We start from the raw sequence: 72,089 nt of genomic DNA, 5'->3' as shown, positions 1-72,089 counted from the left end.
TCCAGTCTGCCAAAATTCTGTGTGTGTGTTTATAGATGCACATACACTTTCCTTATTTTCTGTCTTTTTTTTGACAAGGACTTTTTAAAGACCCCCAGTCATTTTCTAACATGAAAAAAATACCCAAATAAAACAAAAGAGCCATTCTGTCTCTTACCTTTCCCAACCCCTTCAAAGAAATGCCTACTCAGAGGAATGACAAGGGAAACCAAAATAATGTTAGTAGAAGACACTAATTGGTTATTGCAGAGTGTGTAACTGTGGTAGTTATAAAATAAACTTGTTAAGGTAAGAGGAGTAGCTGAACATTTTTGGATGTGCTGCTGGATGAAAGCAGGAAGAGAATTTGGAGGGGTGTAGGAATATAGTGGAAGAAACTTCATAAATGTATCCCAATTCTATTTTTACTGCTGTGTTCCAGTTGGCAATTGCCCAGCTGCCCACATGCATAATGAATGTTAGACTCAAGCAGGGAATGCAAAGTAGAGACATAGCTGAAGTTTCTGAAACATTTTTACCACTAAACACTGCAGTTACCTTTTGACTTATATTGAGTTATTTGCCAGGTTAGGACAAAATTCTTGATTTAAATATGTTCATTATTAGGTCTTGGTAACCAGTGAATATCTTCAGAAGTCAGCATATTTTGATATTTTTCTTCAAATTTATTCGCACAAAAACTGCATTCTTAAAAGTAGCTCAATTTGAAAGGGATTGATTACTGTCTGATTTATGTAGATTGATTTATGTCTGACTAGTTGTTTTTTTTTTTTAAACCCAAGTTTTATTCATATAAATTTATTTGTTGCTTTACAGACTTGCCTCCTTATTACTTCTGGATTTTCACTATATCTGGGAAATATTTTTCCATCTGAAATGGATTATTTACGTTGTGCAGCAGGTTCAGTAAGCATTCTTAATTATTTGCTGTTGCTGTTTGACAGCAAATGCAATAGTAAATAATTTTTGTGGGTTTATGTCTTTTATTCTGTCTGTCTTTTTCTACTATTTTTCTTCATGGAAGATTTAATTATATTTAACAGTTCATTAAATGGAATTTCATTGCATGGTTAAAGGAATAACTGTTGTCATAAAGACAATTGTGTTTGTGTTACCATTTTTGTTAATCAGCTTACCATTGGCATGCAAGATTAATCTGCTGAGCAGTTTTTCTGTGCTTGATTTTAAGAAAATTTTTGTTGTTATGTATTTGGAAAGTTTTCTGGCTATATGCTATCAAAATGTATTTCATATTATATCTCAAAACTTTAATTTTTCAGTTTATTTTGCCATAATATCCAAGTACCCAAGCAGACTAAAGTTCTCTTGAATATTATTATTTGATTAGTAAAGTATGCATTAAAGATGGCTGACATTTTCCAGAGCCCAGTATTTTTTCTGTACTTTGAGGGATGCATATACATATTTACTGTATTATATATGCTTGGTTTGTGCTTTAGATATTAATGTCTCATGTACTGGCTTTGTTTATGGCAGTATTCTGTCATTGTTATTTTCTCACCTTGACTTATATATTTGTTTTTAAGTTAGGTCCAAGATTACTTGGAACAAACAGGTCCCAGGAGTTGCTCTATGAATGAGTTATCACTTGGGTTTCCACTAAAGGTGTTGAAGTTGGAGGAGTTTAAGTCAGTGTCCTCACAGATACCTTATTCTCTGCAACACTGGTTTAGTTACTGAGATATCTCTTTCTCTGCCCCTGATCTTGACTCTTTGAACTTCATGTTTAAAACTTTCCAAAGACCTGGTAGATCTTTGGATGCAGCAGGTTATCTCGTTGGGTTTGAAGGTGTGTATGTTTGGTGTGTGTATGTGAAGAAGTTGTAAGAGCTCCTACTGCAGTTGGTGACGTTGGTGCAGTCAGAAGAGCCTGGAGGGATGTGGAGCCAGCTGGACACCAAGTGTCTCATTTAGCCTGAGGCTGAGTTACTCTCTAGACTTTCACCATCTAGATTAATACTTGCATTCAGTTGCCTAAACATAGTCCAGTAGTGTTCTAGGAACTCCTGTGTATCCAGGACATAGAAGAACGTTTTAATTATGTCAGTAAAAGTCATTTAGGTGTTGAGGAAGTGCTGCCAAGAATTTTACATGTCAGTATTAATTTCTTTATAGCATTCCATTGTTAAGCCATTAGTGTTCAGGTGTGTGGGAGGAGAATTAGAAATGTGGCATTTATTGCATCATTCATTATTTAACATAAGAACACTTTTATTATAATTTTAGTAGGCGTTTGTGTAAAATAGAGTTGAATCTGTAATGGAGCCATGTATGTTGTGATGGGGAACAGCTAAGGGACAGAGAAATTACTTTGTGAGGACTTTTCATTTGTGCATGACTTTCCCATTTATCTTTGCCCTCAAGTAGGGAAACATAGTTCCCAGTGAGCCAAATGAACATCCCAGGCACAGGTCTCCAAGTGTGTCTTGACTAAGCAGATTTTCACAAGATTTTCTTCAGAACTGTTTTGAGATTGGGAAAATTTTAGCTTACTCAACGAGGATGATGTTTGTTTAAACAATGTGCAGGCCCAGTTTGGGCCTGTTTTCCCCTGCTCAAGGATCTCAGTCTTCTAGAGTTAATTTAAACTAATGAAGGCATGAAATACCTCATGAAAGACTTTCTTTTACTCATCACATTGTGCTGGATAGTTAGTAAAAACTGAGGGGTATGGAAGGTATATTTAAACTTCTTGCAATTCTTAGACACTGATTGTGATTAATGAGTTCAGTCAAGTGAAACATTTTCTTCAGAGTTTCTGATCTTCTGTTTGTCTAAGTGTACTGAATATGAATTCAGACACATAGAATACATCTATAAAAGTATGTATAAAATTCCTTGTGCAGAAGATCCCACTAGTCTTTTCTTTTAATTTTCCCAGTGTATTCCTTCAGCAGTTGTGAGCTTTGCTATAGCAAGGAATAAAATTAATGTGGTAAGTATGAAACTTTATTGCTAATTTTATGTATCTCTCTTTATATCTATATCTATCTATATATATCTGTATGTGTGTTCATATTCCCTCTTTGTTTAAAATAAGAGAGAAACCCATTCTGAAATTGTTTTTCAGATACCAAATTTTCAGATTCTCTTTGTCTCTACATTTGCTGTTACAACAACGTGTTTAATTTGGTTTGGATGCAAACTTGTCCTCAATCCATCAGCTATAAATGTAAGTTACTAAAACAATTACTAATTGTGATACATTTATCTTTGTTAAAAAACAAGGCGGGGAGGACATTAGGTGGCTGGAGATCACATGTCATTACTTTGCTGCCAATATCCCAGTGTTCCTGCTTGGTCTGTGAGGAGAGATCATACAACAGCAACTTTACATTTCTCTTTGCCCAATGTTAGTTACTTGCAATAATATTCACAAGAATCTAACTTATTTACTCTTACTTTTTCAACTTTTGTTATTTACTTCTTGTACCTGAGTCTAAGTGAGATAGTCCATCAGTTTAGTTACAGTGCTTCTGGACTCAGACTTGTGCATCTACTTGGCACTGCACTGCCAAGTGTGACGTGTGGCCTTGCCAGCTCATATCAGTATTAGCTCTGTGTCAAAACATGTCTAAATCCTGGGAATTTTTAATCTGGATTAAATTGTTCTCCAGGCCACACATTTGAACTTCTTATCTGCCTAACAGTTCCTGTATTCTTCATTATAGCACATTTTCTAGAATTTTGCCACAATGGCATTTATCGTTGTTTGCATAGTTAGTACAACTGTACAGTCTACTGGGTACAGCAAAGCACATAGTTTGAATTATCATTTCCTAAAGTAAAGTGAATTTCAGCATCCAAAAAAGCCTCCTAAATCTGTCACTTGCTACTTTTTTCAAAAAACACGTTGCAAGATACATGTCAGAATATTAGAGAAAGACTGAGATTTCATCATCAACAAAGCAGGTCTGACAGGAGGAAACAATATCATTCTGTTGTAAGTTTTTGAACAATGGTTTGCTGTAATTGTATAGGTTTGGAATGGTGTCAGTTCTTCCTAGACTTTTGGTACTTTTCCCCAGTGGCCTGACTGACTACCAGATATATTTTGGGCTGCTGATGGAAAAACGTGGTGCTTTTGAAGACAAGAAAGGGAGATCCACTCTGCCTAACTTGTGTGCCTGGAAACTATTCAGTCCATGTAGTGTAGGTACCTACCTCTTTTCGTGAGAATAATAAGGAACAAAAGAGCAGTGCTAAGTATTGCATTCACTTACTTGTCTCTTGAATATGAGCAATGGCAGCATCCATGTTTTTTTGCAGTGTAGTCTGCAAGTGTCATGAACCCATGAAGAGTGTTTGTGAATGCTTTACCAGCACTAAACAGGGCACAGAACTGGGATCCTTGGTGCAGTTCTTTGGTTTGTGTTTCCATTCAGTATCCAATATGGTAGCACACTGTTTGGGATTGCAACCTAGGAGTTGTGACCTGTGGCCCTCCTTCCCCTGAGAGTCTTCCAATGGTTGCTTCAGTGTTCTGGGTTCACATAGAAAGGCCTGCGAAAAGCAAACGTACCCAGCAAACACTCCCTTATCATAAGCTTCTCTTCTGGAAGACAGTGATAAAATCTTCAGGCAGAATATTTCCATAAATGCAGCAAATGTTTTTTCCTTAGGTTAGGCATTCTAAGAATAATGTTATTCTTGAAGTTTGTCAAGAGCTAAGAAAATAGATAACAAAGTACGTAATCAGTAGATGTGTCTAAATCTGACAGAAACTAGACAACCTGCCTAATCATGCTAGACTCAGCCCCTTCCTTTATTTTTAATATGGAAGACATAACTCATGTCTGGGATTTTGCTAACAGATAAATTTCAACTTGATTCTACTTATTCTGCTGGAAATCTTCATGGCAACTACTGTGATCATTTCAGCAAGGTCTACCGAAGACTGCTGTACAAGAAAGAAAGTAGGTACCCTTAAAGATTGTGCATGTTAAAAAATTCTCCATTTTCCTGTGTTACGTATGCTGAAAATTTATTGACAACACCAGTACATAACTTTGCATGCTAAAGCTGTATTTGAACTACAAATAAAAATACTGTACTAAACAGTTATTTCTTTTATCTTTTAAAAGTGCAATGACCCCTCTGCAAAATTACCTGTTGAAAATTATATAGCACAGAGTTCTTTGAATGTCTTATGCATGGGCATGGCAAATGTTTTATTTCTGTTTTGTAGAACAAAACTTGATGTTTGAAACATTAGAGTACTATAGCTTGTATGTATGCAAGCTATACCTTTTTGAAGCCTGATGTAGAGAAAGTGTTTGTCTTGTATGTCAGTTTGGTGGTATCTGCACGACTCCTCTTGACTTCAGGATTTGGGGTTATTGATAAAATTTTCTTTATTCATAAGTGCTTTCCCAAACCCCACCCTCATTTTTCTACAGCAGTATTTCTTTTAGGTAACAATGAAGCAAACATAATATGCCATTGGAAATACTGATTGATAAAGTTGTGTAGTGCCTTGTCCTCCTTTGGCTGCTGCTGGTGCACATCTGTAAAGCCTGAAGGCTTAGGAAGAAAGTATATTCTTTGAAGGTGGAAAAGGGAGACAAGATGAAAATATTTCATCATTGAATGGTGGCTGTGGAACAGCCAATCTGATACTAATTAGTTTGGTTTTAATGTAATTGATGTGGTCTTACCCTGGAGAACACCTTGATGTGTCACTGTCACCTCTTCTGGGCCAACCATATATTGCATACCACTGTTAGGATCTGTAACAGGCTGTACAGATATTAGAAAGAAATTTATTTCTTTGTATATTTTTTGTCATTATTTTTTTATTCTCCTCTAGAATGCTGCACATGACAGTGCCATTGTTTTGAGCAATGTCAGCTTTCCTGCTCGAATTCTGAAGTCATACTCAGTAAGAAAAGCATTGTTTCATTGACTCAATTTATTACTGCATCTTTGTAAGTGCTAAGGTTCTTTAAAGCCAGGAAGAGATCACTGTAGTTAAGAACCAAAAGAATAAAGACAAAAATGAGAGATACATAGTAAAATACTTCCTTTTAGAGAATTGCAAGATAAATTATAACTGCTCTTTATTATGGGAAGGAGACTACTTAATGACTAAACGATAAATAGTTTAAACTGAACTATTGCTAGGGGGAGCTAATAAATGAAAGCATAAATGTGTATAATGAAGCTGATCTTGTTTCCACTTAAGCTAGCTAGTGTTTTGACATATTTTAGAAATGGAAAACATAGAGTTAATGCCTAGCTAGTAGCATAAATGCATTTTATTCTTTACACTGAGGTCCTTTCTATATGCAAGTAGGAAATTTTGTGTTCAAATACCTTATTAATAATTGGTGTGCTCTTATTTGTTTTAGGTAATTGAGGTGATTATTGGAATTTCGTCAGTATTTGGTGGAATAATTGCTTTGAATATGGATGTTCTAGTCGCAGGTCCATACCTCTCAGTAACATTCTTTTGGATCTTAGTTGCTGTAAGTAGTGCAAATAGAAGCTACTCTTTTAAAACAATGGCTTTTATTAAATTTGTTTTTCACTTTTCTCCTCCCCACTGGAGTATTTATTTGGCTCTAATATTGTTTGGGAATTGCTGCTTAGCAAATGAATTGGAACTTCAATATACTTAATATATTTATGCAATATTTTTGATCTGTTTTGGCTTGCAATACTTCAGTAAATTGTTCTGATACATTCTCAGTCCTCGATTCAGTAAAATGGAAATGAGTATTAAAACAAGGGTATTGGAAATGAGGTGTTCTGTCAAAAAAAGTCATAGGTTTTAGAATATTTCAGGCTGCAAAAGAAATGTTGAGTTTAGGTTTAGCATGGTAGAATCCTTAGAACATCTTATTTAACCTCTCAGTTTCACCTGTTTTATAAGTCAGAGACTGTGGTTGGTAACTCTTATCCCTAATAACAGCCTGTACCCAAAGCAGTGGATTAATAAAGGATGTTGTGCCACCCTGCTTGCCACGAAGGAACTGATTGAGAAAGAAGACAATGATCACTAGGTTTATATATGTGTCTGTAAAGTCCCTTTGCATGAAGTAGAAAAAGTTCATAAACAAGCTTTTCAGCATTCAAAATACACAAAATAAAAAAGCTGTGAATAGTGGGAATTACTGTAACTCAATTGTAGTTTTTGTAATTTTCAAGTCAATAAATACTTACTTTGTTACATTCTTTTGCTTAGTGCTTTCCAAGTGCTATTGCAAGTCATGTAGCTGCTGAATATCCAAGTAAATGTCTGGTAAGTGTTTAAAATTCTTTGACTGTCATTAGAGTGGAATAATGCTAAGAAACTCTGCCTGATAGTGGACACTAATCAAGTTTGCTCACTTGTTTTTCGCTGCTTCTACAAAATGTGGCAGAAATATGTAGCAGGAGTGTTAGCTGGTATCCCTTAAAAGAGCTCCAGTAGGTCCTTTGGAGACTTAATTTCATCAGTTCTAGAAAAGAATTTGAAGAGTTTGCTTGGTTGTTTGGGGTTTTTTTTTTTTAGTTTGTTTTGTTCTGCTTTGCTTTTTGGATATTTTGTAGTGATTCCTTGGGAAAAGATACTACTATAGAAAAATGACTTGCCTCATATGGTATGCCAAGAACTGCTTTCAAGCTCCTGAGAGGAGGTTCCCTTTTTCTTTCATTTCAGTTGTGGTTTCTGAAAAAAGAATATTAGATGTGCAGGCTATGCTGGACCTAGAACCTATTTTAAGCAAATTTTTCATCTTTGTGGATGGCAACAAGAACTAATAATATTCAGTAGAGTTCATATATTCCTTGTATGTTCTAGATGTGTAGTTAAGGCTCCTTAGAATATCTGTTCTAATTAATAGTCATGTGACCTTATTTAAGTGAGTAATGAGGCATAACCACAACTGAAGTCAGAATATAATCCTATAGGGGAGATATTTGAGTGAAACTCAGCTGCTGTTGTATAGCAGTAAATTTGCCTCAGGACACTCAAAGGTATTTGCATAAGATATTTGAGGTTCCAAGTCTGCAATATCTGTTTTTAATTCTCATTAATTCATATAAATTGAAGAATAAATGGTGGCTTCTGTACTGGCTCTTCAGACTGGGTATTACTTCCTCTATGTGTGTGTGGAAGGCACTTGTAAAATAAAACAAAAATGTCATCATCTGTATTGAATGAAATATGAATTACAAACCAGCAGTGTTTTGGCTCAGAAACTTGGGTTATACAAAGCTTGCTTCTGTATCTTCATGAAATGTGGATGGCTCTTAGTATTTCTCTTTTATGTATAATCTTACACAGTTTTACACACTTCTGTTACGTTTGCTTCAAGGAGACATAGCTCAAAAACTAGAGTTAATTTTTTAGATTATTATTTAACCATTACTATCTTATTTTTTAGGTTGAGGTCCTGATTGCCATTAGCAGTGTTACCTCTCCTTTGTTGTTCACTGCTTCTGCATACTTATCCTTCAGTATCATGCAAGTTGTTGACATCTTTAAAAGTTATCCACCTGCTGTTAAAGTATGTGTTTTTATGCAGTTGAAAAATGAACTTCTATATGTTACAGTAGCATACAGTAGCAAGGCAGTAGCAAATTAGGGAATATATGAAAACAAGGTACTGCATTATAAAGATTGAATGAAATCTTACAGAAATTACTTAAAAACTCTTGTTTGACTTACAAGTGAAAGTATGTTACATCTATTGGCACCCTGGAATTGTAGTTTTAAAAAGATAGGATTTTATTCTGAAGACACAGTAAAAATAATATACAGTATGCTACAGTCCTTGGGGCTTTTATAATTTGTAGTATTTAAATTAAAGATTGGAGGTTTGCTTGAGGAGTACATTTTTCTGTTTCTTAGGATGTTTATCCATCGTTGGGACTATAAGCTTACACCTGGATTTATTCAAAGTCTGGATTTGGACAGAGAAGAAAAAGTTTGCAAAATTTAAAGCATTTCAGTATGAAGTGTTACCTGTGCATTGGTGAAGAGGTTACTTGTGCTCTACTGGCCAAGTGTTTGCCAATCCCTGATTTTGTTCAAAGGACCACTTAGGGGCATTAGACCAATGTCATTAAGAGTCTCCACAAGTCATTAAGTAGTCTCGTAACTTTAGAAGAAAAGAAAGAAAATGCTTATTAAATTGATATTTCAGGGGCTGGAAAATCAACTTCTGCATATGTGATCCTGTTCTTATTCTGGAGGAGTGTACTGTGTTGTTGAACCTCAGGAATGATGACATACCCTCTTTAAGTAGCTTCTCCTGTCACACATGTTGGAGACAGATGACTACACTGTCTAGACAGTTGGTGTGACCCTGCAGAGCCTTTCTTACATTCTCTGCCTTGTGTGTGACTGCAGTAAGAGTGGGCTGCTCTGCACAGGGCGATGAACTATGGAGGAGGAGGTAACAGCAGGACAGAGAAAGAATGGTGACTTCATTGGCAAGCAGGGCAGTCCTACAGCACCCCAAAAAACAGTAAAGGAAGGCAGGTCCAGCCACAGTAGCCAGGTTCAGTGATTGCCAGGTAAGTCCACAGTACTGAGGCAGATCCAAGGTCATCCAGGAACTCGGGTCAACAGGGCAACGTCAGAGCCAGGAAGGCACAAGGCCAGGCCCAAGCATAGCTGTGACATTGCTTAGGTCAAAACCAGCAGAAAGACTCTGTTTTAGAGGATAGTTTCCTCAATTCTGTTGCATTTCCAGAGGAAAAGATAATTTGCCAAATTAACATTTTTTTAGAAGTTATAGCTCTCATTTACTTTCAGCAAACTCAGGTACTAAAATTTTGGTTGAAACTTTATGCTGAAATAAACTTTAAATGATAATTTGATTTAAAAAGTCTATATAGGAATTTTTAAAGTATAGAGATGGGAACATTATCAAATATTTTATTCAAATAGTTAACAACATATGTCTATTTTCAGCAATCTTATGATGTACTCCTGTTGCTTCTGATGCTGATGCTGCTAATTCAGGCATGCCTTACTATTGGAACTGTAATACAGTGTGTGAATTACAAGACAAAAATGAAACTACAAGATTCAGCATGGACACCATCACAGGTTAAAAAACAGGAATACAGAACAACAGAGGTTTGTATTTATACCCACTAGAAAATTTGAAAATATCTATTTTGAAATGCTTTTTTAAAAAACGTTTTGTGGTCTTAAATTTTGATCTTAATTCAGACCACAATTAAAAGCTCTTCTATGAAACTTAATTTTGTAATCAAGAGGCAATAGTTTCCTGGTTAGATGATAACTGGGCATGACATAGGACACAGAACTGTACTCCTTGGGCTTTCCTCTGCTGTACAGAGCTAGACCCTGAATCCTTAAACACTCTCAGAGAGTAACTCATGCTTACTGCACTAGAAGGAGAGTGCTGCATTCAGTCCAGCACTGGATAGAAAGCACTGGGAGCAGAGACTGAAATCAGTCAAGTCAGTAAACAGCTGCTAATGGAAAGTGGAAGCTTTGGAATGATGTCCCTTCATGTTGCTGAGGATATTTGGTGTAGGTTGCTTATTTGCTGGATCTGTGTCCTGAGACTTAGGTTCTGTATAAAAGATGAAGCACAGCAGTACTTCCACTGCTGCGAGTCATGTTTTGGAGCATGGGTCGTGGCATGGCCTAACAGATCTCTGCCGGAGATGATTTAAAAAGTATTCCTGCTTTGCGAGTCACTGAGAAATTAGGCTTGAGAAATGCTAAAAGGAGCACTTTCTGTGCAAAAGCAACTCTTTTTTGCTTACCTTTTAGTATTTAAACACATGAGTAATGTTGTAGATGAAGTTGCAAGTCCCTTTGGCTTCTCAGAAGTCTGTGTTCTTAGGCAAGACCTTACTTTGCTTGCGTGTATGTAGATAAATCTTGTTTCAGTTGCACCACGGTGGACTGCTTCTGGCTTTGGGCTTAAAGGTTTAGGTGCAAATGCTTTCAGTCATATTTTAGAAAAAGACTTGAAAAAATGTCTTAAGTAACATGTTTAAAATAGAAATTTGGCCAAGTTTCTTAGACCCAAATGTTTCAAGTATTATACGATTTACACTGTTATATTTTATATCCTAAATATAAATGCTATTATATACAAAACTATACAATTTACAAATGTATAGAATATTTTAATAGCTCTGGCTGTACCTGTTCACATTCTACTAGCTTCTCTCAGGTATTTATTTTCTTGAACTTCAGTTTATAATCAAAACATTTTTTCATGTTTGCATTTGTCTTAAATTTGTTTACTTTTAGGTTTCCAATAATACCTTAAAGGATTTTGACAAAGATAAAGCTTGGAAAGCAGTTGTGGTGCAGATGGCTCAGTAGTTTGGATTCTACAAATGCAGCCAACACAGCACAATCCAATAAAATAAATCAACTGTTTGAATGAAGGTTTAAAAACTTCCATTTTTAAACAGCAATACAGTTGCAGCAATAGGAGCCTTGGAATAACACAGTAAATGATGTATCTTTCTAATAATTTTAAAATTTGTTGATAATATTTTTAACACATCTGTCTTTTCTGTTGGTATCTGTAGTCTAGTGTTTAGAAGATACCTTTACAAAAAGGTAATGAGTTGCATGGATTTATGCTGATGGCAAAGTAAAATATTGCAATATGTGGTAGGCTTCATATGTTTGCAAGAGATTGTTATAACTGCAGTTATGCAGTCAGTGTGACTGATAAATGCTTTTGTAAAGTCATGAGTACAAGTCATAATTGATGTTTTTGCTTATACTTCACTTTTGTAGGAGTTGTAAAGTGTTCTGCATCTTATTGCTTTTATATAAATAAAAGTCTTTATTATGTGGAAACTTGAGAATGTGGATTGACAGTCTAATCTGAGAGGTGACAACAGAATATTCTTTCCCATTAAACTTCAATTTCTGGACTGTTAAAAGGGGGAGAGGCTTTTTCTGAGTCCTGGGACACATAAGGTGCTAGCCAAAACTAAAACATCCAACAAACAGAAGCAACTGGCCAAATAACAGGAGATACTACTGATATTGAAAGAGGGTTTTTAAATTTTTTTGTTTTAGATATATTGCTTTTCATTTATTTATTTTCCTAACTATCTTTAAAACCTATGCAACTTAACTGCCCTAAAACAAGGGACATCCCCCATACAGATGACCTTTTCTTGTAGCTGAACTAGATTTCAAGCACTATTAGAATTTCCATGTTAATAGGAATTCTGGGGTAACCAGGGTGATAGCTGCTGACAAGGCGGTGAGGTTATTTTTCTCCTGGTTTTATTGTTGGGTTTTGAGAGGTTATAGATTTTGAAGTTCCTTCTTTTTTAAATCTGAAACAACTCAGATCATTTGTTCACAGCATGCTGCAAAGTTGAACTCTTTGCATTTGAGAAGGGGAAAGAAAGAGAGAAGGGTGTGTAGTGTGTGGAGCCTTTCAGGTACATGAGCATGTTTCTTTTCATTTTGGGAAAGCTGACAGTTATTATGGATTTAAATACATGGAGGGTACTCTTTCAAGTTTAGAGCAGTGCTTTTTAACAGCATGTATACAACAACCTCCCTGTCTACCTAAAAATATTAAGGTGTGCTTTTGGTCCAGACTACTGCATCTACAACCACAGGCTGCAGCTGCTGTTTCTTAAATATTGCAAAATTTAATGCCTATACTGGTGGTACTTGTGTGAACATTCTCTCAGCATAACAGATAATTATATCTGCTACAATCTTACCAATTTTACAAGTAGGAAAAGTTAGGTTAATGTTACACTATTTTTTTGAAAATTGCAAAAAAATAGTTATGGTTCTACCTAAAAATAAACATCTAACTTCCTAAATCTCATGCATGAAACTGGAAAAAGACTGTAGACAGTGTAGAAGTTCTTAATGAATCATTTAAAGTAAAAAGAGATTAGTATGTAGTGTTAACTGTTTCCTTAATGGTTCGTTTTACTTTATGTGGTAAAACACTGCGTTTAACTGAATCTGTATCTTTAAGAGATTATATTTTCTGTCAAGTGAAGACTGGCTTTGGTTATCCAGGTTAGATATAAGTAGATATTACTCTTGTAAATGATTTAGGTGGGAAAAGAAATTAAGGGAAGTTGCACAGGTGATGGAATTTCCTTTTCACAAAATGCTTATACCAACAAAGCAGACAAAGGCACTTTTACTTCCTTTTGAGTCAAATGGCTTGAGGTGCTCTCTTCTAAAGAGCGAGAAGATTTTAAACAGCTCCTGATTTTTTTTTTAATACTTTTTGCTGTCAGGAGTGACTATGAAGAAACAAAGCATATATAATAGGAGATATTTGCATTTCTCTTGGGGAACTGAAGTGTTTTAATAAGAAGTCAAGAAAATACCATTCATCAAAATTTGGATTGACCCTGAGTAATGGTTAAGATATATGTTTAGTCATCTTAGATTAGCAAGGGTGAGGAATAGATGGGAATAAAAAAAGATGTTGTAATAGAGCTGCCAGCCACAGATTCTGCTTTCCAGTGAAGATGAACATCCCAGGGCTCCCTGCCTGGCCATGGCTCCCTTCCTGCTCTGTTGAGCACAGCAGAGACGGGACAGAGACTTCTTCTGTTGAGCACAGCAGAGACTTCTCCCTGCATGCCTGGTAAACTAGGAGCCCCACCATGGATACCTCTCTGGAGGCTGAATTTTCTCATGCCCTGCAAGGAAAAAAATCATGGAGGTAAGAGGAAGGCTTTTAAAATCATAATTAATGTAGGGCTGCCTGCTGACATGAAAAGCACTTCTCAGCAGAGAAAGTTTCACTGTAAATGTCACTGTGTGTCCATGTTTTTGTAACTCAAAACAACACCCCCACCCATATGCCCTTCTTTAGTGAAGGACTTTTTGTACTGATGTTTGACACAGAGCAAATCTTGATAGCTTGAAGATTTAATTAGGGTCTGCTGGTAGATGATCTGTTTCCATAGCACAGCTAGAAAGCCTGTTGAAAGGACAAAAATCATACCCCTCTCTGAGGTCAGCCTGATGAGGTAAATGTGTATGTGCCATGTTAGAAGGGTTTCTGCTTGGAAATGTGCCATTTCCTGCCTTGCTAGGTGTCACTAGAATTAATGCCATGGCTGACTGCTTAGCTTGTATCAGGAGTTTAGTTCCTAGCTTAAAGAAAATAGATAGGTAAAATTGAGAAAAAAATCTAGCTGGGTAAAATGAAAAAAAAACAGATTGGAAGCATCTCCTGAAAAAAATAAATTGTGTGCACGTGGTGCATGAATGATTTACTTTTAGTTGCAACCCCTCCACATGTGCTAATAATTCCAGTTTCTCTGAGCTTTAAGTTCATAAAAGTATAGATTGTCTACAAAAATTTTGGAGAATTGTGAATATGCTTTATTTTTTATTATTATTTTACTTTTTTCTAAGTATATATTTTTGAACACTCAAGTTTTTAGTTTTATTCTTTAATAATTTTATTAACAATTTCAGAGGGGTCTAAAATGATTTTCTTTAATAACTTAAAAATACATTTTCTTTCTTTTATTTCTTTAACAATACACAGGTCTTTCAGCAACCTAATTTGGAACTAGATCATCATTAAAATTCCCTTCTAGCCCAAACCACTTTATAATTGTATGATTCTAATCTTAGGAAAAGAAAGTCTTCAGCATCTGTGGGTTGTGCCTGGGTTGTAAGCAGTGCACCTACGGTGCTGCCTGCTGTGATATTTGCTGCCATTGCTGAATGCTCGTGGCTCTTGAAGGAAAGGGATGGGGTGGGTGAGGACAGTGAGGGTCTCCTTGAATCACACAGATGAAATGAGTAGTGATTGTCTTCGGACTGTGGATCAGTAACTTGTTGAGTACAGAAGCACCGGGCAGCTTGTGTTTCACCAGCCTGTCTTGTGTCTCTCTGGGGTGTAGGTGCCCTGCTGGTACCTCTGCTGCGCACCTGCCCCGGCTGCACAGGCTCACTCTGGACAGGAGGTACAGGCACAGTCCCAGAAAAATGCAGTTCCTAAGCAGCTCTGGATCCCTTGTGAGAATTTTGTTGTGGTGACACTTCACACTGCTCCACTCCAGAACATGCCCAACATTTCAAGAAGCTGTTAAGTTATAAACAGCTGTACTGTGGTTGATGTAAGTGGTTCTGGGACAAGATGTCCGTTGCTTGGAGCAGGCAATACAACTGCACACAGGGTTAAAATAATAGCCAGGGGACTGTTATAATATAGTATGTGTGCCTGTGTTGGTGAAACTGGGAAGAATGTAGTGATATGTCACAGGGTCCTCTTGCAAAATGTAGTGTGAATGTGGCTATTGTGCTGCAAAGAAGGCTGGGCATTCTCCAACATGGATGTGACAGGGACATGCCTTCTAGCGTAGACATTGATGTTAATTTAACAAAGTCAAAGAATAATGTAGCCAAAGCAGAAATCTCTTTGGAATTCTGTGCTTAAACTCCAACACATCAGGTCACAAAATCCATTTCTGGCTCCTTAGGTATGTCTGGTGATAAATCTGTCCTAACTTTCATTTTCAAATGTTTCCCGTACACACTTGACCAGTGGTGGAATGATATTTCTCTTTTGAAGGGGGCCAGGTATGTATCCAAGCATGCAAAATTTGTGGAGACAGAGACTAATTAAGAAAAAGTGCTCTAATAAAGATTTTGAGTGCAAAATATCTATTACCAAGTGCAAAAAAACCCCTTCTTATCAATGGTTTTTCGAGTCTTTTTTTCTGAAGACAGAGGAAACATTGGTAGAAACAATCTTTTGCTATCATCCGTTCTTCAGGGATAAAGTAATGAAAGCATCAAACTGAAGACAAATGTGGATTAAACTATAGGTAAGGTATAGTAAGTGACAAGGACTAAAAGACATCTGTTAGAAAGAAATTATTTTCAAAATTATGATCAAGATTTAGAGTCCTATTTGAGCGGAGAGCCCAAGAGATATTGCCCCTGTAAATTTCAAATGCATCAATGCTTCTACATAACTGATAGTTCTCAAAAAACGTGGCGTGGGTCAATTATACTGCCCAGCTTTTAGTGAGAATCTTAATGGGGGTTCCAAAACCTCATGTAATATGAACAGTGGATGAACACAGTAATTCCAGGATAGAAATTATGCAGGAACAGTAAAGTAGCTAGTTTAGACATGATATAAAAAAAAAAAGGTTAAAATGAAGCAAATAACAATAAAGTTGTTGCCTGTTGAACTTAATAACAGCTTCAGTCCACACAGAAACTGTCTTGACTGAAATGCAGTTCCTGCATAGAAAGAGTACATTGTTGGATCTGTGCTATGATCAGCTTTATCCACAATGTCACAGAGAAGAAATGTGCGAAGAAATACCAGAAACAGTAAGAGAATAAAATTTCTTTAGGTGAATCACACTGTTAATTTCTGTGGAAACTGGAGGTAAATTATACACTAAGGAGAGTCAAAATGGCATTTTCTAGAGCGTAAAACATCCTTGAACTGCTCTCTCCTGAATATTGTCTGCACGACCCTCATCTTACAAAAAGGTGTAGTAAAAATGAAGAGATATATTCCATACCACAGAAAATATAGGGGAGGTATGCTGGAGAGCAATGCAGCTGTGACTATTATGCAAAGGTGAGATGAAAATGGATATTCTGTATTTTTTAAAGCAACAAGGAGGAACTGAATGGAACTACTTGGAAGCAGTTTTGGAATCCAAACAAAGAAAATAAACATAGGTTAATTGTACAACTCATGGCTCCAGGAAGATTTGAAAACCGAAAGGATAAATAGATGCAAAGAGTTGTTTTACAAATACATTTAAGAAAGTTCCTGAAGCAGCTATTAATATCAGTGATGTGCACGTGGCTTTTGGTTCAGTAAATCTGTAAGATCCAGATCATTGGAACTTGTCTGCTTACATGTTAAAATAATCCATGGAAGTAGGATATTTAACTTTCTTATTTTTCCTAAGCATCCTATGATCCTTTTAGGCACAGGAGAGTGGACTGGGCAGATTTTCGATCTCGAGTATTTTTGTGCATAGGTGTGTCACATCCCACTCCTGTGAATACTCAGGATTCATGGTCAAAGTTTTTCTGGACCTATTTGGTAATGGGCCAGGGGGTTTTGAGGGTATTTTGGTGGTCTAAATCCGCCTCTTCTGGATTGACCCTTTCTCAATAACTCCTGACTCCTTGTCATCACTTCTCTGCTTTATGTGGTCAGCATGGACCAGAACAGGGAAGTGGGCCCGAGGAAGGTTCTTCCCGACATCCACAGGGCCCCCCTTTCCAGCCACCACCTGTTCTAACTTGCCTGCTAGAGTGGCCGTCAGTGTTTGAGACATAGCAACACATTAACTCCTTAATGTCCAAACTTCTATAAGATGACAAAACTTAATTGTGGTTTTTTAACCAAAACATTTAAATTACATTTTGTTCAGTATGGTGATTGATGCTGCTTATCTAAAAAATAAAGTCTTCTTGGAAAATTGGCAAACTGGACTCACATGAAGTATCTAAAATACAAGTACAGTAGATACATTGACAGAGAAGACATTGTATTTTATGTGTAAAGCCAGATCCTAGCAGATGCTGTTAGTTGTATATTATGTATCACTGTAAGTGATGTAAAGGGTTTTGTAAGAGCACAGAGTACCTAGGTCCTGGCACTGTCCTACTGAAAGATATCTCTGTGGTGAGCAAGCCCTCTCTGTGGAGGAAAACTCCCTAAGGCATGTCACATGTACTCTCCATACCGACCAGAGAGTGTTTTTGAAATACTTGTTCCTTACAAAGGATAGTGGGACTGTGTGAAATATAGCACCCAGAGAGGCATTCCTGGGCTTTCTGTTATGCTAACAGGTATTGAGGGATTGTGACTCACTCCTATCATGATTTTAGAGTTGCTGGTGTTGAACTTCGAAAAAACATGCATATTTCCAGAGTTGGAGATAGGCTTTAGAACAAGATTCTCCTATTGATACAATTAGAGAATAGTGGAAAAAATATCAAGGCTCAGATTTCTAGAGTGGAATAATCTGGTATTCCTGCTGATTAAAAAGAAAAAACTAGTCTTCCAAGACCACCCACCTTGGCAAAGCTGGTTTTCTTCTCATTGAAAGCACTAGAAAACCAGGAAAATAAGACTGCATTTGAATACCCATGAACTTGTCTGGTACATCACTCTAGAAGCAAAATTCCCATTTATATATGGAATTTACATAAAAGAAATCTGTTGAAACTGATCTAATGCTGATGTGATGAAATCCAGAAGGAAGAGGCTTTTACTGTGATTGTCAGAAATCACTGTTTCCTATTTTTCAGTTTGGAACAGATGAAATGAGTTGAGCATGCTTTATATTTCCCAGAACTAGCAATTTTTTGTCTCTGGAAAGTTTTAGAGGGAGGAGCTCAGAGGTGCTGTGGGAGGGACTAAAATTCATATTAAAGTTTTGGCATGAGAGGGAGAATTGTCAGAGTAGAAGGTTTCTTCTGAGCTTTTGCTTTTTGTATTTATTTTTTTTTTCAATTTAGGATGATAAATACTTATGTTCAGATTCTTCTAATAATTCTATTTTGGAATACTGATTGTCAGATTATTCCCAGGATTGAAGAATGTGGACTTTCATGTTCTCAGGTAATCTCTTGTTCCAATTTGCTGTCTATTAATATAGTAGTTATATGCTACCAAAGTAATTGTAGGAAAAGAAAGAAGGCAAAAAGGGAAAAAATATTTCAGCTGTCCTGAACATTCACTTTATATTCCTGTCATTCTGAATTAAGTATCCAAAGTGGCAAGAATTACTCTGAAAGAGGGTAGTAAAATGCATCTTTAAATGCATCTTTACACAGTTTGCAACTGCTGCTGTTAGTTAAAATCTGTCTTTTGTATTTGAAAAAAATTATTTTGTTAATATTCATTGCTTTTCCAGAGTCAGTTTTTACAACAGCAGGGGTGCCAAAGAGGTATGAGAGGTTTCAGAAATTGCTAATTATGTTAGGAACATATGAGACACTGAATTTGCTGTGAATAAATGAATTAAGCATGAGAAAGAGTAAAACATGTTTTTCATTTTGTGGTTTGAATGTAACCAGTATTAAATTTAATGACTTCTGTATGCGCATGAAAGGAGTGTGAACCATACCGTCTCTTTAATAGCTTTGGCTTTGTACCATTCCAAATATCCCCGCCAAGGGGCAGTGTGGAGATGTTCTGCTCTTCCTGGCATTCTGAAATTGTAAACATAGAGTACACTGAAAGATAAATTAAAAAAAAAAAGGGATTAAATAATAGGCAATCTGACTTTCAGTCTTAGTGGACGATTATAACTGTGTACTGCCTACAGAGAAGTGAAATTGATTTTATGAAAGAATTTGGCTGTCTGTATAAACTTCTGCTTGAAGATGTCAGTATTTAGGACAACCAGTGAGACATTCTAAAGATTACTTAAATGTGGTGGTACTACCCAGATATTAAGTTAGTTCACGTTAAAGTAATTTATTTTACATTTAATATATGTATCCTAGAAAAACAGTAGGAATAAAGATGCTTATAAAATACTAGATTAAGCAAAAAAAGCTCTCTCTATATTTAAATATTCATGTACTATAGTTAATGTTCCTGTATTCAAGTTCTGTAGTCTCTATCTACTTAGATATTTTTAGAATAATAAAATATAGCCATAAGAGATTAATCTCTAGATTTACCCAAATGCTTTTCAAGAATTGTTATGTACTCATATTCATGAATGCAAATACACATGTATTTTAAATAATTTATGCTCCTTGGTCTGCTGCAATGGGAGTTTAAAATATAAATGATTTGTCATTCTAATTTATCCCTCCAAAGAGTGTAGGACTATCAGCACGTAAAATTCAATATCAACCTTTTTTGATGGGTTTTAGTCTAGGGGATAGGATTTACCTCTGGGGACCCTAAAGGGTATCTCTCTTTGTCAAACCTTAGGGATGTATGTTATGAAGACTGATCACTGATTGCCTATAGACACAACCCTAAGGTTTGGCAACCTGGATACCTTTCTCTACCTTCAAGAGTGTGTCTTACACTTTTCCAATACTGAAGATTGATTAACTGAGAAAGGTGTGTTTTATTTTTCTTATTTACAAGGGAAATACATTGTTTCCAGTATATCGGAACCAATCAATCAATCAATCAATCAATAATTTGTGATATTAGGGACAGCATTCAGTTCATGTTCTGTATGTGATGTTTCTGCTAGTTGTATTCAGTAGAATCTTGAATGCATTAATGACTTTTTAAGACAAAAATGTTTCCTAAGGGGAACAATAATGATCTCAACAGGATAAATTACTGCCAGCATAGCATTTTCAATCTAGTGCAAAGCACTTTAACTACATGAACTTTAGAATCTCATGACTAGCTTATTAGACGAAACTTCTTCCTCCTTTTCCTTTGAAATTAACTTCAGTTTCTCTGCATAACTGACCATGATTTGTGGGCTCAATCCAGCTCGTGAGTTATTCTAAAAGGGAGCAGTCAATCTTCCCCATGATGTGTTACTCAGTGTTCTTCATAGGGGCACTAGTCAGGGGTTACAGTTTGCCTTTGTCTGTGTGAAATATTCTGCTATAGCACATCAGATCAAAAAGTAGAGAATCAATGACTTATTCCTAGCAATTTTCTTAATGTGATAATGAGATATTGTCATTTTAAAACTATCAGAGATTTCTGCAGCTGCTGTTGTTACAAGTGAGTATTACAGATTTTCTTTTGTCTTATGAAGTTTCCCCCCCCAGAAGTTTGTACAGTAAATTTCTATTTTTCATTCAAACTTGAAGCTGTGTGGTTCTTCATAAGGCAAGGGATATGAAAAGCAATAATTTGCATTTTTCTGTGTTTTTCAAACTATGGGTATTGTCAGAAGTTTTTTAGCAGGTTTAACAACTGAAACTGTTGAGTTTGAGCAGTAGACTAGATTTTAGTGTGGCTGTGTCCACTAGGCGTTTGTGAGTGGTTTCGACCTCCATGGGTACTCCTCATCAGAGTAAAGCACTGGTTGTACCTAGGGCAAATAGTGACATAACTATTTTGAGGCATATGACTTGCAAAACGTCTGCATTGAACTGTTATCACAACTTTATGAATTATTTATTGTTTAATTATTTATTTACCATTAATTAAACATTGGATGTTCATGCCGGTATTACATGAAATTTTAAATTGCATGAAAAATATACAGCTGTGGGTTGAATAATGGCAAATGAACAAGTAAGCTTTTATTACATGTTATGATTTATTTCTTCTTCTTTATTTTAATAGCTTGGCTTTAGAGCTCATGTGATATTCTAGTATTCGAAGACTAAGTGCTATGGGCATGGTCTCCATGTCCCACCCAATAGGAAACACAGTTATCAACCAAGTTTCCCTGTAAAAGCATAGGGGAATCCCAGCCTGCAATCCCTGCCTACTCGTTTTACAATCCACATTGTTTGCAGGCTGTACACAAAGAAATAGGCTTATGCCAAATTTGATTCAACAGCTGGTAAAGATCAAGAGCACTACATTTAAAAAACACTCCCCAGAACACTATGAAATATTATTTGTATTGTCTGCCATTTAATGCAGTAATGTTTCCAAAGTCTATGGATGAAGAAGGAAACACTAAACTGAATCTGGGATTTCCTCTAATTATAAAGGTTATTGGCAACAAATCCTTGGTATATATAACTGCTGCTTGTTCCTGCTATTTATAATCAAAATACACGGTGTTTCTTTACTGGATATGTATACCACTGGATATGTATACCATGGATCAGTCCAGTTTTGCTGAATACTACACACTGCAAAACCAGTGATATAGTATAGCCCTTAGTCCACAAAGTCAGCTGACATAAATTGCTATTCTTTGTTCATTATTGAGCAATTCATATTTTAAAAGTGATCCCAAACCTCTAGAAAATAGACACGATAATGTGAGTGACATAATTCAATTGTCCTATAAAATCTGAATGAAAACATAATTTTAGACATGGCAAATCTTTAGTCTCTAAAGAGACTGATCAGAGTCCTGGCTTCCTTAGGATGAGTGAGAGAGATATGTAATGAAATTCCACCACAGGGATACAATTCAACACAGACTTTTTTGGGTGTACATTGATATATCTGATGACAGAAGGAGATGCATAAAAATATAAAACATATTCTTTGCTAATATTTGCTGAGGTGCAGTACAATCCACGAGAGCATGCCCTTGACAGAAAGCCTGGGGTCTACTTCTCTGCCTGCCATCAAATCACTTGTGTGGCTCTCTTCAAGTTATTTAATTTCTCTGGTTTTCACAAGTACAAAAGAGTTCTGACCTTCCTGTGTGGTGTGTCTTAATTATATGTTTTCATTAACTGCTTTGAATATTATAATTATGAGTTAAGTACTCATTAGTTAGAACTTCAGGGGCTCCATCATATTGAGTGATATTAACCCATTTGCTTAGGTATCTTTGCTAGCCTTCTCTGCTGGTACTTAGAAGAGCTGCAATTTAGCACATTTGGGTGGCTTATCTCTTGAACTGTATTTCACATTTGCTCTTTGGGTCAAAAATAGCTTGGCAATGATATAAGACAGCTTCATGTTGTGTCCTATGCTGCTGGTTGGGTGCTGTCACATTTCCTCTCCCCCTGAGAAGGAAACAGCCAGTGACAGGTACAAAGAGGGACTTAGTGCAGTGCTCCTCAGTGTCACAGCATGTACCACCAGCTCCTGTAAGAGAGGTGGAGGTGGAGAAAGCTCTGCAATTCAGAACCTGCAAAAAAAAAAAAAAAAAAAAAAAAAAAGCAATGGTAGCTTTTGGGCTTTTTCTCTCCTCTCTTCCTCAGGAACTCCAGAAGAAGGTTGCAAGGTCTGGAAAGAGACTAGCCACTGGAATAGCAAGCAGAGAATACAAGTCATGAAAGTTGAGGGCACAGACTTAACAGGTGTTGGAACTGGACCTGACAAAGTGTCTTGGAACTGAAACACAAGGCAGGGTTAGAAGCTTCACCATGAGATATCAGCATCACTTGTTTGCAATCAGTATATAATCTGCAAATAGCAGGAGACACATATTTGATAAACCCAAAAAGGGATATATAAGCAAGCTCAGCAGAAGATGGGAGCAGCTGGCCTTTATTATTGACAGTAAATTTTAGTTTACTAATCTTTCTCAGCCCTAATCTTAGGGATCTGATCTGTCCTTCAGCTCCATTTGGACCCAAAACTGAGTAGGAGGTATTGAGACTTGGAAGTAGGTGCTTTCCACAGCCATCTGACTGCTTTGCAGTTGGAAAACTACTTGTAATTTGATCAAATCTGGGTGGGACAGGTTTTCTCTGAGTGGTAATAACTTTAACGAGACCACGTGGTGTGACCTAGCTGGAATTCTTGCAGTAAGGTCTAGGAATAGTTTATTTGTACTTTTGTGGAGCTGGCAGTGCTGTACCTGTTACATTGTCATGTCTGTTTATACTACTCCATTCTTCCTCTCCTGCCAAAATGCTTGTGCATAGGAGAGAACCAGGGATGATCAAAAATGAAAAGGACCAAAAGAGGTTTAAAAGACTTCTTTCTAAGGATAGGTTTGGATGCTCTCTGGGCTTTTTTGGCTCAGCATTGAACTGCTAGGCTTTGCAGATGGATGGATGGATGGATGGATGGATGGATGGATGGATGGATGGATTTGAACCTAAGAAATTAGTTTCCTCCTATCTCTGCCTAAAAATAATTTGATTTCTGGGAGCCATAAGTTTCTGTGTACTGAGTTGTAGCTTGGTGGTTGTTCAGACCAGGATCCCACATTTGAAGCCCTATGTGTTTCGCTATCATTAGCCCCAAAAGAGATCCCTAGATTTTTTTATACCAGACTGTTACAGATGTTTTTGTAGTAGTTTTCATCCTGTCAGAAAAAATATATTTCCTTATAATTTTTTCCCTGACTTTGATAACATTTATTGGCTATTTTTTGAAAACCAGGAAATTATTTACCATTTTAAAGATACAAACCAGAAAGTATGCCCCAACTGCAGTGTGTTGCTGAGGAAATTTCAGACCAGCACTGAACTACTTGTCTGGGAATGATCATGCAACCAGTAAATTAATGTATACTCAGCAGTGATGCAGACACATCACAGCACTACCCCTGCATTCACAAGCATAGGAATTCAATGGGCCAGAATTTTCTGAGGCCATGAATAGACTGGAAAATCACAGTAACCAGTGGTGCTGAGCACAGGGATGGATTGTCTGTGGAGCTTATAGAGATCTCCACACACACTAAGAAAATATAGCTGAGATATGTTTAATGTAGCTCACATATGTCTCAGATAAAGGTCTTTCGTACAAAGGCAGAAATGTAGAGTAGATGGCATATTGAGTTTTTTGCTAAGACAAGTATCTCTGCTTTCATTCATTCATCCACTTTTCTTTTGTGGGATCTACAGACAGTCCTTCAAACAATACTTGATTTAATTCTTTGGAACAGTCAGCAGAGCTGAAGACCTGTTTTGCTTTATGGCATGTCTTGTCCTTTCAGCATGCAAAATATAGAACTCACCATGAAAACTGTATGGGACATGCAATCTCATTCAGGAAGTGTCTATGCAAAAATGAAGAGAGTTTTAGTTTTAATTTTAATTTACAAATTACCTGTGTGTCTTTCTCTTGCAAGGAAATATTTCAACATAGTTGCTTTGAATAAGTGTGGTAAATTTCAATAATTTCTGGAAAACTGTTTGTCTTGCTATTGCCTGTACTTGTCTGCATATTTTCAGAGAGTATGAATCACATAAACAACACTGTACAGTACTAGATGTACGTTCATTGTCTTTTCTTGGAAAAACTTTGAGGAAATAGAATTTATTGTAGTTAAGATTTTTCACTCTACCCAGTTTTATTTTTCCTTTTTATCCCTACATATGAAAACTTCCTTCATTTTTTCCCACTTCCTCATCTCCCTGACATGCTGTTCTTTTTTATATGACTGCAGTGATTTTTCTCCATTGCTTTTTGTGTTTTGATGTCTTCGTTACAATTTTTCATAATTTCAGTTACCATTATAGTGTGATGTTTCATGCTTAGTTTTGATAAGTAATATGTGTGCTTTGGGGTTTTTCCCCCTCAATTTCAACATATTATATTTATATATGACACGATAGAATAATTTTTAGAGTATGGCCGATCCGTGTTCGCATTCCGTCTGCCTTTGTAGCTTATTTTCTCTTCCACTTAGAGGTCAAAAATCCTATACAATTTTCAAGTAAATGTATGGCATAGGTGGTTTTCAGTAAGTGCTATCATCAAAAATGAGGTGTAGTGTAAAGCAACATATGAAAGTAGTGAACACTGATGGGTTTTTTTAGCTGTTGTAAAATTAGTAGGATTCTGCTTCTTTAGAAGCCCTTCTCTTGTACCTCTGCCTCCTTTAATTGCCCTGTGCTAAGTTTAGCAACTACAGTACAAGGAGGATACATTATAAAAAGGTAAATTATGTGATTATTGCAGAGTTTTTTCCCCCTTCACCATACCCCCACAAAATTATGATTAACAACATTAAATTACGATTAGTAAAAATTTTGAGAAATAGACATGTATAATGACATTTCAAATAATTAATTTGTATTGGATATGATTTATTTCTCTTTAAATCTTCCAAATTTATATATTACTAGCTTCTCTATCAATTAGCTTAACCTGCAAATGTTTCAGCTAAAATACACACTAGATATTTTCAGTAGGGTTTCACTGCACAGTAAATCTTTAATGTTTTAAATTTCTCGTGTACTCACCCAGCTAATTCTTTCAGGGAAAGGTGTTTTTGGCTTTTCTTGCTCTTGATAGGAGAGCAAAGGCATGTTTGTAGGGATTCTGGTATAGGGTTTCTGATGCAGGATTCAGACTTTCAGACATCATAATAATACAAATATGAATAGCCAGGAAAAAGTTCTGTCTCAAAAATTTTCAAGAATACAGCTGAAAAAAATTTAATGTACTAAGATTTCTCTCATTTTGTTGTGGCTAGAATGTTTCTGTAACTCAAGCAAGCACTATTAGAGCCAATCAGGCATGTTCAGCATTGTCTTTAATAGAAGCAGTTCCTTAACTGATGCTGTGGCACAGGCAGGAATGCAGAATCCTCCCAGGATGGTCATCTGAGACTACCATGGCTTCTACCATGTCCTGTGGGATCATTTGTATGGCCTTACATCCTTACACAACATAACAAGCTAAGGCTAGAATAAAACCAAAGTCAGCATTAAAAATGACTTTTCATCTGGAAGAGATATCATCAGGGGTAGTTCCACGATGATTTAAATTTGAAATTTTCTTCTGCTTAAGGAGAAGAGGGAGAATCATCACTTTAATCAGAGCTGCAAAACCCAGAGACATGTGCTCCTGCTTTGAGGGCTGTCTCAACCCTGAAATGTGGCCTCAAAGTCTTGGAATTGTCATCAGAAATTTTTGCCAAATGTGCTATGTTATCCTAAATTTTACTATGAGTTTGTGATCCATGAAGGCAGGGTTAGAAAATTATTTTTTAAGTTCCTGCACCTCCAACATTTCAGAGTAGTGTCTAGAACATTCACCCATTTTGTGATGCTGCAGTGTTCCTGTGGTTTTAGTTTATTAAATACAGATTCAGTGGAGATCATGAGAAAGCATTAGAGTCTTGTCAGGGCACTATGAGAAACCTGCTTACTTAGCATGGTGCTGCATCAGGAAAGGCAAGAGTTAGTCTGATCTCCACTCTCTAGAGCCCACAAGCCTGAGTTATGAGTGAAATCTTCTTTGTGGAAACTCTCTTCCACAAAGAAGCTGTTCTCTTGTGGAGCAGCTGCTGAGAGCTATTTAAAAGTTTCAGTTTGTGGTTTGTTTTCTGGTCACTGCTTAGAATAAAATGTAAGTAGGAAATAGATCTCTCATGTGAATGTTGAAAGCACTCAAAAACATCAGCTTAAAATTTTCACAGTGTCTTCCCTGTCCTTTTCTCAGACGAGCATTCTTCTATTTCCCCTCTGTACATTCTGACTACTTTAATAGGAGGCCTGGGAAACCCTCTCATTTACCACACAGTGTGGCAAACAGGCAGCTTAGAACTGCTTCAGTTTAAGGAGGGTGTTGAACCTAGTGGTCCCTTGAGAGAAGAACTTGAAAGCTGGACTATAAAAGGTGGAAAATGCCCATATTCTGCTTTCCTCTTCTAATATTTACAGTTTGAAGGAGGCTTGAGCTTTGTTAGTTTTACTCTGTTACTATTAAATCTCCAGCTACCTGCTATGCTGGGTGATGTGGATGTGTCTCACTATGAGTGTCTGCCGTGAGCTAGAGTTCATTCCATTGTTGTTCTGGTCACAAACTAAACACCAAATTGCATGCATCCAGAGATATTTCAGATCAGAAAAGGAGGTGTCTAATAAGCTTAAGTGCCTCCAGTGTTGTGTGGCAATTCATTGGATATTACAGATCATGGTCCTGAGCTGAGATTACTACAGTTTGCTTAAATTATATTTCAGGTACCTAAGCCCTCTTTCATATTTGGCTGACTTAATCCTTTTAAAAATGGCTGAAAATGTTGGCTTTATTTCACTACCCACTAATGCAAAATCCTCATGGAGAAATTGCATTACTTGGGGATTATGTGACCCTTTTCTCATGGGCAAAGCTGATGTTTGCATAGGTGTGTTGGGTTTGTGAAATTTTGGTAGCTGGGCTTCTGTAAGAAGCTTCCAGCCAGCTCCAAGACAGAGCCACCACTGGCCAAGGTCGAGACCATCAGTGATGAGAGTATCCTCAGGATATCAGCTTTCTGTTATCCCCTGATGGAGCAGGTGGGTGCCTTAAGGACATTGGGACCCTGTGGGAAGCTCATACTGGAGCAGGCTCCTGGCAGGACCTGTGGCCTGTGGAGAGAGGAGCCACACTGCAGCAGGTTTGCTGGCAGGATTTGTCACCCTGTGGGGGACCTGTGCTGGACCAGTCTGTTCCTGAGGGACTGCACCTTGTGGAAGGGATCCACTCTGGAAAAGTTCATAAAGAACAGCAGCCCATGCTGCTCATTTTGTGAAGCTCTGTCTCCTGTGGGAGGGTCCCCTTGCTGGAGCAGGAGCAGGTAGAACAGTATAAGGAATCCTCTCCCTGAGAAGGAAGGAGTGGCAGAGACAATGATGACGTGATGTGTGATGAACTGACTGCAGCCTCTCTTTCCTTGTTCCCCTGAACTGCTGAGGGGGAGGAGGTGGACAAATCAGGAATGAAGTTGAGCCTGTGAAGAAGGGAAGGGTGGGAGGAAGGTGCTTTGAGGCTTGTTTTTTCTCACTAACTTACTCTGATTGCAATTTGGAATAAATTAAACTAATTTCCCCAAGCTGAGTCTATTTTGCCTGTGATGACAATGGCTGTGTGATATCTCCCTGTCCTTATCTCAAACCAGGAGACTTTTGTTACATTTTTAATTCCCTGTCCAGTGGTGGAAGGGAGTGACAGAGGCACTGTCACTATGGTGGGCATGTGGCACCTAGCCAGGGGCAACCCACCACGACTGGCAAAAGAATGTATCCCCACTTGCCTCAGATCCAAAGTTCATTCAGATCAGTGGAATGTGTCTCACCCAACCAGTCTTCCACAATTTTTGGGAGTGAGCAGTGTGGCATTTTTCATTTATAAAGTTCACAGTGTACAGCTGAGCACTGAGTGCTGCTCCTGGGAATCACTCTAGACATATATTAAAAGAGTATTTGCCTAGAGAAAAACAGTGAGGGCTTTGCTGTGTATGCCAGAATACTGGGAAACAGGGCCTGCAGTATGTCTCCTCTTTTTGCTGAGCAATAGTGTTAGGATAAATGAGAAGGCAGTAACTGGAATAGAAAAGTATCTTCAGGCAAAAATAAAAATACATAATTCCTAATGAAATAATTACTGTATTCAGCAGCAGGAGGAGCAATTCTGTACTGGAGAGTATCTTCTCATAATCTTCACTTGAATTCTTGCTATTTTTTTCTTTCTTCTCTGTTCTTTTCTATGGCAATCTTACTGCCCACTGATTCCAGTCACCTCTGAGACTGCTAGTCTCAGTTCTGTCAGTGTTGCTGAGGGAGCTTTTTTCTTGTAGCCTGTTTTGTGCTACAAAGATCATTATAACATCTTAACCTCAAAGCACATGGTTGTCTGGAGGGCTTGTGGAATCTATGTCCTCCAGTTTTTCAAGAAATGACCATAATAATTGCTGACTTGATCTGGTGACAGTACTGCTTCTAGGAGGAGGCTGAACTTGGTGACCTTCAGAAACCCCTTCCACCCTACATTTCTTTGATTCCATTTTATCATCCCCTGTATGAGATCTCCAGTAAGTAATTGAAATAATTAATGCTGTGTCAGTGTCCCTGTCTCATTGTTATAGTAGAAGTGCTGATTTGGTAGATTAGTTCTCCTTTCATGTAGCTGAGTGGTCTGAAATTTTTGACAGTCTGTGTATGGGATGGTGCTGATTTATACCAGCTGACGGTATGGCAGTTAAAGTACATTTTAATTTTAGTGTGTCTATTGTACTCTATTCTGTTTTGTTAACAGCTTGTGTTAATAGTGTAGGAAACATGACATCAAAACGATTGACTTTTTTTTTGTTTTGGTTCTTTTAATTTCTAAAAGAAAAAAGTTAACACATACTGTTGCTTCAAGCAAATTCTGCTTCTAGTCCTGGAGCTGAAGCACACAATAGAACAGGCAGCTTTTATTTCAGGCAGTCATAGCTCCCTTTGGTCCCATAAATTTAAAAGCAAGTGGTTTATATGTAGGTCCTTTTTTTTTTTTTTTTTTTTTTTTTTTTTTTAATCTCAACATTATTTTTAAATAAAATAGAAAAAAAAAAAAATAGAAGCAGGGAATATTCTTCCCAGTTGAGAGACCTCAAAGCAATATTGTTTTGTCTGTCTATTCACTTATAGGATAAATATATGTCACTGCCAAGAGTTCTGAGAAATTACTGTGCTTCTAACTCTTCCAGTTGTTCTACTCTGTGAAAAGGATTCAGCCATGCACCCACTGTGAGGGCTAGAAGATATTATATGCCACGTGCAGTACTGATAACATATGGAACACTGCAGTTAAAATGTAGGAACAGGATTCTTCTGCATCAGACAGTGCGGGAGGAAATGCACACTGCCTGGGAAGCAGAAACCTCTGTTACACCTGACTAATAGCAGGTAAAGAGAAGGATAAAAATCTAAGGGGGCTGAAGGTCTTAGTCACATGCTCCTGCACTCCTGAAGTGCTGCTCAGCTGTGATGGAGGTGTTGGCCTTGTGACAAGGAGCGGGCTGTGGAAGACGGTCTGTACCTCTGCATTCACATGTGAAATGGAAGGTGGTGCAATGACAATTGGTAACAGTCACTGCTTGAGATCCCTGTGAAGTCCTGCTGGAGAGTGTCATCACCATCATGTTTGCTCAGGCTCTTTCAGTGATGAGCTCAGAGCCCATCAACAGAGAGGTAACACAGCCAGATGTCACCTTGCTCTGCCCGACTCAGGCCAGCTCTCATCCAAAAAGTGCATGACCTCGTTAGCACTGTAGTGAGCCTGAGCTTGATATCCCACTGCTCAGTAGCAATTATTCTTTCAGATTCAGCACTGCACTAATGTGATGGGATGTTTTCCATTTCACTTGGAACACACAGGAGCTGGATAATGTGTAGACGTGACTCAGATGCTCTGTTTTTAGCATTCTGTAAAACAATCCAGCAGCATCCAGGTGTTTTTGTAGTTTAAAAGTAGTCCAAAATAATGCTTTGCCATTTCTTTTCTGCATGAATAACAGTCCAAATGTTTCAATCTATGACTGCTCAGCTAATCCCACTGCATGCTGCTCACATGTATCAGATCACCACATTGCCAGCAGAAGCTGAAGAACAACCTTGTGGTTTGCCAAAAATTGAAAACTGTCATTAGTAACATAGTTTTACCTTGGCAATGAGAATTATTACACTTGATGTCAAAACAAATACAGATGCTCCTTCAAAGAAAAGGTCTTTTGAGGGCACCGTATCAGCAGTAATAACTACAAATTTTTAATAGTTCTAAATTTTCATATTAAGAATATTAATAATTGCAATTTTTCTGGTACTTGGTAAATGTAACCACAATTTAATTCACTTGCCAAGTGTGTTTTGGAGGTCTATTATTTTTCCTTTTCACCCACTTCCAATTTTTTGTATAAATACTTGTTGATATCGTTAAGTCTTCTTTCAGTGGGACAGGAATCATTATGTTATCACTCTGCTTTCTTTACTGTAAAGAATTCTGTTTTCTTACATTTGGTAAGATAAATACAGCAGTGAGCTTTCATAGAACTTAATGAGAAAAGCTCTGTGAGGTTCCAGTCCCCGTCAGCATCAATGATGTGTAAATCGCAAAGGCATTATGGTCTTTATCTATGAAAAATAGCTCTGGAAAAAGCTAAAACACACTCAGTAATTTCCTTCCATGAAGTAATGCCTAGAAAGTTTCTGGGGCTGAAAGTCTCTGAAAGGAATTACAGCGATTTATTGATGGTCTGTGGAGCTTTTGATATAGATAGAGCTCTGAATCCTCTCTGTTTCCATCCAAAGTTCTTGAATGGTGGAGATGCATATAACTTTGACTGTGGCTGTCCACTGCTCAAAGAACTTTTCCTAATGGAGGTGGTTGAGGTGACACTGGCATGCCAGGTTTTTTACTAGGAGCCATGAGAAATCATTGAGGACTCTATTGGACCCACCTCTGCGGGCTCCTCCCTCTGGGAATGAATGGGTGAGCAGCTGAAGAAAGGAAAGCTGCAGCTGGATTGCTTACACAGCAGGGGTAAGTCGCTCGCCCTCTGTGGTGGAGGATATGGCTGTGGAGTTCCCAGCTGAGACCAAGATCAGTATGACTTTACAAGGCACAGAATGAGCCCCAATGTTTTCACAGCTATGGATGGTTCTGGTCACTCCTTTCGGACAGATACATTAAAGCAGAAGAAGCTGCTGAGAAGGGTGATGGTGAGAAGGAAAATCTGGTTTATTAGAGAGGAGTAAAATAGCTTAGCTTTTACAGTCTCACAAAAAAAAAAAAAAGCTGAGAAAAGGTATATTACTGGATGCAGATAAATAAAAAGTAAATTCCAAGGTGGGAAGCATCTATTTAAGTGAAGAGATAACGAGTGCAATCAGAAGTAAGTAAAAGCTAACCATTATTGTTGTCATGAAAGAAATTAAAAGGTTTGGTGTTAGTAGACAACAGCTCTTCTGGAATAGCCTTGGCACTCACAGCAGTGCACATGAAAGCCTGACTGATTTTGCAATGATGCTTCACCAGTTTTTGAAAGGGATTAGATTATATGGTACCTGTGGTTATCAGGGGACTGTACCCAGTGATTTGGGACATCCTTTGTATTTGTATGCAGAATAAGATGGATTTTTGCAGAGCACCTCCTTTCAATTGGAAAAAAAAAAATTAACTTGTTCAGATTAATCATCTTTATTGACCTTTTGGCTACAATTTGAACTTCAATTATTGCAAACCCACCCTTTCCCTGTGTTGTAAAAGTACGTAGAATCCCATGCTTGCTTTTAGTGGTGGTTAAAGAATAGAAATTGTTGGAATAGAGGGAAACATCAGAATATGGTCATGTTCCTTTCCCTCTGCCTTCTCTGACAGCTGACCCTAAAGTACAAATGTAGCCAATAGCTTTGCCAGTGAGCATGGCCCAAAAGGGAGGATTCTACATTCACTGACTAATGTAGGTGTCTTAATGAATGAATGAATGTTAAATGTCTGACAACCTGGTCCCAACCAAAGAATACATTTTAAGGCATTTTCAGGCTTCTTGCTATTCCTTATAGAGTTATGCAAGAGCTGCCACCAGCTCTTCTATGAACTAGGTATAACAGCACTAACAGGTAGACTGTGAACCCAAATTTTCCTCAGACTCTTTCCTGCATGACAGAGCATCCAGGGAATAATTTCCACAATTCTGCACTTGATTTAGTGCCTGAAGATATGAGAGGAAGTGGGAAGTAGATTTGATCTTTGTTTCTTTTTCTTGGCAATTTTAATTCATGAAAACACTCTCTGTGCCCCTAATCCAAGTCTTCCTCTACTGATCTCACTCTCTTCTCTACAGTTGTTAGAACAATGGGATATTAAAATTGTCCTAGTTTGAGAAGAAGTTGCTGTGCTAGCTAAAAAGCTGGCACCACATCTTCTATTCAGAATGCTGCATGCTGGTGGTGTGTGTTCAGATAACCTCTAGCTACAGTTGAGTAATACCACAAATGGGGAAAACCCCAGAGAAATAGGAAAATCCCTAACTGTTTGTGCATTGTGTAAGTATATTTTACTTAGGCTCCTTGCCAAAGAAGATATGAATCAAAGATTCTCCCTGTATAGGAGTAAAATGTAGTATCATGTTCAGGATCTTATTTTTGCATAAAAGATGCCCTAGGCATTTGTAAAAGAGAAGAAAATTTCCATTCCTGTTTTAGTGTGTTATGTTTTTTTATTGCACTCATCACTGAAAATTCCTGAAAACAAAAGATATAGAAGTGGGAGAGGAACTTGGTTAATTCGAGTTATTCTTTCAGACAAATGGTCTCTTTGGGCTGTTATGCAAAGTGATTGTAAAACTCCCCCACCCACTTGGTATTGTACAATAAAAAGAAACACTTAAAAAAATAAGAAATTGCTCTGTGACCAAATATTGCTGTAACTGGCAAGTGTTTGTGCAAATATTTGATCATTTATGTAAACTTTCCCAACAACTCCTCACCCAGAACACAACCAAGTGCCCAAGAATGACAAAACATCTCCCTACCAGATCAAAAGTCACAGAAGGATGTTTCTTTCTTTCCTGTAGAACAGACAAAATAAATGTAAGAGTTCAGATTAGAGGATTCCTCTATGCAATAGTGAAAACTAATAATTAATTAGGATAGACTGAAAGGTATAAAAGAATTTCTTTATCATGCCACAGCCCACAGAAATGGGTGTTTTGGTTTTTCTCCTGCAATATATGTACTTTAGTTATTGTACATTCAGTTTTCAATTTTCAGGTGTCATAACAGGGGGATGACCTTCTGTAATTAAAAAGCTGAATCCTTTGATATTTGTGAGATTTTTTTGTTGCTTAATTCAGTGTGAACTTGATTTTTTAAATGTATTTTTTGCACTAAGGTTTTAACCAGGAAGAATGGTTAGAGAAGTTAAAGATGCTGTTCTAAGAAATTTTGACTGGCAATTGGGAACTCTGTCAAGCCACCTAACCAAAATATTTTCAACTGTCTGGCTCAAAATGGGAAGTAAAAAATATGGAAGTAATTTGCTGAATGATCAGTCTCATGAGAGATTAATTTCTTCTAGTAAATAATGACTGAGAAATTAGTTGATCCAGCAGTTCCTTTCAGAAATAATTAAAAAATATCAAATATTTCTATGATACATCAGAAATTAGGTCTTATCAGTTACTGTTTTCAGTTTTTCATGGAGATTTGAGGAAATTATAAAACTTTTGAAACAGAAGTATCCCAGTTTTAGAAAAGTCATGTAAAGAAGTTTGGTATACTTTATTGAATCATAAAATGGTTTGGGCTGGAAGGGAACTTTAAAGGTCATCTAGTCCCCTGTGGTGAGCAGGGATAGCTCCAAGGGGAACAGGGTGCTCTGAGCCCCATCCAACCTGGTCTTGAATGTGTCCACCACCCTCACTGTAAAATATTTTCTTTCTTATATCTGATATAAATCAACTCTCTTTTAATTTAAAACCATTATACCTTGTCTGGTTGCAACAGGCTCTAATTTGAGTGTCAATGTATTATGCTGTAGAAGCAGCCAAACCAATATCTTTAACAATATGAAATAATTTTTCTAATCTTCAGTCTATGCCAGTATATGACCACATCTGTCTTGTTATAAAACGTGGTTTAAAATACCTTTTATGCATTTTTACTTTTTTGAGTCATAGTAACAAATTGCCAATAGTAAAAGGTGACAGCTTATGTCCAAAAGTGATTTTTAAAAATAGAACTGCCAAAAGGACAGAAGAATGGGAACTGATGCAGGTTAGACAGTGGTCACTGCTTTTCCAAAGGCCTCCTTTAGGAAGGAGCTTAGCTGAAATGAAAAGCTGTCATGGAGGACAGGACACATTCTCAGGTACCCCAGGCAGCTGCCCTCCACAGCGGAGTGAATGTTCTGCCCTTTCTCACCTGCAGCAATAATATGGTTTTGCTCCACAGCTTTATTTCCGAGGAGCGCAGGATTCCCTGTGGATGAAAGCCTCCTGGAAAACCAAGCAATAGTTATTTAATGATGTCCTAATGCTTGCCCAGGCTGTAGCCTCTGTGTTTCAATTCAAAAATTTCTAAATGTCCACCAGAAGAATTTTGCTGGCTCTAAAGCTCACAGACTGTTGGCTTGTTGACAACGTCCTAAAATGTTTTAAAAGGACTGAGAGCTGCAATCCAGTTTGAGAGGAGACAAGGCACTGCCTGTTACTTTTCTGGGTGTGATACAAGTATCTCTGTCAACAGGACACTGCTTTTAAAGGAAAGAACATGAGAACATATATTCTGTATGCAAAAGAATACTGGTATAAGGGCTATGCCAGAACAGCAGCAAACAGTATTTGCTGGCTGAGGATTAGCCTTTCTTTAGAATGTCATGCATAGCAGTCAATGTAAGATTTGTTATTTTTGTGCTCTACAAAATTTTAGTGTGTGGTTAAATGTTTATTTACTGGGAAAATGGATGTAGTCTGTATGAAAGATAGCTGGAAGCGTGTTAAAATCTCAGTGCCAGGTTCACTTTGCCTCTTACAAAGACACTTTCCCTTGAACACAATAAGTACTGTGGCTGAGTAATTTAATTTTCAGTCTTCTAAGCCAGATGTCTGAAATAAAAAGTCTTATTTCTAGACTTCATTTGCAATTGCCATAATACTTCCTTTCTAGTAGGATCTTCTAAAAATAATAAATATTCAATGATGTTCTAGATATCTTCCATTATAAAATCGTTGGTTTTTTTTGCCCTGGTGAACAAATCCATTGTAGAGTTTAATGAAGTCATGCATGAACTCTTGGTCAGTAGGAATGGCAGTACCATATAAAATTATGCCTTTATTTGATGGAACTCTTACACTTTTTAAAACAGTTACACACCTCAGTAGAAATACATGAAAATGAAGATAGTGCTGATCTTGTGTCCCCATATGTATCAGGTTGTCATGTGCAGCACTGATGTGCTTTTTCACTGTATTGGAAAATAATTTTTTTAACCTTGAAAATTATTTCTGTTGTGGACTATGAATATGTTTACCTGTTTAAGGTATATTTACTTGTGTACAATGACTGAGCGATATTTATTTTTATGATTACCTCAACTTTTAAATTATTTTTTTTTCTGTTTGCAGGGGATTCACTGTAAAAGCAAACCTTCTGGTGAGTATACATAATTTACATTTTTACTGTGTTTGTTTTTAAAGATAATTTATTAAAGATATTAAATCCATTAAATCCATTAAATCCATAGTGACATCAGATCACTGTCATGACAGGATATTTACCACCATTTATTTAATAAAAAAACATTGGAAATTGGTAGGTTTTGATAAATATTAGGTTAATCATGACAATTACTTTATAGTTTTCCTTACCACAGGGAAGGAAAGAGAGTTTGCTAAGTCATTTTACATGTTTTTATTGCTTCTACTCTTTATTGGTATTGCCTATAGTAATAATACAGGGCTTGAGTGACCCGACCTCTGAAGCCTCCATCAGTCACTGCTCCAGGGCACACACTCATTTGCAGGGGAGTACGAGGCAGCTGCCAAGCAAACACTCCCCCTGAGAGGACAGTGGCAGTCCTGCATGAGAGGCCAGTGATAATCCCCACTGAAGGGACAGTCCTAGTCCCCACTCAGAGGACAGTCAACCTCCCCTGAGAGGATCATCCTAGCTGGAGGCTCAGCTCTGAGCACTGCTGGTCTCCAGAGTGCCTTTCCTGAATCCACGTGCCAATGAGTGCATAGACACAGCTGGCACAAATCCTTACTTGGAATGCATGGTAGTTATGGGATTGTGTTGTGATGGAGAGAAAGAATATGCGTATGGAAGGGATGCAGTTAAAAGTTCCACCAGAAAAAATCTATAGTCTTCTGCCAGTAAGCAGAGTGAACCTTTGGTGGCTGGTTCAGGGGGTGTAAATGAATCTTGTTGGGATTAGGCAGCTGAGCTGGTAGTTGCACAAACTGTGTGGAAGGTAGAAGAAGAAACAGGGGTGTTGACCCTTGCTAGCTGAAGCATGCTTTTACATCCTTGAACAGTCCAGGCTGAGAAAATCAAGCCTTTCAGCCTGTTCTCAAAGGGAAGAACACCCATAATTCTGTTGATTATGAGTTAAAATCTTTGCTGGGTGTTACACAAATGCAGATCTAGATAGTGGAGAATCCCAGGTGCCATGAGGTGGTGATTCATTCCAGCTGTTTTAGGACAAGGGGATTTCTATGCTGGGAGAGAGGCAGAGGGGATGTCACTCTGTGTTGACTGCCAGAGCTGCTCAGAGCATAGACACAGCCTGGCTGAGGTTGGAAGGGACCTCTGGGAGCCATCAGGTTCAACCCCTGATGCAGGGTCGTGCAGATGATGCGCATCAGATAAGCTAGATGTTTCAGATGTTTCACTCACCTGGAAGGGCACTGAAGGGTTTGTAAACTAAAGATCCATATCTTTGAAGATGATGTACATGAAGCTGGTTGTAGGTTTTTCAGTGCTGTCTGAAAAAACTTATCAGCTCTCTTCAACACAAGTAACATGTAGGATGACTCAGCCTTAGAGGGGTGATGAAAAAGCATTTTTTGTCTTCATCCTAATTCACTTGTGCAACAGTGGGTGTATAAGTAAGTGTTTGCATGCTTCTTTTTCTATATTATTTTTTAAAATTGTTTGTTATTTGAGATAAAATTACCTTAAAAGACCTTAACTATATAGTAGAGGACTTTTGCAGTAGTAATTTCTTTTAGCAGCAACAAAAAGATATTTCCTAAAATTTGCAACCACCACCTCAGTAGTATTTGGCAGTGTGACTTTGCCTTCCTCCTCCTGTTCTTCTACACTATTAGGTAGCACATAAGAACTATTGTAGTATTTGAAATTCACTGTAATATATCCATACATGGATATCAAAGTACCAATGATTTAAAAAAAATACATTTTCAGAAAATGTATTTGGCACAGTAAATCACAGTATTGTTCAATATCTCTAAAAGTTTGAAAAGTTTTCTGAACACACAGCCATGAAACCCTTTTAATTTACTGTGCATTGCAATCTCTTGTGAAAGAGAGGCTGTCAGTCTAAAATTTAATCAATTTCATAATTGCTGTAAGTACTAACAAGTAGTGAATTTTGGTACTTATTAACTGAAATGCACCATGTGGTTATTGTAGGACACATATCTACTTTGCTGATGAATTTTGTTGACTCATCCTAATGAACAGATTCAGCAGATACTGTGGTAAATCATATGCAAATAGGTTTGAAATACTACTGTAATTTATACTCATGGAATGATGTGCCAGTGAAGCAATTCTAGTAGGCTTTAGAGTTGTTCACAGATTTAGCACTGTCAGTATCCTTAAGTAGCTCAGATTCTTACAATACTTGTAGGGAAGATATATCAGATAAAAAACCAGTTAGGATTTTCTATTGGGTCTTGTCCCAGTCTTGTTATTAATAGGTTTTCTCTGCCTTTTTTTTTTACGCTCTTCTCCAATTCCATCTTCTTACCTGAGGCTTCAAATTATCCATCTGTTCATTTCTATTGTGTATCCATTGCTCAGCTCTGGCTTCTATTATCCAACTGTACATAAGGTGTGATTTGCTGTCGTGACAGTTCTATGTTGATTGCTGCATCATCAGATTAAACAAATTATCTGCTGTGGTTGAGCTGATGGCAAAAGTACAAGAAAATGTCTACATGCTGAATAATAAGCCTTGGTTTCTTTATGCCTGGGCTTATATGTGCCCATAATTAAGGAACCTTTTATTAAAGCAACAATCCCTCTCTCATGTAGGGCTAATTACAGCTATTATTCATAAACAGAAACTTTAGGTATGATTTACCCAACAGATGGTTTGTGTAGCAAGATGTATCTTTATGTCTTCTGGGATATAGATAAAACTACTTGTGTGAAAAGGAAAATGGGGTGTGTTCCAGAAGAAAATATCTTAAGGGGGGATTAAAAGATGATAAAGTAGGAGTTTACTGAAGAATTAGTCAGAAATGAGTCTCATACTGTCATGATTTATACAGCAAAAATTATTTTCTGTCAGGTCATCCTTGTATCATGTATTTACTGTAATCCAATGCTAGTATCCTCATGCATGGTGTGATCCATTTAAATTATTATTAATGAGTTTTGCAGCATGTTTTGCAATTCTCAAAATCTATCATAAAATTAATGGAAAAAAATCCAAAGCGGAAGAGTAATTTGATTTTATTCAATGCATTACATAGTTGTTCTCAGTTTGAAGGTAGAAACCGTGATCAAGGAGAACAGTGTCCCTGCTGATGGGACAGCAGGGTGTTTGTGCATCTGTCTGATGCAGATCCAGTGTCAGTAATGCACCCAGGTTGACTTAGAATTCCCCTAAGATAGTTCCAACCCTGGCACATCTGAGGATATCATACCACAGGCTGTAACAGCTAAGGAGAAAATTCAGCTAAGTTATGACTGCTTCCTCCCCCTACCCCATAAAAAATGAGGTCAAATACACCCAAACAGAATGCTTTGTAAAGACCTGTCCACTTTGAATATCTATCTATCTATCTATCTATCTATCTATCTATCTATCTATCTATCTATCTACATACATATGTCTACATACATTGCCCTCCCCTTAAATGATTTCTATGCAGACATGGCAACAGGTGAGGTTATAAGCCTGGATCAAGAAATTTACACCAATAACCAAACCTTAATCAGAAGCAGTTACTCCCAGATACCACTGTCTATCCACAACTGCATCTCATACAATGCAGTCAGGAAAAAATATTTTTGAGCAAAGAGCTCAAGCTGATCATCACTTATCACATTATTAGTAATAATTATCAAGCAATTCTGCAATATGATAAACTCCCAGTTAGTTGTGGGTGGATTAATTGTGCAATAACTTTCCATCCTGAGATATCTTCAGGATTATTACACCACCCATTCTTGGAACAGGGAATACAATGTTCATATCCAGCTGCTGTGCACTGTACTTCTGAGGGCTGTCTAATCTCTGTGGAAATGTTTATAAATTCTTCAAAAGTCAAGGTACTCCAACTGCTTATGTGTGTATTTTGAGTGATCCATGTTTTTTTCATTAGTTTGCACAAATTGTCTTTGCTTGTCAGTATTTCTTTGGATAATTCAGAGTTGACCTACTGCCAGTTGAGGTAAAGTGTTCTTGTTTTCCCATGCTTTTCCACTTGGTTCATATCAGCATGTCCTGTTGCCTCCAAAATAAGCTCAGTGGCACAAAACCAGGCTAACAGAGTGGAGATTTGGGTGTGAAGGGTTTGTCTCTTCTGACTGTGTATGTGATATGTATCTCACAGGACTTACTTCTCCTGATACCAGGTGTGAGGGCACTTAAGGCCTAACAGATTTAACAGATTTAAGTGAAGGTGCCACATTTATGTCAGTCTGTCTTCACATCCTGCAGTATCAGTATCTGATCTTTGACAATGGCTTTCAGCTGCAACTGGACACTGGGAAAATGAAGATCTCATAGGATAGGAAGAAGTCCTGTTCAGGTTAATACACTTTCAGTCTTTGAGCACTTTCCTTCACTGGAAGGGTTGGAAGGATAGATAAGGATAAGCTTTGTCTTTCCTTCTTCACCATACCTTTCCTCCCTGAGATCTGTGGATGTGTCTTCCATGTGAGTCAATGAGCATCCACACGTGACAACAGTTCTTGGCTTGACATTGATGTGCCCTTTCCTGATGATTCCATTAAGAGTGCTATCCTGAATTTTATGGCAAGCACAGTGTTGTGGCATGTCTGTTTCATACTTCCATACCTTTTGCCATACTTGATAACTCCTTCTAGGAGCATTTTGAACAGCTGAATTATATGAATCAATTCTTTTTTTGTTTTGTTTTGTTTTGTTTTTGTTCTAGCCTCTCACCGGGGGAAGGACAAAGTATTGGTCAATACAATACATTTTTTTTTACTTGGGTGTTTTTAACTTTCATGCTGTCTATGAAAAGAGAGAAGGCTAGGAAATATTTCAAAGAAATAGTAGTTACAGCTAAAAAGAGCTGTGCTGCATTGCATACCACAAAGCCAAGGGACAAAACCTGGTTATCTGTTCTGATAGTCTCTTGAATTACTAGTTTCTGGGACAATAAACAATGGATGTGAAGTAGAGAAGCCTAAAGAATGCATTGGGGATTAAATCCACTGCACCAACATAAATTCATAAATAAAGACCTGATTTCTGTGTAGGGCAGACTGAGAAGTAGAAAGAGATGAAATATGCTAACTGATGAGGTTTGGGGCCTTAAGACTATTTTTTCCTTTTTTCCTAGCCTACAGTTTTAGCTCTGCAAACCCATTTCCTACGGCTTTGGAATGACTAAATTTACAGAGGGAAATAGAAGAAGATGTAGTAGCTGTGTTCTGTGGATTGGCCTATGGATTACTGTGTTCTGTGTCTTGAAGAAGGCCTGGATAATATTTATTCTGCTCTTGCTGTTCTGGTCTAAAGCAGAAGGAAATCCTGTAGGTGTAAAGTACTCTTCCATGACTAGGAATGCAATGGTGCCCTCTTGTGTGAAAGTGAAATTTTAACAGCAATGGAAACCATCAGAAAGTCCTAAAATTAAAGTACTATTATGAGAGTGCTCACATATACAGGTAATGGTTTTGAAAAAAGTTTATATAAACTATTAGTTTAGTCATGATCGAGCAGATCGAATTAATTAGAACCAGCATTAGTCGAGGTGTGTTCTGCTAACCTTAGTTTTTAGAAGTGATTGCTTCCTCTTGTGGGTTAACATTTCCCTAAGCCTAGAAATTTATCCCAGCCTCCTAATTAGCCATGTTTGTTGCGTGAAAATTTCAGGTAAAGTACTGGCTTTGCTGGTCACTTTCTTACTGATTTCAGGAGAGCAGGAACTTCCCCTGTGGTGCTTGCTCTCCCCCGGACATCCTGTGTGCAATGAGTTTTTTCTGCCCTTATGTTTGCATTTGCAGGTGGCATTTTTAACAGCTTCTGCCATGATGCTCCTGCATCTTTGTCTTCTATGGTACTGAAAAGCATGAAGATCTCAACAGTGATGAAATGTGTCCAAGGAAGCCCATGCTCTCTTCATTTAAACATTAAAGGAACACTGAGTCTGGATGGTAGGAATCAGCTTTGCTACTGAGCCCTTTCTGTTCACTTTCTGTTTATGGCCATTCAGCCAAAATTTGTTCCATATTGTAATATTTGGGACCAAGCTGTTTTCATGTCATGTTCTCAGAAATATATTTTTGTGAAAGCATTTTGCTACAAAACAGGATGAAGCTGTGACCCTTCTCAAGTGAATGAGAACTGAGATAATGAAATCTGCCTTCCAACATAACATATCTAACTTGTCCTCTGCCAGTGCCCCAAGCACACAGCTGCCCTTTTCTTTCTTGCTCTGCCATCCATGCACACACACAAATTCTGTCTGCTCTGACAATCTGGACATGAGTGACTGCCTCTACAGAAGGAGAAACAGTTTATTCATCTGAAGTCACAGTTCTGCACTACAAGAAAATGAAAGTACATGAACTTCCTGTGCATAGTCTATTTTTACCTTGCCATTTGTGTGCTTCATATGTCACCATACAGATAATTCTTAGTTGCTTCACTCAGAGTTAATAGGTTTATTTTAAAATTTGGTAATTAAAGCTTCATTTATAGCAATTTGTCTTAAATCCTTGTTCCTACTCCTATGTGTGAGTTATATATAATGTTTCTTTTTAGACAGAGATACATGTGCCTTTCACTTAGAAGGAAAGCTTATGATATGGTGCATTTTAATCTATGTTTTTGATCTTCTTAAAGATGCTTAAATTATATTTTTGCAATCTGTTCCTAACTAATTTCAGAGAATGTCCGTGGGCTGGAAATATGTTCTTTTTCACTGGACACACAGCAATCTCAATGCATAAATGTGAGACTCACTAGGAAAAAAAGCAAGATGCTTAATGGAAAGAAGGTAAACTCCTTTTTGGGGGGGAGTAATTTTTCATTTAAACGTTTACAAGACTTTGGAAAAAAATTATTTTGCATCTCTCTTATTTTTTTCTTATTGACTTTGTGGAAAACTACAATGAAATATACGCTTCAGCACAGCCAAATGAAACTCCACAACAAAATTCCCCTTTACAACATATAAATTCAATTTTCCACCATCTTTGTACTCATTCTGCTTACCTTTTGACAAGGGAAGATGTCTCTGCAGAGCCTAATTTTCATACCAGTCTTGCTACCTTTCTTTTTGTGCCCTCCAAATTGTGTGGAAGCTTTTCTGACTCCAGTGTCTAGTAAGAGCAATGCTACAGAGATTTTAAGTGCATATTACTTCAGTCAAACCATGTCAGTGGAGTTTAGACATCTAGAAGACAGACAGGTGCCTGAGCACTTGTGCTCATCTGTCCTAAGCCCTTTTAAGGGGCAGTATCTGTTCAGGGGAAGTATTTGTTGCTAAAATTTGCAGCTGAGGAAAAAAAGAACCACCCTTGACCAACTGTTGGAAAGGCACGGATTTTTGCAGTTACTGGTGGATAAGGGTTACTAATCCTGTACACAATGTGTTGCTTCATGTGCTCTGTACAATGTTACACTGATTGCACATGTGGAGCAAAGTTCTCCCGAACTGCAGCTGCAGTTTGCACTTGGTGTGTCTTGGTGATGGAACATCCATCCCCTTGGCAATGCAGGGCCACCACTCAGCAACCAGCAGCTTTTAGAGTAAGGCAAGTTTATAGGCAAGAATCATCAAACATATTTACTGAAATTTTTCTGGTTTTGGTTCAGTGACTAAAATGGTGACATAAGACATCTTGTACCCTCCAAATGCCTTTTACCAAATAGGAGACTATCCAACATGAAAACCTACAAGGAATTTAATAGTTATCTGATAGCAGTGAGGGAATGACCTGCTACAGCTTGACCTCAACTTTTGTTTTTTAAATTACTTTCTGTCTCATAAACTGTTATTGTAATTAATACATTTTTTGAAGTTACCATTAAATATTTAAACAGACTTGTTTTCCATTCTGCAAATGTTTGTGCTTGTAAAATGGGTATAGACTGGGGCTTTTGACTTTTTTATGCTTTTAGGATTATTTGATATCTTGTAGTTATCTGGATTTCTAAAAGTGAAGATGATAGCAACATCCTGGATTAGAAATAATGATACTCTTTGAAATCCTTTTATTAAGTCATATCTGCTACTTTTACATTCCTGCTCCTACCTTATTGACTGCTTAATGCTGATTTCAAATTAAATATACCTGAACAAAGAGTATTTCTTTCTTAAATATCTTAACCAAAAGTTTTTCTGTATCGGGAAGTCATGCGTGAACTCAGTTTTATCAATGTTTTAAACAGGTACAGGTACAGTTCAATTGCATTGAAGTCAATGTAGCACAACACATCTATGTGACCATGAAAACTGTACCATATTACTGTGAAGTCAAGCTGAGTCAGCAATACTATGTTGAAGGTAGGAAACATCTTAAATCAGATGCTATTCAAGAAATATATTGTAAAATAAAAAAACCCCAAACCAACCAACCAACCAACCAAACAAAACCCTGAAAGGCAAAAGCACATCCAAATCACATTCTGGGATATGGCCTGACACACTGACCTAACTGATGGTAGATCATGTATGCCAGGACCACTCTTAGTTTACATTTCAGTGACTTTTTTTGTTAGCAAGTAAAGGTCTCGACTTGATACAAAACCCAGAGTTTATGTCTAAAGGTATGTGGAAAACTGAATTTACACTATGCATTTGTCCCTGTCGCCCTTCTCGTGCTTGGCACGTGCTCTTTCTGTGCCTGCAGGTTCAGCCCTGCCTGCTCTCTGTGCCTCAGATAGACCTTCTGCTTCTCTGCATGGGTGGCCCAGGCGTGGCTTCAGAAGCTGAGGAAAGCTTAATAAGAAAGCTTAATAAGAAATGTATTTTTACTTTCGTTAACTAGGTGTTCTATGGCCTGTTTACATGTAACAGAAAAAGATTACGTAGCATTTTTCTATGTTTTTGGGGTGAAGTGCCCACGATTTTTTTAGAAATTATGCCATGTGCATACAAAAATAGATTCAGCACTGTGGTCCAATCAAGATGCAGTGTGGCCAGAGAAGGAAAAAGCAAAAAATTACTTGAGACCCCTTGTTCAATCCCAGGCTGGGATTGTCCTGCCTTCCCATCTCCAGAGCCCATGGATGGGTGGTTCTTGTCCTTGCCCCTTGGTACAGTGTCATCCCTGCTGTATGGTTTGACACTTGGGTACAAGTAAGGCCTTTTTGTGCTTAAAAAGCCTTTAATTTTCTTATCAGTCTGCTTGACTATTGTTGTATATAAGTACTTTGTGAACAAAGAGGGGCGGAAACAAGGTTTCATGAAGCCCAGTTTTAAGACACAGTGGTGAGTGAACAAATGAAAATAAGAAATACTTCTTGGTGGAAAAGAAGTACTTCTGGGGAAATTAGAGTAATGTGCTGCTCCAATACTGTGTTATGTAAGGAGGGGTGAAAGCAACACATGAAAAGTTGTTTTAATGTTCTTAGGAGTTAAGTTGTGGAGATAAAAATACCAGATATTCTGAAAGTGCTGCCCGGCTTCTAATTCTGGTAAGCTCCCTAGGGGCTAGGTAGGGTATTTCTTTCTAAGGCTGGGGTCAGAATAGCAAAAAACCAGAATTATTGGTAACAGAGAAATGAGCCTGGTAAACAACAGGAGTTGATTTTCGAGGAAAAAGTAACAAAAATTAATATTATTACTCAAATTATTGTTACATTCTAGGTAAAGAGGTGTGGTGCTATATCCTCAGCTGCAGCCTCAACTGCTGATGAGGTTCCCCAGTAAAAACCCCAGACAGGGGAGAGAGGTCCTTAAGGCATATTGTCATATAATCTCTGTGTGTGGGAAGAGTACTTATCTTTTTTGCAGTTTATCTAAAAATGTATGCAAGCCTGCCCCTAAAAAGAGGGATGAGAGAGGTTTCCTGTTGGGAATCTATGGGATAATTTGACAGTTTGTTTACACAGTTGTGTGAATAAAGCAGCACTGAAACAGACTCTGCCTTCTACCTTGCAGATTGCAGAAACAGTGATGTGGGAAAATATATTCCAGCTTGTTTGGGTGAGCTGATCTTCTATGCAACTTAGAGCTGTGAGATATTTCTGGTGACCTATACAATGACATGTTTTCATACTTAAGTGAGCAGGGAGAAAAAATTATGATTTCCAACTGTCACTACTTATAATTACCATGTAGTTGATAGGTAATGTTCTGGAAATGTATTTCTAGGTATTTCTATTGAAATGGTACTTGGCAATGTTCTGGAAGTATATTTCTATTGTAAATGCTACATGGGAGGTAAAGGTTTTGATATTCTATTTGATTTCTGAGCTTTTGGGAATAGATTTGTGTTCTTTTAGTGCACTTTGGATTGCTGGTTTTATGTTTTGTGTTATTGACAGACCTCATAAATAGATTGAAATTGATTTGCCAAACTGCTATACTGCTTTTGGCATACCTGTGAATATATGTATAAAATATATTCCTTCCTCATATTACACTTGTCTATCATAGTTGCATATTCTTACATTCTCTATGTAAGAAAATTACAGTCTTGGGATAATCAGCCCTTATAGCAGTATTAATATGTATATTTCAAATATTTGTGCATAAACTACATAAGATTCCAAGTACTAAGGTTGAGGTAGAATTGGCAAGTGTCTTGGGCTCTCAGTATTACAAGTGCTAGGCTAAATAATGTTGAATGAAAATTATGTCTCATAAAAAAAAAGAGGATTATTAGGGTATAAAGTAATAATAATTTCAAATAATCTAGGTAAGATTCTATAGATGTTGAGTTTCATCTCCATCAAATGATGAAATATATTCTGTACCTTTTATAAATACATAAAATGGAAATAATAAAGTTATAAAGAAACAGATGTAATAATTTCATGCTTGATTTTATTCTTTTTCCAGCTGGAAAGTTAGACTATAATTTGGACAGGGCAAAGAAAATTGTAACAGTGAATGTATCCAACTTTCCCCGAGATCAAGATTATTACGTTCGCCTGTGCCATAAATGGTTTACCTGTGAAGATGCTGGGGCATTTGCTGTGGTGAGCTAAACTCACGGTGCTTTGGGGAACTGGGGAGGGTGCCTTGCAGGTGGCAATGCTCATTGAGGTTATAGTTACAGGAAATGCTATCTATGTCTATATCTATAGCTATATTATCTGTATCAGCTACATAATCTATATCTGTATCTATCTATATAATCTCTGTCTATGTTCATCTATATCATCTATATCTATATCTATAATTTATTAAAAGCATTTTACTGTCCTGGATTTATGACCATCTTTTTCATTTCAGATAAAAGGAAAGGAATCTTTTAAATCCGTTTCTCTGAAATATTCTCAGCTACTCCCTTGTCTTTGCATTGAGGTAATACAGTCTGGAATTTGGTATTTATTTGCGTTTCTGTTAAAATAAATTTTATCAGGCATTTGTGCTAAGAAAGGAGGAAAAACCTGAAGAAAAAGGCTCCAGACCCAAGTTTTTGACTAAGGCTTTTTTTGACCTTAGAATCACATAAATGTAAGGAAGAGAGTTTTTAGGAAATGCTAATTAAAACATGGCAATCAGAAGAAAATGGGATAAAATTTACAATAATTCATGGAATATGTTGTGTAATATTATTTTGACTGATTTTTAATAGACAATTGAAAGACAGAAGACATAATCAGACTGAATGTCAGCAGCATTTGATATAGTATTGCATGAGAAACTAAAACAGGAATTGAGGAAACTGAGAGCGAGAGCAAGATTTAAGTGGTACATAATACCTGGCTGCAGGGCTAACTCAGCAACTCCTGTTGGATGCGCCTGTGCTGGTAGGGAGGTTATTTAAGGATGACACTTAGAGTCATTCTCACATAAATATTTCCATCAATGACATGGGGACAAAAATGCAGGAATGTATAATGGGATTTGCTGGAATAATCCCATATTGCTATAATCAAAATGGAAGAGGGTCAGGGTGATTGGAAGAGACTAGAGATCTTCATATGTGGCATAATTGAAGGATGATGAAGTGTAAAGTGGGAAGTGCAAGTTCATGCATTTGCTCTGACAAAAAGATTTCTTGCTGTAAGATGTGAGTCCTCATTTAGAAATAACAGTGGAAGAAAAAAGATCTGGGTGAAATAGTTGATCACAGGGTGATTAACTAGCTGGCTTCCATGATGTCTACATGTAAACATGAACAAAAGTCTAGTGAGTTAGATTATTCCAAGCTAACAGGAAAGTATGGGCAAGGTCTTCCTTGAAATGCTGTAAGGAATTCTTGTATCCATATTCAAGAAAGATTAATTGAAAAGGAAAATGCACATAAAAGATCTGCAGTGACTGGGGAATGCAGAGGCTGTTTTACAAAGGAGATTCAAATACCATCTTTCCATTAGCCTGGTAAAACACATGCAAATATAGACCAGAAGGGTCACTTATAAGGAAAAATAAGATATGTTTTAAAAAAAAGCCATTCTTGCAATGAGAATGAAGGTGGATAAACTTCATTCCATGAAGTTTATCAGGATAGTTATAGATTTCAGGATATATATTCAGGATAGTTACAGATTTCTATGAAAACCTGAGAAGTGAGATTTTGGAATGTCTTTCATACAAGGAATAAAAGATCCCAAACAAATTTAAAATTATCCTGATAACACAGAAAGATGCTATGTGAACCTAGTTTTCTCACTGAATTTTGGGGTTGGATTTACCTTGCAGATTAAGATATCTAAATGTAGATAACCAGATATAGATATCTACATTTGAATTAGGTGAACAAACTCTTAAAGTCAATGGAGATCTAATTAATGCAGTCAGTTAGTCAACTGACCAAAGGTAGATGGCCTATCCTTTTGGGATGTGCTGGACTGCATTGTAGATTCCACTGGCTGCAATGGCTAGGTCTTCATGAGGCTACTGTGATAGTAATTTGGGCACTTTAGTGACACTTAGATGTGTACATTGTGGGACCTAAAATCACATACCTAAATAGGCAAGCTGAACCACAAAGTCTTGTCAAAGCCTAGGGAATTTTTTCATTCCACTCTGAAAATATGAGGTCACTAGAAAAATTTCATTTCTCTCAGTGCATACACAGAAAATACTGCAATAGGATTGCTAAGCAAACAGATGGGAACTCCAAATAAGAGAAACATTTGCACATAGATCTAAATAAATAGGGCATAGCAGCAGCCATGCATGTATACTTGAAGACTGGGTTAAGTGTTAGTCTTCAGATTTTAAGGATGCATCCTTTACCATTGCCCAGGCCAGAAGATCTTATATTATGATTACTGAATGTTTTGTTTTCCCTAGAATGTAATGACACTGTAAGAAACTTAATAAAAATCAAATTAGAAGATTTTCTAAATGAAATTGAACCAAATATATGACTTAGAAATAGTAGAAATATAGTGTTAGAAGGGATCACATTAGTTCAATGCCCCTACTGATGAACAACAAAATTAAAAAATAGTGCAAAACTTCTTTTAAAAAAATTACTCTCAAAGCTTTCTAACAAACATAGTGTCCTTATCTTTGGTGGAAAAAATTCTGTCACATTCTACCAGAAATGTTAAAAACATGTGTCTGACAACCTCTAACTGATGTCCACTGTTTGCTTGTAGGGCTGGCTGGCACTTCCAGATGCTAGGAGAATACAACTTTGCCCCTTTGAAAATGGCAAGTACTGTGTGCTTACTCTTTATAGGAGTGACTTTCAGTGGCTCCATTAGTATGCCACAGTTTAAATTAATCTGCATTGAAAATAATGTATTGCAAATCTTCAAGGAAATAATCATATTGGTTTGTTTTACTGTGGGTAGATGAAATAACTTTCAGACCAAATAGTTCACCAAGTTTATGCCAACAAAAACACTAAGTAACTTTCCAGTAATTTCCCACATTTTCTTAAGTGACATGCAAACTGAGCAGAAGGAATAAAAGATCAGATTAGAAATCGTGTGATAAGAGGGCTTCAGGGAGATATTTGAGGGTGTCCAATACCCAACTTAAAAGAGGGAGCAAGGAGTTGAAAAGGGAGACAGTTAACTATATATGAGTTCTATGTTTAACAGGGAATTATTCACTCAAATATTCCAGCAAGATCAGAAATTGGTCTGAGATGACAGCTCAGAAACAAACAGAAAAAAGGAAAAAGAAATTGTCTTATTTGCACACATATGAAAGTAATTTTTTTACCAGACAAATAGAAAAAAGTGTGGCCTAAAAAGTGTTTTATTGTGTGAAGTCCAAGATTTTGGTTTAAAGCACATGTAGAGATACCAGACTTATTAACTGTGTTGATCCCTGTCTGGATATTTTGAATAATGTTTTCCCTCTCTCTTTGTGCACAGATACACAGGTGCTATGGGACAATATTGTTTATAACCCATCAACACAAACCCTTGCCTGGGAGCCAGCCTGTCCTGTCCTTGTCATGGTTAACCTATGCAGGTTCACCAAGTCGAATGACCATTGTGAAGATATAGAAAAATCTTTCAAAAATTCTTCTGAGAAAGTAAGAGCTGTGTGGATTTATTCAGACTGTGAGATTGAAAGGCACCACCAAAGGCATAATGTGAAGAGCTAGACTTTGGAAAAAGAGCAGTTGCAAATTCCTCTCTTCTTCTCTGATACTTAGAACTATTCATAATCACAGTCTGTCCTTGCACACTAATCACATGATTTATTCAAAATAGTCACTGACTCATTATAAAGAAATAAAAAGTGGAGATGACTGGGCAGCTGGTAATGTTTGCTAAATTCTTTGGGGTAAATAGGATCTGCTTTTTATTTATAGATTCCCTTAAAAGTAAGGGGACAGACACACTGTGAGGACAACTCTTCTCATCTGTAGATAGGCGTAGTAGGTTGGAGGGATTTCTCTCTGATGGTACCACCTTCTTTTTACTGCCACAAGAGTCTCTTGTGATTAGATCAGATTTAGATATTTAACATTTAGACACCAGAAATGTAAACTAGATGAAGCTAAATCTCTTTACATATTTCTGGAGAAATAACAGTACTCTGGTAGGGCACAAATGTTTTGTAATTAAGATCTTCCTGAAGTGCCTTCCTCAACCTGGTCCATTGTCTCGAAATTGTGGGTGCTGAAATATTGTGTCCCTTCATTCTTCCAGCACTTATTTTCTCAAGTTGAGAAAGGTTTTCAAATGTATATGTCTTGAATGGCTTAACACTTCAATCTGACATCTGATGATACTGAATGCTCTGGCTTTTTGAGGTTCATTAGAATTCATTTTATCATGAAAAGTAAGTTTCAGGTTCGCCTGATTGTGGAGAGAAGGCAGTAAACTTAAAGTAACAATAGAAAAGGCAACACAAGAGATTAATTCTGAAACTTTTGGATTAATATTATTATTCTGATGACACGATTGGGGAGGGGGTGGGGCTGACTCAAGACTGTCAAATGCTTTTGTGATTAGGAGCTCCTGGCCAAGCCTTTAGTGATTGTTCAGATTCATCATTTATGAGTTCCAACAAAGCTTTGATCTTGAAAAAACAGATTAATTTAATTCTAGATGTGAGTGATCCCTGTGGGATTATTCATCTGCTGGCAACAAGTACAATTCATTGCTTGCAGGAGAGAAAAGGGGAAAAAATCCAAAATAAGACTAAAATGGGGTCTGGCTGGTAATGGTTGTATTTGTCACCAGAACAGAAACCAAACTTATTACAGAGTACGAGTGTTTTTTTGTATTTACTGATTGCATTTAATGACTGAACATTAATATTAATCATAGAACCATAGAGTATCCTGAGCTGGAAGGGCCCCACAGTGATCATCAACATTCATGGATAGAATGGATTCTCTTTTTTTTTTTTTTTTTTTCTCCTCATTTATTCTGACAAGTTTGATATTGAATTTGGTTAATTTGTTGTACTGTAACCCTGAAAACCATCTCTGTAGTATGCTGGAAACTACTGCAGATTCCTCAGACAGGGCCAGCTGCCCTGCAAATCCAGACAAGGTCACACTCTGGTGCTATGCACATATTCTGACTTAGGCACAAAAGCTGCTTCACTCCTCTTTACTGAGGCTGGGCCTTTCTCTGTCCATGACAAAGCTGTCCCCAGGTTTGAGCAGACTCCTACAGAACCATCTCCTGGGACACTGTTGTTATGTTCTCAAAAGCAGTTACAGGAAGGAAATGTTTGGCTGTGTAGGGTGCTCAGTCACTTGAGCAACAGGGTTTATTTAAGTAGGAGCATGTGTATAGCAATATGTGTAGCTATTGTTTATATAAGACACCTCTAATATTGTTTATATAAGACAAGGCTCTTTGTGGTGAAGCCCTTGGTGGGTAAAAAACTGTTATTCAAGAAAACAACACTTTGTAGATTGCTTAAATGGATTTCTAAAATTCAGCCTACCTTTCACTGTTCTGAAATATGGGTATGGAAAATTCAAAGATTTCTCAACTGATGGTGGAATACTTCTGGATGTGTGTTTAAGTGTTCTGCTGAGTTGTTCATGAGTGGCAAATAAGGGGTTGAAACAAGTTGACTTTGTAATCAGAATTTTGCAGAAGTCACCACAGAATCAATTAATTTAGCTCTAATGGGTCAGTCTGACCATAAAAATGCTACATATTGCAGATGAAAAGAAACAAACTATTCAGTAATCCAAAGCAGCAGTTGTTTCCAACCATTTTATGTCATTAACTTCATGGGATGTTTATGAATTAAACAAACCAGTTGCCTTCACCAGTAATCAAGCCAGTAATCAAGCCATGACAATTTCAGTAGTTGATTTTATGAAACTAGCTAATAAAACTAGCTAATCTGAGTGCTCTGTCTTCCAGCAGGTTAAATATTTTCGTGTGGACACTCACCCAAGACTTTGTATGAAGGTAAAAGAATTTCTTTGTAAAATGCATATTAACTGCCCTTCTGTCTCTAAAATAAATCAGCTGCTGATGTTCTTTATGATCAATATTTTTGTTTCATAGCTCTGATAAATGGGAACTGAGAATGAAGGAAAAGTGAAGGATTAGATTAGAAGGTGATTGTTTTGAAGTGCAACAGCAATGATAGATAGGACACAGGTCAGATTGTTCCTTTTTGTCTGTTTAAGAAAAGCAGGAAAAAATGTTTTTGGTCAATGCAAATTCTGAAGAATGTGCTAAACTTAACATATAAAGCTTTTAATAGTAAATATTTGAAAATAAAATGATCAACACAGTACATTTAATGGAGAATCTCTTATTATTCTAGTTGAAAAAAAAAAAAGAGCCAAATAAGGCAAATACAGGCATATTATTGTTTTCTTTTAGATTACTTTTAAGTCAGTGGGACCAGATATTTCTGTAAAATATGCATGATTATAAATACCTGAAGAATTAGGGGATCTAATTTAAGTCAAATGTTGGAAGATACCATAAAGGAGGAAAGCTGTGAATTAATCTTCTGCAACTCTCTAACTTTCTGGAATGCCCTGATCATCACTAGTTGAATATTTTCCCACAGATTGAAATGGAAAATCTGGTTTTCATAACAGATTTCTCTGCTTTCAGTTTACAACCAAACGAGGATCTTGGATTAAATGCCCATTTGCTCATGGAGAATTTCCAGGTAAATACATATTTTAAAAATTGAATAACATTAGATTGTGGAAAATATTTAAATCACTAGATATGAGCTGTCTCTTAAGTGAGAAGTGTTCACAACACTGTAAATTGTAAACTAAGTCAAAGAGATTTGACAGCTTGTTACTTCTACGTATCCTCAGTAGAGATCTAGTGTTCATCAGTATAAAAAGTAATTTATAGGAATCAAAATAATTACTTGCATATCATTTGATAACACTTAAAAACACAAAAAGCTTTTATTTTAGGCATACATTTTAGAATATACTGTATGGTCCTTGTACATCTAAAAATAGGTATTTTCCCCTAATATCAGCCTGGAAAATGAGGATTGCTACAGCTGCAGAACAAATACAAGTTTTCTTCACATCCCGAACCAAGGCACAGTTCTCAGTGCTTGTGTGTAACAGGACGCAGATGGCTTCATGTGAATCTCTTGGGATGCACCATTCAGTCTCTGTGGTTTGTATATATTATTTCTTAAACATTGTAAGGCTTTTAAGCATACCTAACTTCATTCATTTATTATTCCATATATTGTACTGCAGCTTGAATCCATTAATAAACCATGTACATATTGGAACAATTACTGGAACATTTTAAAAGCATGTAGTTCTAAATCTGATCTCACACTGAAACAAGAAATAAATAAAGATCCTGAAGTCAAATGAGTCACATCAAATGATGTGACTATTGAGTGGAACTTTAATATTCTTTTAATGCCATTTTTTGTAGTGTGGTGTTTGTATTATGTATATAGCAAATGTTACTGTTAATATTTCATATATGGGTCACTGATATAGCTGACCTGGCAAATCACACATTATCAAATGTAAGACTTGAGGTGTCAATTCCTGATGAACTCTAAATGTCACAGCTGCCAATACAAACTCAACAAGCAAAAAGGGTTTGTTTTCAGCCAAATTATCTTTTTGAGCCAGCTGATTTTGTAGCTACACAACTGCTTCATCCAACAAAATGGGGACAGAGTGGGGAAGCATTATGGGAGGGTCAGATTTCAGTTTCAGGCAGCAGCTGGTCATGAGAGCCTCATTCCTCTCTTGCAACTTCGTCTATGTTCCAGACACTTTCAGTGCAGCACTCTGGTTTGCGCTTTGACCCTGCCTATCAGTTACCTTGTTGGCCCAAACTGTGATCTGCTGAGAGACACATCTGGAAAGTGAGGTCAAAGAGCAAAAGAGAGGCCATAGTATTATTTTTCAAACAGGAGGATATTAGCAGGATAGATCCCAGTAGCTACTAGGACCACCATGCTGAAAGACATCCATCTGGTTCAGCAGCCAGCTCCTCAGTACTCTTAGGTCCACTGCTACATATATGCTCCAGCTGTCTGCTTCACTGACCAGCTACTTGAGATGGCATATGATGAATTTTGAGAAATTTGAGAAATCTAGATATTGTGATTTGAATTGTTACTCCTGGCTACGCCTGTTGACTTCACTCCACTGTAGGGGGATGTGCTTTAGGACACACAAGCATAGCTCTCACATCTGTCCTCTCTGTAAGGTATATACCAGCTTTGTCACTATGCAGGGACAGAATGCAACTGTGCCTTTTTAAGGTTCTTGTGATTCTTCTAGTGAGGAGAGTGCACATACCAGGGCTTAGCTAATGACCAGGCAGTTATGAACAAGCATTTCTTAAACATAATGGGCTGGATCCTGAATGCTGAATTTGTTTTCTAATGAATCAATTTAGATTGTTTTTGCACCTCTGGTGCTGAATGTAACAGAACAGCTGATAAAAAAACACTCTTTTTGAGTTTTCCAACTCAGCTCAATCTGAGGACATGCATAAATGGAAGATAATAACTGTTCCTCTAGGAGATCCCAGATCATGGCAACAGGCCTGGGAAAAAACTGCTATCCTAATTAACACAAACAGAAAGGGCATTGGTGATAATATCAAGAGTCTATCCTCATGGGAAAAGCTGTCTGGAAAATGGTGTATTACTGGCAGAGATGGAGATCTGTATGGTAGAAGAGTTGTCACCACTCAGGGAAGGTTCCCTTCAGCTGGTCTATTTCACATGAAATCTTGGAGTTTATATTTTCTGGTTTTAAAGGTTCCCAGTGTGAATAGCTAAGTGAAAGGGGTAATGGTGGAGCACCAATAAATCACAGCTAGATATTTCATGAAGGCACTGATGCATTTAAAAATGCTGTTTTCTTCCCTTTGGTACAAAGCTGTTATGTCCTCTGCTACTGTGACAGAATGGGACCCCACATAAATTACGTATGGTTCCTGTCTCAATACCATGAGCAGTACAGACAAAGTTTTCATCAAGACCTCACTCTGTGTTCCCAGAAACCAATGTTTATTAGTGTAGAACCACTAATTCCTCTTCAGTCATGCTTGAATATATTCACCTAATTTCCCCCAAATTACTTTAGGAGTTTGCCCCCTGAAGAGGGGGTGTAGGATGCATAGCTATTGGTGGAGTAACAGACATTATTTTGAGGACAAACCATAATCAATCAAATATTAAATGTCAAGCCAGTCATTCAGGACAATTTTACCCTAAGGCTCAGCTTGTTCTCTGCATACAATGGGATGGGAAGTCCAGCAGAACTGTAAAGACAGGATCATTCCTTCAGCTCATACGCCAGGGAAAAGAAGTGAAGATGATGGGAGGAAGCAAACAGTGAGGGGAGAGTGTTCTCCTTGTGATGCTCCATAAAATACAGTAACATTAGCCCTCTTCCTGTGCTGCCACACTGTGCTTGGCAAAATTACACCAGCTGCTTATGGTCATTGAGATCTGGGGTTAGCTCTGAAAATAAATATCCTTCCATTAATTTTCTAACACAGTAGAACAGTAGCATTATTGGAAACCAAAGCAAAGAACTGGAGAGACACAGTATGTTTTCATTGTTCCAGAGTATGGAAAATAGTGATTTTCATTTTCTTTTTTTCTATTCATTAGGGAGATTCTGTTTCAATCACTATGTCACAGGAAATGTGTGGGTCAACAATTTGCATTCAGGTATGTGTCTAGCTTTTGCCAGGTACCCTGTACAAAATAAACTAATAAATCATAAAACACCAAGCAAACCAGCAGGTACTCTCACTGCTTTCTCCTCCCAGCTAAATCTCATTACTGTGCAAATCGAGTTGGCAAAGAGCATTATTTAAAGCTTGGTATGCTGCCACCACTTTTCTTTGAGATGACATTAATTAACTGAGAAGTTGCTCTCCATGATCTTGCTCCTTTGTCAGTGGCAGATAAAAGGATATCATCAGGATATTGCTAATCCTGTCTTTATATGTTCCTTCATAAAAAAAAAAAAAATCCAAGCTATCAAAAGATCCAAGTAAATAATAGATGAATTTTCAAAAATTGACTTTGACTAGAAAAGGTGAGGCATATAGTAAACAGCACAGCAAGTGCATGGTGTCCTAGAATTAGCACTCAGGAAAGTAGAACTGAGCAAATTATTCCTGACATTTCTGCACACTATTTCTGTAGCTGAACTTCATGAAGAAATTTTGTTGATAGAAAATGAGCATGAAGCTGATAGGTTTATGCCTCTCTGAAGTGAATGCTCTCAGCAGACACTGAGAGAAATGAAAGTGAGAGTGGAGCTCTGAGGCTCCAGTAGCTGCCCTGGAAGGCCCTTCTCTGCTTCACTTTCTGCTGCTGGGAAGAAAGAGGGAAGATGAAAGTGAGATTGGCAAAAGCCTTCTGAGTAATGAGAGTAGTAGTTCTTTCCCTAGTAAGAAATGAAATTTGGTGGGGAGGCTGATAATTTCCTGCATAAATTATTTATATTGTAAGTTAGACATTATCTGTCAGACAATAATAACAAAAAAAATTGTGATTAGCTTTATCATTTAGAGACTTAAAAGTGATTGCAACTCACTTAATATACACTAGACCAACAATTTCCATATGTGTATATTTAAAAACAGGTTTAAAATGCAGTCACTTGAGTAAACTAATAAAGCAATCTCATTTTGTCAACACAAGTGCTTAGTAACAGCTCTGCTGAAAGGGGAATAAGCCTTAATTCTTTCTTTTGAAAGGGCTGGAGAACAGATGTAGATTATTCAGTTCCACTGCAGATCTGTGATACCTTCTGTGGTAAGTAGGCATGTTAAAAAAAGAAGCGTTGGGTCTTGATTCTGTACAAGAGAACATTCCAGGTGAAGTGTGTTTTCACTGGGAAACTGAGGTGGGATTCACCTGACTGAATGTAGATGTGTACATGAGAGCTAGATGTGCTGAGTCCTTTATAGACAGTGGACTCGTACCTCATGAGCTGCTTTAATTAGCTCTGCGAGGGCAACTTGTGTGGCTGGCTGCTGCCTCTGCTTCCTGGGTGGATTTTCCACCCTGTGCCAGTTTCTGTGTGTCACACCTGTATTTACCTTGGTGTCAGTATGTGAGCTAACTAGCTAAAAACACACCTTGGCAAGAGGCACACACTGCTGCCGTTGCAGTGACTGCAGCACAGCCCTGCTGTCAGTTCCCCCCCTGCAAGTGGGACAGCAGCATTTCCCTCCACCTCCCAGCAAACAGGAGTTTGCTTCTGGATATTATAATTATGATGATTTGAAATGCACTCAGATACACTATGGAGCCAGAATATTCTAAAACCTCCAAGCCCTGAAAGTAAGGTGTCGTAGAAATTAGTGAGTTCAGAGCAAATAAGGCTCTGGGGTTTATGGTGAATAGTACAGCAGTGGATTGACTAATTTAGAACTAAAAAGTCTAAAAGGAATCATGCTGAGAGAAGTCTCAATCCCAGCATTGCCAAAATACTTTCCCAAACTCACACAACCAACCAACCAACCAACCAACCAACATCTCCTTCTAGTCCACAGTAAATACAATAAATCCTGTGACAGATTTTCCCTGTTGTCTAAAACCACCTGTCAGTTAACTAGAGCTTTAGATTTGGAAGCCTGATAATAAAAAGAAGGGGGCTTGAATTTGTAGTCTGAATGTAGTTCCTTATGTCATTGTTTGTACAATGCAAGTTCAGGTTTCTTCTCCACTGACAAACTTGTAACAAGCCCATTCAAGATGACTCATGATGTTATTAAAAAACAAGATTAAAGTCATAACAACATCTATTACAAAAAAGTCATTGTGTCTAACCATCAGGAAGGCTGCTCTTTACCCAGGCTTTAAGAAGAGCTTTCTGGCATGTATAATTTATTATTCTACAATAGATACCATTTTTCTGTAAGGCTGTATTTATTTTTTTCTATGTTTTCTATAAAGCTGTACTTTGGGAATTACAATGGCTTGGTCTTGTTTGCTCTACAAAGGATGGAAATGGGAAAATAATGTGGTGGGGTTTTTTTAAATTTGCATTTAATAGCATTGACTTGGAGGCAATACTTTGTGTTCCTTTCAAATTTTCTGTTTCTTTTGACCACTTTTCTGGATTCTATTTAATAAAGCCAAGTATTTTGAGACATTATTTTCCCTATAAAATAAGAAATTTATGTATTTCGTGTGAAACAATAACCCATATCCGTTACTCTGAGAATAAATATGTGAATCATAATGAAAACAGAATGCCAACCTATATTTGAACTTGCTCCCTCAGGTTTTCATGGTCAGTCATACAGTGATGGAAACCCACCAAAAGCCATGACACACAGGTATCCATCTAATTTACAGTTTAAAGCATCTCTGGAAATGGACGGAGTTTTTAATCTTGAAACCATATCACTGGCTTTGTTACAGGCACAGAAGGAATATGTGAATGAATTTTGTATATAGCTAGGAAGAATATCAGGTTCTTAACTCTCCCTTTCCCATTGAAGACATTCCTGACTTCTGTGCTCTCTCTTCTCTTGCTTTCTCTTTGCAGTTTAGTCTGGAATCAGAGGTAGCTGCCTTGCTGCCAAAGTGAGGAGAAAGGGAGGCAAATTACCAATGGAAGTGAGAAGTTTGTAAAGTAACAACACAACCTTCAAGAGCCCTGAAAAAAGCTTAGATGTGCTGTGCATGATATTCACATTATTAGCCCCTGTCCCCTGCTTTCTCAGTGACCTTTGCATGCAGATCAGATCCCTCTGTGCTCTCACTGATTAGACATGTCTGCTCAGCTGTTCCAGTGCTGCTTCTTATTGCCACAGTCCTTTACAAAACACCTCTCCTGGGCTATAGACAAATCAGTAAATAATGCAGCCCATGGAGATATTATTTGGTTTACGAGCCCTTAAAAATTCTCTTCCTTTAAGGATACATTTCAGAGCCAACCTAGAAGAGTGGGAGCTACCTAGAACTCCAGAGAAAATAGAGATGATCTGAAAAAGTTTGTTCAAGGATGGGGAAAAGATGCAGCCTTGCAAAAACTCTGCAAATCACGTGGTTGAGAAGGGGTTACCATCCTTGCCTTGAGGCAGTCTTTGGCTTTTCCCTTGTCAGAAGACACCATTCACAATAAAGTATCCTGGTTTTGTTTATTTGTTTCATATAAGGACTGTTTGAACTGTGACAGTCAAGCTGTAGACAAATTGTTAGATTTGTTATTTTATACCAAATATATAGCAATGAACTTTTTTTACACTTTGGAGAAAATAATCTCACAACAATCTTCTTTCCTCTTCTGTTTATCTCCTAGGATGAAGAGTGTGGAGTCCTTACGTTGAATTTAACAACATGTTTTGCAGGTCCTCAGTATCTTCTCAACATTGTATTTTGGTGCAACTTGCAAATCTGGTCTAACTGGTCATCTCTCACGACAGCAGTTTCTAATTACTGTGAGATTATTCTCATGAGTGAAGAATTTAGCAAGTTGAGCCTACTCTAATATGACAAATTCATATTAGTATTCCTTATTTCCCAGTATTTTAAAAAAGGGGTCTTAGATCACCTAGAAAATCAGGTCCACATTTCCTATCTAAAGTAGTGTTTTATACAAAACATTCTATAAGTGAATACTTTCATGGTACTTTGTGTACCTATAGAACAGGTATTTCAGATTTTCTTGTTGGTAACTTTTATTTTTTTAAACCATAAGCAAAAATTTTTGAGAAATGAGTAATGGAGGAAGTTTTCTCAGCTTTGATACATTATTCTTCTTTGCAATTTCCTGTCTTGATTTTCTCATGCCATTCTGATGATCTCACCGTGACAGACCATGTTCTCTATGTATATCTAAACAACTGCTTTTTGTGTTTGCATTTGTGTTTGCCTTGGAGATAATTTTCCTATTTGTCTGAGGTGGTACATGTATTTGGTTTGATAGCTATTTAAAACTGTCTTGTGGAAATCTGGTCTAGAAGGAAACAGTTTAATGGAAATAATGGAAATATTTTTCCCCATTATATCAATATTTATACTCAATTGTTCAGGATAATATTACACACTGTACTGATTAACAAATATTTGTCCTTTATTTCACTGAATAGTCCTGTCAAACATGCTTCCTGTTGTGTAACATTGGAATAAAGTAAAATAAAAGATGATTAATAGCATATCCTGAAACCATGTGGAATTGATAATGTGAGATCAGGAATATGTGTGAGGAGTAAAGGAACAAGAAGCTGATCAATAAAAAATATTTTCCATCTCAATGTGTGGGGTTTTTAAAATTGTTTGTTTTGTTTTGTTTCAAGACATCCATTGACACATTTACACAGTATGGTGTAAGAGACATATCCACTGCACTGAAACACAAGAATTTTTGAGGTGCCCTGGAGAGGTCAAGTTCTGCTTGATTCCTTTGATATAAAAGCTTTATTGTTTAGACTGCACATCTATTAGATCTAGTCTCATTCCTAGCAGTGCTGCAGCTCCAAAAGCAGAGGTGGCAGGGCAGCATTCCTAGAGCATTTCCTTACTTTCTTTGTGACCTACCCAGACACATCTGCTTTTCCTCTAATGCCTTTCAGGCTGCAGCCAGGAAAAAGACACTCAGCCATCCAGCTGAGAGAGCATCATAATACTACTCTCTTCACTTCCTTCCAGTAAAGTCTTTTCTGCAGGAAAGGTTGATTTGTACAGAGTGATTTTTATTGCCATGATATCTTATGATCTACTTTATGAATATGTCCTCAGACTGAAAATTAATTAAAAATGATACAGGTGTATCTAAGGCTAAAGCAAAACACCACTTCCAATAACAAGCTCATCTGATTTCCTGAAGCAACAACAACTGTACTAAGCTCTATGCTTTCAACGAGAAAGTCCTGTTTCAGCTGCGTAGAAGCTGACTCTTGCAGTACATCATCTCTTGTTGGCTGCAGTGCTGAAAATACCAAAGAAAATATGACCAAGCATGGTCCTGTTTTACAGGAAATCTTGGACAGGGGACATAGCAGCTATCACTTAACCTGAGAGTAAAGTGCTTATGCAAAGACAATAGTCTAGGCTCCCACCATGGCCACTGTGGACAGACAGGTAGGTTCCAGGCATATTTCATTTTGCTTGGATAATTGTTTTAAAGGGAGCCTAGGCTGCTCCACCTAAATGCTCACCACTACAACATTCCTGCTTCCGGCAAACGTTTGCAAATAATCCTTAATAGTATTTCTGTACTTTGGCTCAGGTCTGCCTGTTTGCGTTTGTGTAGTGAGAGAATTTCTGGTAGCGTTTCTGACTGACTCCAGAGCAGATCTGTATGAGTCCTTTTCTAATACTTTTGCTTCAGACAAACATTGTCTCTTCTAATTACAAAATACTTGCTTCCTCTGGGAGCAGCTTTCCTGCTCTCCCAGATGGTGACTGGACCACCCCATACATGTAACACATTTGGAAGAAGTTCCACTCAGATATGGTATTTTCTAGATAAGTTACAGCCTCCTGTTATTGTGACTTCATAGCTGCAAAAGTAAAGATGTTTAAAGGTTTTCACAAGATATTTTAAACACTGGTAGGTCAGTCCTGAAAGAAGGTAGTACTAAAAATCTTTCCTAACCCTAAAAGCTTTCATTACACTCTGCTGACCAGTGAAATGTTTTCTTTCTCTCACCCAAAATATGTAACAATTTTGCAATATTGACCAATGCACAAGTAAATGTGCTGTAGCAATAGTCAAATGCAAAAATCCCCTATGTGTTGCTTATAGACTTCGCTAATTGTCTAGAGCCTCCATTCCTTTGTTGAAGGAAATTCCCTTCTTGCTTATTGTGGGCCCAGTCTAAACATCCTATTTTGAGATAACCTGCATGTATTTGTTTTTCATTTAATATCTACATTCTTAGTATTATCACAGAGCATCAATATCCCAGTTCTTCTGAGACCTTAGCATCTATCAGAATATCATTGAGCTGTAGCAAAAAGACTGATAAGATGCTTTTCAGTAATCTTAAGACTCTCCATTATTTCTAATGCATTGCACAAACCTGAAACTAACATTTAAAGTTAAAACATAAATTAAAACAATTTTGTCCCACTTACTTAGGGACTTATTTTCTTGGTATGCTGACATGTGGTCTGGTGTGGGAAACCAGCCTGGTGCTGCTGCAGTACTCTTTATTTGCAGTAATACATACATTTCCTTGGTATCAGCAAGTTACAGTTGGACTACAAAATCAGGCCTATGTGAGCCAGCAGAAGGGAAGGAGCCCGGCTCTAGGGGAGTGCAAACAGTTCTGCTGATTATGTCCTTAGGTGGCAGACTGACTGAATTGTCATAACTGACAATAGACTTCTACCTGAAGTCTAACACACCTGTGCTTAACAAATGAAAGAAAAAGTACTTGCTTCAATTTAGTGTGAAAAGTTCCCCTTACTCATATCCTGTAAAAGCTGGCCTAAAAAAAATGGTGACTTTATCTTATATCTCATATCCTCTGTAAGTTTCTTTATTGTACACAGAAATATCTTTCCTGGACTAAGAAAACAATTTCTCCCTCTTATCCAGAAAGCCCTTTAGTGTAAACAAGTAAAGCTGCTGTGTTCAGTGAACAAGTCCAGTAGCAATAATAGAAATTATTCCTCCCATCCCCCTGCTGGTTTTCTACCACTTCAAGCTGTAGGCACACAGTTTGTGGTGACTGGGAGTGGGGCTGTGGCAGAGCCTCATCCCCAGTGGGCACAGCTGTGAGCAGCACTGACAGCAATGAGCCATGGAGTGCTCAGGGGCACTGAGCAACCACCAAAGAGAGCAGAGGGCACACAGGTGCAGTGCATGAACAATGAGGGCTATAAAAGGTTGGGCTGAAGGACAAGAAGAACAGCTCCTTGAAGCCTTCTGATTAGGTTTGGTATTACTCTGTATGGGCTTTTTAAAGCTTTCTGAAATTGTGTGATGATCCTCTGTGTATCATGGCCATCTCCACTGGGACATGTCCTGTGACAAGCACATCAAGTATTGCTGTAAGACAAGCCAGTATTGCTGACTTGTATTTTGCATGAATAGGCCCTTTCATGTGGCACTAAGTGCCATTTTTGAAAACCGTTATCTAAATGAACAAGGGTTAATTCTGGTATTGGATTCACAAGCACTCTAGAAATTATTATTTTCTAGGAACCATCAGACATTAATTTTCCATTTTATCAGTCTAAATAACTTCTTAATATATAGCTGATACAGTAAAACTAGGACATCTTATCTACTGACAAACAGATGATAATTCCTAGACTACTTTTTTAATAGGTGAAATTAGTCAGATATATTTTCTGTCATTGACTACATTCTAAAGAATGAAGCCTAAATCATCTTCTTTTAAAGCTATGTAAGTTCCTACCTAACTTCTAAAAGTCAGTTCTCAAAATCAGCTGTAGATGGGATTGTGTTCTCCACTGCTGTCTCCACGTGAGTGCTCTAAGGTTTTGTACCTTTTCATATCATAGCCAATAGAATAAGAAAACTCTTGCCTTTGAGCTGATAGCCACTATTCTCATATATTGCGCAGGTTCTAATGTCTAATCACACACTGCAGAGATTTCCTAGCATTGCTTATATGCATTCTGAAGCTAGGTTTGTGCTTGATGGACAGTTTTATTATGAGAGATTCCCTGATATGATGTGTTTAGAAGTAGAAGGGATGAAAAGCAAAAATAATTCCCAGAGATAGGATGAGCTAAAAGATGGGGGAGAATGTACTGTTTTTTTAATCCCAGAGATAAAAGAGGGGGAGAATGTACTTTGAGTCATCTATGGGCAGGGGTAGGGAGATGCACTCAGAAGGAAATGCAGTATATGGAGCCTGCAGAAGGAAGCCCATGAAAGATGAAGAATGATGCAGACATGTGGAAATCAAGGCAGGGGTGACTGGAAGTGGGACAGGGGAGATGGGCTGGAGGAAACAAAGACTGTGAGGTGGGAGAGGAAGAGGGAGGTAAAGTTGGCCAGCCCCAGTGACATTCACATTCCTGACTCACAGCTACTCCTCACTCAGAGCCTCCAGGTAAAATGGGAAAATGAGTGGAGAGTAACCACAGATGTGCTGCTCTGCACCCAATATATACATTTTCCCTATCTAGTTGCTTCTCACCTTCATGCCTGTTGTACATTGCCTTTTCACCTTCTTCATGGGGCACAATGCCAGGATGAGAGGGAGGTAAACTGACCCAGAACCTCTCCGTATAACAGGGAGTCCTCTTCAGTGAGACTATGGGCTTCTTACCTATGGGACTTCACAGTTTGTGGGATCTTCAACAAGTCATCTTACAACAGCCTGTGGAAACAGCCTGTAATTTTTATTCCTTTCTTCAATTATAGCTGTCCTATCAGTGGTGAGAGAAAGCAAAGGTGGTTCAAACAAGTGGAGAAACACCAAAGTGCACCACAGCCTTTTATAGTTCTTGCATGGCCATTTCCCCCCTTAAAACTAGTGAAACTTTACAGAGCTTTTTCTTTTTTTCTTTCTTTTGCATTACATCAGTTTCCCTTAACTTTTTAGAAGTAAATGTTCACTTTCTTTAGTTGTGTAATAATATAATTAATCTTATAGCATTGGACTTCTGTGGCAGTCAGCTTCCTTTCAGGTGGCTCTTCCTCTTTTGGTCTCTGCTTGCATTCCTTGTGAAATCCAGAATGTCTTTCTGCATCTGTAGTTTTCAATCACTGATATTTTTCTGCAAGACCCTGGCCAGCTGAGAGGCTTCACATTGGACTGTTGCCAGCTCATTCTGGAAAGGCATGGTTCTCTGTCTGTCTGCAGATTCCAATATCATAACAACCCCTGAATGTTCTGCTTGCTCCATCGATGTGGCCTTTTGTCTACCCAGTTACTTATCTGTGCCCTACCCTGTTTACACTAAGGAGTGTCTGAAAATTTCAGAATATTTCTAGACTGTACAAGCATTTCCTGTCTTTGTTCTAGAGATGGCTGAGCATGTAGCTGAGTAGGAAGTCACTTAACTGTATTTCTGTGTCAATATGGCTAATCTGAAAAGGTTTTACTGGAAGTAAGGATAGATTAATTGATCAGCACTAATGTGGTTTCCAGATTGAGGATAACTTGCTCTGGCCAAGCCAGAGCACAGACACCAATCTGGTATCTGTCCTCTCTTTAGTATATAAACAAAATGCCAGCCTTTTTTCTGGATATATGTTGTGTAGTGTTATTTGAGATGTGTTTCCCAAATTCACCCTTTTTGTCTTGGCTTGCTTAAGGTATGAGACTGAGCTGAGCCAAATGAGCTACCTCAGTCACAGTCCCCTTCTTCAGAAACTCAAGCTGACATGGGAGTTAATGATGACCAGAAAACTGTCATAAATATCAAACCTGACTCAAATCCTTTGTCACATTTCCAGGCAGCTCTCTTCTGTGGTGTTTTGTGATCACCAAGCTTCTTTCTAGAGGCCCATTTCTAGCTCTTCAAGGCTATGCTACAGATGACATTGTTTTGTAAGCACCAAGGTGACCAGACGTTTACCTGCTTCTATGGTCAGGGGAATATTCACCAAATAAACAGTTGTTGCTGTGCTGCAGCATATATACTACCTAGGCTGCACAAGCAGCCTAAGATCTATTCCATGAAAAAGACCACAAAGATAATATAAATGTATTTGTGACGGCTGTTTGTACTGCTTGGTGCAGAGATATTGGATATCACAGGAAATAATTGCATAAAAATTGCTGCTGTTGTGTTACTGTTTCAGATGAAAGAGGATTCTGTGATTCCTGAAGGGATGCTCTGCTGTACTCCAGCTTACCAATGCTCTGTTTCCAATACAAGAAAAAAGTAGAGACTGTGTTTGAAGAATGCACCATGTGTGTTTCCAGTATTTTAAAGGACCCAAACTCTACAAGTTAATTTATTTTGGATTCTCACAAGGTTCCATTCTCTTTCTCTAGAAAATACTCCAATAAATTCTTTCCAGCTCACAGAAATGACGGACCATGGAATCAAGTCTTTAATGGAGATAATTTTTGTATGACCCAGCATACAGGGTAGCAGCATTCCCTTCTTAAGGTCTGTAAAGAAATGGCTTTTAAACATAATAGGCAATTTTATGGAATACTGAAAAACTACAGCAAAGTGGCAGTGTCACTAAAAGAATGTTCATTGTAACATAATTCATAACCACAACTCCCTATGTTTAATCTGATAGTTGTGAATTTTTGTGAAGGGTGTGTGCTGCTCATGTGTGTGAAGCTTGAGACAAAGGGAGACAAAAAAAGAACATTGCAAAGAACTTTCTCTTGTGCATCATCTGCCCTGTGAACCACTGCCTGACAGCAACAATTTCTATGCCTGCCAGAAACAACATTGTTTCCTGCTCACTAAGTATTGTCACAAAGAAAACAGATATTGTCCTGCTCTAGGAAAGTATGCCTTGGATCTGTAAGCCATCTGTACTAGTTAGTAGTAGATTCCAGTCAAATATGTATTCCATTTTTCTTTTCTATTACTTTTTGCTTGGCAGTATGTGCACACTACTGAGTTTCATTTCCCAGAAGCACAAAACCTCTCAATTCTTCTGTGAAGTCCAGTGATTCATTTCCAGGTAAATGGAAACCAAATTTTTACACTATGAGACATACAGAACAGCTTTTGAAATGTGAATAATTATAGGTTTATTTCAGAGAGAACGAATCATATGCATGAGGAATCAAATCTATTTCTCACTAGGCAAATTTTAATCGGATTTGGATCAGAACATAATAAGCCTCTGTGCTTTTGCTGTCATCCTTGCTAGTTCCTCTAAAGGCTAAAATTTATGTCCCTGCTGATACTAGTCAGGGCAAGATGCTGTTTGGGTATTTTGTGGGATTACACCCACCCTTTCATCGTGTCCTGTGACAAAGATGCTCACCCTTCAACCATGTTGCATCTCATGATGAGACAAGCTGCTTCCCTTTACGCCATCTCCAGAACAAGTCCACCCCAAGGGAGGATTGTGAGGTTGGAGCTAGAGGCACACATTCCCATTTTGCCATACAACAATATATTTTCTCTCCTGTTTGTGGAGCCCAGATGGTTGACATCTGGGAAAACTGATGGTAAGGAACTGGAAGAAGCAAAAAGTACTGTCTGGGGAAAGTAGGAAATCACAGACAGTTAAATCTTTTCCTCTGTAAATCCCATCCTTCCCTATCTGTTGCAGAGTGCTCCCAGCCAGGAGCAGAGCTTCTCTGAACCATTCATTACCTTTCCACATATCTGTCCAGGTATCTCGGGCTTCCCTAGCTTTGCATAAGGCGATATGAGAGTTTGTACTGCGTCAAATCAAATGATTGTCTAGTTTGTACTCTGTCTTCAACAGGTTCATCTGCATTTCTTAAGAACTTAATGAATGAATTATTCTTGTGTGTTCAGTATATCTGGAAGGGTTTTTCTTATAGAAATTTACCTAAGTGTTTGTTTGGACTCATGTAAATCTCATATTTTATATTCTTCATTTCATGAAACTCCACAGTTTAAGCAGGTGATGTGTGAAGTATCTGTCCTTGCTTTAAACCTGTCAGCAGCCACTATAACATTCACTGAGCTCTAATGTTTGTCAAAAAGAGCAATGAGCTGTTTTTTGGTACTTATTTTCCCACATTCTTTATTCTTTATTGACTGCTATGTTATCTTCTCTTAATCTTTTTGCTGAAGAATTTAGGTCTATTTAGTCATTCTTTATATGGCAACCACTTGAACTGTATACAGTATTCAAAATATGATAATATATGATTTTATACAGCAGAACAGAGATGTTCTGTCCTGTTCTCTCTTCTCTGTCTAATAATGCTGAGAATTACCTGCCTGTTTTTAACAAGTAATTCTAAGTACTGAACTGCTGACAACATGTAACTCTTAGAAATCCAAGATCTCAATCCTTAGTGCTTATGGCAAAACACAATTCAGCACTATATTACAAAAAAATGCAGCTTTATGCGTTCTGCAGGTCCTGCTTCTTGTAGACTGGACAGAAGAGACAGCTGCTTAATTAATACCCCTTCAACTAAGCAAGCTTATAAGGAAAAATAGACAATTGCTCACACTTCCCTTGCCTTGGACAGTTTCTGGTAATACTTCCATGAATGTTAATACACCCGGTGGCAATCTGCAGGGAAGACCCAGGCATAGGATGTTCACTCTTTACTGGGATGTTTGTACAGTAAGTAGGTTGCTACATGTGGTATATAACGTGTGGCCATGCAGTCTCTACATAGCTGGATTTGAAGAGAAAAGAGTCCTGATCCTCTAGTCCAAATCACTTCTGTCCAGAGCAGCAGGCTATCTGACAGCATCGGATATGGACTATAATCTGCTTCTGCAAGACAGGCAGCTTTAGAGAAGTTTTGCAACTTACTCATTATGGTAGGTTTGTTTTCATGAGTCTACCAAGGCACTGTGAGCCAGCACAGGACACATTCTGCATTAGTTGAGGCTCATGGTAGGAGTGGTGATGGTCGTGGTGGAGTCAATGATGTTTTCTGTAGCTGCAGAGATAGGATTGGTTTTTTCCCCCACACATCACTTTATTTATCAGCATTGAGAACCACCTACCATTTTATCATCAGCTGCTCACTGTTGCAAAACCTATTTGTAATTTTTCATGTTCAGCTTGAATACCTTAGGCTCATTGGCAAATGTTTTATGCTATTATCTGGATATTTTACAAGCATGTTGAACAGCTGAGAAGTCAACATGTACTTCCTCTTTAGCAGTAAAAATGTACATCAATATCTCTTCTTTTAATTGCTGAATACCTTTTCCATGCCCTCTATCTTGTGCTCATGTTTTTCTCACTAGAGACATCATTGTCTTCAGTCAGATTGTTAACAGCACAGCTGGGGACAAAAGGGAAAACTGTGGAATAGCATTGCACTGAGTGGCAATTAGCCACGGAGTGCTCCAAAGGGAAGTGATCCAAAGGGAAGTGTGCTGCAGTGAATGATACATCTCCCTGTATTAATCTCTTAATTTATGCAAAGCAGCATTTGCTTTGGATTACTCTTTCTTCGTCACCTTCTCAGCTGTGATTTTTATCAAGTGTTTCTTAACAGCTGCGTAGGTTCAGCATTTATTTGATTAATTGTGAAAAACCGAACGCAGCTTTTAAACCATAATGACTGCTAAAGAAGACTACTCATTGGGCCTATGCTCAAGTGTTGCTGCATTTGGGAGTCTGATGGGGAAATTTCAACCTGTGTTGAAAAGTACTTCCACAATTGCATAGTTCCTCTGAAACCGCATCACAAAATTCTCCACCCAAGATTCAGGACGCTGAGTTATCTGCTTTGTTTTTCCTTTAATTTTTTTATTCATTCCTTGGCATTCTTGACAAATCTCTGATTTTTCAGTCAGTCCATTTGGACAACTTTCTGGATGCCATTGCTCTGTGTGCTTTCAAACCCAACAAAACTCCTCAACAGCAATTCAGCTTCTCTTTCTCTTAAAAGTGGTGAAGTGAAGAGGAAAGAGAGGCCTTCCCTCTCTTGGTGCACTGGATTACTGAAGGCTACGATGTGATGGTTGAGGAGTTACCAGAAGCTTAGTCAGTAGGAGGTGAAGTCAGGTTATTGCCAATGCCAACGTGTGTCTGAGCACTGGTACTGACTTTTTATACTGCCCTGTCTCCACAATTTGGGAAGTATGCAAATTACCTATTGGATCTGAGCAAAAAGAGGAGAGGGAAGATGGACTCCCATCCAACTGTGCAATAATAAATGCAAAGCAGTGTCTTGAGGTACAATGAGGAGAACAAACTAGGTTGGAATCTTCCTCTGGGGACTGGTGAGACTGAATTTGTGCAAATTTGTGAGGATCAACACCCCGACACTGATGTGTCTTTGAGGTGCCTTTGCTTGGTGTGTGAGCAGCGCATGGGAAGGAGCAGAATTCCTTGGTCAGAGCCCAAGAACTGGCCCTGGAGCACACGGCTGTGCTGGGGTATTTGCAAAGGCAGCACTGCAGCTCTGTGGCAGTGACTCTGGGGCAAGCAGGGAATGCAACATTGTGGCCCAGTGTGCTGGAAATAGACTTCAAATTCTGGTGTCTGAGCCAGACCGTAGATTGAGAAAACCAACTGTGTGCCAGGAAAACATCTCTGAAGCATTTATTTGGGAAAGAGTATATGTAATAGGTAGATGAAATGCTCTGCCCTCCTGTTCTAACACGCATTTCATAAAACAGACACATGCACATGCAATGCTGGTTACCAGATGAGGTACTGGAGGCAGGCCCAGGTGTGGCTCTGTTTTGGCTGCTGCTCATTCTGGAGGAGAGCTGCTCATCCTGAGGTGGAAGGATTACTCTGGGGGTGACTTGCCTGATGCTTCACAGGAAAAGGAATCTGGGTTCATAAAAGAAAATGAAAGCCAATTACAGATTAATCTGTTATTTTCTATTGTTTTATGGTATTTGTTCCTGAGGATGATTTTCCTTGTGAAAAGCAGTGGTGGCTTTGCCATGATGGCTGGGGGGCTTTGTGCGACCTTCTGTAGATTTGGCTCTTTTGATTTCCCAAGTGTTACTCCATATACAGCTTTCAGAGGAAAAATGGGCACAAGGCTGTGAACTGTCACAGAAGTTTTTGTAAAGCTTGAAATCCACAGTTCCCTATTTTTTTTTTGACAAGGCAGCTAAGCAACTTTTTCACATCCCTTTTGTTTCTCACATATCTTCAGACACCCATTTTCCACCCACCTCTATCTATCCTCAGCAGTTTCCTTATCATGATGTTTCTGTTTCATCTTTCTTTTCCAACAACATTTTTTCAAACCTAACACTTAGCCGCAGTCAAAACAGCAGTGCTGCCATTTTTTTTACCTCACAAATCTTGCTCTTGATTTCTGACT

At 37.7% G+C, this 72,089-nt stretch overlaps 2 protein-coding genes across 6 annotated transcripts in view; both read left to right on the top strand.

Moving 5' to 3' along the window:
- MLC1 (modulator of VRAC current 1) overlaps positions 1-11,817 on the top strand; it is a 13,297-nt gene extending 1,480 nt beyond the window's left edge. Inside the window, exons 2-11 of one of the 5 annotated variants that reach the window (XM_041405410.1) lie at positions 817-906; positions 2,903-2,956; positions 3,092-3,193; positions 4,836-4,937; positions 5,831-5,902; positions 6,372-6,488; positions 7,208-7,264; positions 8,391-8,513; positions 9,926-10,093; positions 11,252-11,817. In XM_041405410.1, the coding sequence (XP_041261344.1) occupies positions 817-906; positions 2,903-2,956; positions 3,092-3,193; positions 4,836-4,937; positions 5,831-5,902; positions 6,372-6,488; positions 7,208-7,264; positions 8,391-8,513; positions 9,926-10,093; positions 11,252-11,326 (960 nt within the window). In that variant the 3' untranslated portion in view covers positions 11,327-11,817. The remainder of the gene's footprint in view (positions 1-816; positions 907-2,902; positions 2,957-3,091; positions 3,194-4,835; positions 4,938-5,830; positions 5,903-6,371; positions 6,489-7,207; positions 7,265-8,390; positions 8,514-9,925; positions 10,094-11,251) is intronic. The other 4 variants (XM_041405412.1, XM_041405413.1, XM_041405411.1 and 1 more) reach the window with 4 other exon arrangements.
- Positions 11,818-18,479: 6,662 nt separating this feature from the next.
- Positions 18,480-60,548, top strand: IL17REL (interleukin 17 receptor E like). The gene is made up of 17 exons (XM_041405326.1): positions 18,480-18,581; positions 36,370-36,397; positions 42,203-42,352; positions 43,088-43,197; positions 44,595-44,709; positions 46,309-46,353; positions 47,212-47,351; positions 47,608-47,679; positions 49,932-49,986; positions 50,661-50,824; positions 53,133-53,180; positions 53,844-53,901; positions 54,232-54,377; positions 56,863-56,922; positions 57,963-58,020; positions 59,498-59,552; positions 60,521-60,548. The coding sequence occupies exons 1-17, from the start codon at positions 18,480-18,482 to the stop codon at positions 60,546-60,548; spliced, it is 1,434 nt and encodes a 477-aa protein (XP_041261260.1).
- Positions 60,549-72,089: the final 11,541 nt, after the last annotated feature.

This window comes from Onychostruthus taczanowskii, unplaced genomic scaffold (genome assembly GCF_017590055.1).
Source record: "Onychostruthus taczanowskii isolate IOZ18803 unplaced genomic scaffold, ASM1759005v1 scaffold23, whole genome shotgun sequence".
NCBI classification, from domain to species: Eukaryota; Metazoa; Chordata; class Aves; order Passeriformes; family Passeridae; genus Onychostruthus; species Onychostruthus taczanowskii.
Note: the sequence above shows the minus strand (reverse complement) of the source record. Positions and strands in the feature narration are given on the sequence as shown.

Coding starts and splice junctions, on each gene's coding strand:
- IL17REL (XM_041405326.1), top strand. CDS start 18,480: ATGATAAATACTTATGTTCAGATTCTTCTAATAATTCTATTTTGGAAT. Junction 50,825..53,132: donor TCAAAAATTCTTCTGAGAAA/GTAAGAGCTGTG, acceptor TCTGTCTTCCAG/CAGGTTAAATATTTTCGTGT. Junction 59,553..60,520: donor CCAAAAGCCATGACACACAG/GTATCCATCTAA, acceptor TTTATCTCCTAG/GATGAAGAGTGTGGAGTCCT.